The following is a 72,089-nucleotide window of genomic DNA, read 5'->3' as shown; positions in this document are numbered from 1 at the left end:
CTTAGAAAGCTAAGGGAACAACTTAAAGAAGCTTAACTATAACACTTTTTTGCAAAGCAACCCACAGACTATGAAATTCACAATTGACACCCTAATTGAAATATTTACTTGCAATGTCTATCGATCATTTAGATTCAATTGTTAAAATTATGTAATGCAACTTATTTTTGTTTATAATTAAAATTTTAATTGGGGATCTCAACTGTTAGAATTTATAATTTGAATGCTACATTACAATAGAGAAGGTAGTTGGATGGATAAATGTAATGTTCCAACAAAGAAATGTATAGAAACGTATAACCAATGCCAAGCTACATTGTCCAAGGGTTTCTTAGTGAATACCTATGGGTTTCTGAACTTTTTAGGCAGTCCCAAGAGGCTCAAAAGTTTCTACTCTATTTAGCCTAGTAGGCCGGTTGTTAAAATTATTCTGCCCATTTTTGTTTTTGGGCCTTTGATATCTCTCATGTTTCATTTGCCGTACAAAATCAATAGAACTCGGGAGTGGTCCCTTCACGCTTTCCCTCTACCCTATTCTTGCTTCTAAGCCAAGCCATTATAACGCTGCTGGTTGGTTTTGTTGGTACAACAGAACACTGCTCTGCAAGTTTCAGCGTCCATATTTTGCAGAACTTGCAGTATGCACTGCAACAGAACAACATTTTTTCTTTTTATTTTTTGCCATTGAGCATTTGTACATTACAAAAGGAAATTTAGTGAGATAGCTTGGAGTTTTTAGTCAAAATCTGATATAGTCTGCACAAGATTGTTCTAGCAACTGCCAGATTAACATATGATTTTTTTTTTTTATCGAACTTGGGACCAGAGAGCAGCTTGAAGAATTTGAATTGATCTAAAAGTAAGCTTCCACACACATGAACTCAAGTGCCAGGATATAATTTCTGTTGACTGGACGTGCCAACTAGTCTACCAGACCCACACAATAACATTGGTTTTACAATCAAAACCTTTTCTAACATGCATGATGTATTCAGCCTAATAGAATAAATGAGCTGTGATTATTTGCAGACAATACAAAAATGAGCACAACAAATAGATCCAGTTATACTTTCGACCATTTGCGGCCAGAATCAGTTACGGTCTTGGATGAACATACGATTGCAAAGATGCCCCTGCTGCAGCACCCTTCCTGATTGGCATTGGCAACTTTATTTGGCTCCAATAAATGATTAACAGAAGGCATAGAAGTAAGGCAGAAAGAACAACAGGAGAGGAGATGATCCCCATAGTTTTTAAGGCCATGCTAGTATGAGCTTCGGTACTTCTTAACAATAACCATTCACTTTCAACCAATGCAGCCCCTAATGTCCAAGAAATATCCCCTGGACCAAATATTATCTCTTTATCACCAAGACACAGAGCATCCTCTATGAGTGATGCCATATAAGGTACTCGGAAACAACATTTTTCAGAATAATTTTGCATTTCGGAAATACTGCTCAAGTTTGCCCATGATTTGGAGCATAACTCCTGTCCTTCCTCCCAAATCTTTGTCAAGCTAGCTCTTGGGCTCAAATTTAATATGTTGTAAACAGCAAAAAATCCAGATAAAGCATGAAACCGTGAGGGGTGAGTGACAGCTGTCAAATTAATGATATCACTGCCTGCATATTATAAGTGGAGATTAAAATGTGAGGTCCTACACTTAAATCTTACAAGTCCCTTCAATTAAAAGAAATAAGCACATTTTTATGAATGACAACACATAATGCATACAAATTTATGACAATAAAAATGGCAAATGGACACTGCTTTCTGGTCATTGATATTAGAAACCCAACTAACTGCTATCTACTATCACAAGAAAAAAAAAAAGGGTGGACAACGACGACTCAATGTTGCATATAGTAATACTTAAAGAATGGTAGCTTTATGTTTCAGGTTCACCAAACATGTGGTGCATTGGCAGTTGTCATAGCAAGAGTAACAATTAAGTTTCCATGACCATGAATATGGCAATCATTGAGCACATGACTTTTACCATCCTTTCCTGAGATGCTTAATTATTGGAGGGATGCTATTCATCATCCCACACCACACACTTTATATATTTTAAAGTTATTATTATTATTATTTTATTCTTGTTAAACTAATTGAGTTGTTCTACTTATCATCCATGCACTACATACTTATTATAGAAAAAATGAAAAAAAAAAATTAAAATAGGTGTGGTGTGTGGGGATGATAAGTAGAATTATTCTAATTATTATAAACCAGAGTGCATAATCCTTGATTTGGTAAATCTAATATTTGCAAAGACTTGCAACACCTCAAGTAGTATGTTGAGCCATGTAATTTGAAGTCAGTATGAAAGCCTACTAAATTCCTGAGGCTAATAAAAAAAATGTGAGCAACATAACAAGAACAAAATAGAAAACACATACTTTTTTTTTTTTTGATAAGTATATAGTAAACACATACTTATCAGGTTATGCCAAGAATCTATACAATGTGAGCCACTGAGTTGGGAACATGTAGTACTCACCACCATAAGAAGATGAGCTTGCTTTACAGTTTGTACCAACTGCTGGTCGTGACCAATCTAAACTGCTTGAGTTGATGGCAGCAGCCCTTGCAAGTTCTTTGCATCGCTCCCAATTGGGGTCACCAACCAGGTATAAAGAAGGAAATTCAGCTTTTCCTCTTTGACTAAAATTTGTCTTATTAATGCTAATAAGCCCTAGGCAACCCGAGCAGGAATAGTTTTGTACAAAATAAGAACCAAGACAAGGATGTCTCACTTCTAATGTATTGCCAGTATTTTCACCGAACCATTGTGCATGACTGAGCAAGACAACACTCCTATCAAATGCCTCATTCAAACCAAATGCTGGCAAAGAGTATGATAAAATCTGATGTTCCATTGAACCAATCTTTGATGTCACCAAGTGTGTATCTTCTCCTGCATCACCAATTTCCACCACAACCTGCAATGAGGAACCTCCGAGATCAATGAGTCCCAAAGTCGGTGACCTTGAATAATTTCCTAAGCTTCCCAATTTGAAGTTCAGGGCAACCCATCCGTAATAGGCTTCTTCTTTCCCACTCAATACCCTTATCCAACTCTTCTTACACAGAAATGTGTGCTCTTTTACCACCGCCTCTACATCCTCCAGAACCTGCAGAACATTCTCAATTGCCAACCTCCTTAACCCAGCAGTACCTAAAACAAAAATAGGAGTGTCTCTGTGTCTTGCATGAGGTACCACCTGTTCTGCCCATTTAATCAATGGTTCCAAAGCCGCTCTCACTCCAGTGGAGTTAGCGACAAATTTATCTAATCCAGGCTCGGTTTGCATACAGTGATATTGACAAGAACTCTTCCAAAGTGAACTCTTTGTTGTATTGTCAGGATAAGAATGCAACAAAGTAGGAAAGTTCATGTCAATTGCACCTCCTGACATCCACTCATACACATTCACTCGCGTACCCGTGCTTCCACAGTCAACTACCACAGTAAAGTACGACCCTTTTATTACACTACCACCTTCTGTTAGGTTAAATGCAAAATAAACACCGACCAAAAGTAACGCCATAAACACGGCAGTGACAGCAGTTTTTACCGCCCATTTGTACCGTGTAAATCCAGCAGCTAACGTCCTAAGTTTATGACGGCGATTTGGGTTCCATAACTCTACAATCAACATGAATGCGTGCCGAATCCTAATAACTCTTTGCCTTGAAATTACCTTCAAAGCTTACTTAAAGAATTATCTGATAGTGAGATCAACTCAATTAGTACATTAATTTGCAAAGAATTCAACCAAAGCACAAACCAGATCCAGTGAGTTCAGACATCAATCATTTGAACCAGGAAGCGCGCGCGCACACGCACACACATGCGAAATTAATCAAATTACATCATTGAAAGTAAACTACTCTCGAACCAACGATTTAGCAACTTGAACAAATAAACAAGGCTGTGATCAAGTTGGCAAAATCTGACGAATTTAGAGTACCTGAGCACTTGGATTCCATTGGAAATCTGAATTCACTCCAAGTGGATTCATACCCAATATGTTAATTTGCATTGATCTGGAATCGGAATAGGAGAAGACAGTCCCTTTGTTCATCTCTGAAGCCATAGAAATTGGCTCGGCTGCTGCTGCCAATCGTAGACAACGCGTGCCTAATTATGCTGCTTTGCACGTGCCAACTTAACTACGTGCCGTTTTAGAGCAAATAATTGATTTTAGGACCTTCCATATTCCTTATCTTTTTTCTTTTTATTTTCTTCTCACTCTCTTTTCACATTTAATTTTTGTCATATTACTAGACTTAGTTTGGATCCTCCAAAAAATCAGCTCATCTCAGTTGAATTTTATTTTAAACCTATTTCAACATCTTAACACAACTTTTAAATTATTAAATATCACTCAATTCAAAACATTTTTACATGTGAGATCCACAACCTTTTTCAACTTCTTGTAAATACATTTAAATTCATCTTAATATCGAAACACATTTAAATTAATCTTAAGGTCCAGTTTGAATCATTAACCTATTTCAACTTATCTCAATTCATCTCATTAATCAATACAATTTTTTCAAATTTCAACACAAAATATAATAAAAAATTCAACTTTTTCATATCCCAAAATAATAATAATATTAAAAATTAATATTTTAATAATATTTTATTCAACTTTTAACTTTTATCTCAACTCAACATTCAAACGCAGCCAAGGGAGCCTCATAAAACTCATTCTACTATCTTAACTCACTACTTTTTATAAAGAATTCAACTCAACTCAACTTCCAAATGTAATCTTATACTTTAATTAAAAGAATTTTCCCAAGTTGCTCCATTGTGAAAATCAGGTGTATAATTTCTTAGACTTGTCTCAATTTTTGGCTCTAGAGTTCTAGGGATTTGATATAGAAAATAGATTGACCATTCCATGGTTTAGATTGTGTGTATGAATCTTTGGAATAATATTAAATTTTAATAATTGTCTTAAAATCTATTTTATAAGTTTATTCCTCTGTCATTTATTTCTTATAATTCATATATGACTTTTATGAAATCTTGATTTAATAAACTTAAGGTAAATCCTTAAAAAAAACTATGGTTCCTTATTTATATTTAAATTTACAAGTGAAAAATGTTTAAGAATGGATGACAAAAATGAGATCTCATGTAATGCCCCCAACTCCCGTGTAAGGACACGTGGAAATCGAGGCGTCGAAATGATGACAACACGAGTCACCATCCTATAGCCAAGTGCCAAGTGTGTGTACATGCAACAAGTGTGCAATAAAAACACGCAGCGGATAACAAAAGTCTTATAACTAAGTACCAGAATTTTTGTTCGAATACAAACTTGTTTAAACCATACATAATAAAATATTACAAGTCACAAATATCGTTTCAAAACCAAACTGCAAGGCATAAAAACTCCAAATCAAAACTCTGGCGGAGCTGCCTCCTCGGGCTCAGCTTCTTCCTCCTCCTCGACATCTGCATCAAAATCTACGGTACCAAAATGGTGCCGCAGGTAAGTTACATTCCAAATGCCACAAGATAAAAACATATTTAACTCAAACAATATGCATGAAAGAATGCCAAATGCACATATCTCATAAATCCACATTTTTTCCACGCATGCCAAAATCCCATTTTGGCCCAAAACATATCCTTGCCATTATCCCAGATAATGGCCCAAATCAAGAAAACCACCATTTTTTTGGAAAATGGATCGCAATAACCTCAAACAAAATCTCGTCATTTTCCCAGAAAATGGCCCGTGTCCAATATCCAAAACTCGTTCCAATTTATTACGTGTACCATGATCTCCCCTAGGGATCATTTGCACACTTTGGCTCCTGTGCCACACCGCAGGTAACGACTACGCCTGTGACACCTAAACAAGCGATGCCCAGTCTCGCGCCCAGTGCGTACCTGGACCAGGCCATCCTCTAGTCCCCGCCAGCCTAGGGACCACGGAGTCGACACGACAGCGTTACCGTATTGTGTGATCCGGTCGTCGCCCAGCGACAACCCAAGGGATGTCACTCAGTATTATCCACTCCCGAGTGACCAGAGCAGCTCCACCGAGATAATACCCCATCCCGGCTTGGGGTCGTGATACACATGCACTCGAAAATCCATTTACACAAATAAAACCAGTTTTTCTCAATTTAATACATGCATATGAATGCACCATACAATGCACACCTCAAGACACAATTCATCTAATAAATAACAATATTAACAATAACCAAACAACTCCGTCCTCAAATCCATTCGACCTCCGACTCCTCGAATTCAGTCCGGAATTAACCAACCAGTCAATGAATTTATTGTAAAAGCAATAATATATTTAAATCTAAAATAGAGTTTGAAAAATACTTACAGCGCTATATGATAATTTTTGAAAGATCAAGGAGCTGCAAACGGTAGAGAAAAAGCAACGTAACAGTGTAAAACACACTGTGGCCTTGGGTTGTAAAATACCTACTTTCGAACGGGGACAAACCAAGACTTGAAAGTTGAAATTGATAGAGAATGACCGAAACTAATGAAAGTGAGAGTTGGCCGTGGGTGGCGGTGGAAATAGCGGTGGAAGTGAAAAACGGCAAAAACAAGGATGAGCTTGTGGGAGCTGTTCCGGCAACGGATCGGAGCTGGAAATGGGTGGTTTAGGACGGCAAGAGGTAGGTGATGAAGTGGTGAAGAGATGGTGGTCGGAGGTGGAACGACGGCGGCGGAAATGCACAAAAACCGTGCGGCTTGGAGGAGCTCGTGGCGGCTTGGAGGAGTTCGTGGCGGCTAACGGTGACTTGAATGGAGGTGAAATTTGGTGGAGAGATGCGCCGGCCGGAGGGGAAGAGAACTGGGTGGGTGGTGTCGACCACGTCCCCGACGAGCGACGGTTCTGGGCGGTAGAACGAAACCGGCGATAGTAAGGAGAGAGAGAGGGCGTAGCGCAGGGGAGGAGAAATCGGAGAAGAAAGAAGAAGAAAAAAGAAAGAAAAAAGGAAAGAAAAAAAAAAGATGGGAAAAAGAAATGAGATCCAATCCTCACCTCTAAAGTCCAGAAATTGATCCGACGAAAATAATTTTGAAAGTTATAAAACGATTAAAATAATTTAAATACCACATCAAGCTAAAATATAATAAATAACTAATAAAACTAAGAACTAAATTTTAAATCTAAAAACAAACTAAATTAAATTACACAACAATTTAAATTCAAAATGATAATTAATATAAAGAAAGCTCTACAAAATAAATATTACAACTAAATAAATCTAATTAAAATACAAGAAATTAAACTAAAGGAACTAATATTTTTATTAAATTAAAATACTCCTTCAGTGAAAATACACGTAAAAACGGGGTATCACATCCTCCCCTCTTAAAACAAATTTCGTTCTCGAAATTTGCAAGATGAAATACTAACTTGAAGCAAACCACATGATTCCACTGAGATCAAGTTTAAGAAACGTACCGTCATTTACTCAAACAAATAGGGATACTGCTCTTTCATGTCTGCTTCTCTCTCCCAAGAGAAATCTTGAGCTAACGGATCCCCCCATGCCACCTTTACCAAAGGTATCGTCTTGGATCTCAACTGTTGCTCTTTCCAATTCATAATCTGCGAAGGAACAACCTCATAGGTAAGATTTGGTTGTAGCTGAATACGCTCTGGGTCGACAAAGCGCGGCTTTTGTTGTCCAAAACTCTTCTTCAAGGATGATACATGAAAAACATCATGAATTTCTCCAAAATATTCTGGCAATGCAATTCTATAAGCGACGGACCCTACCTTCTCCAAAATCTTAAAAGGGCCGACATATCTCAGATCTAATTTCCTACTTTTACCAAAACGCTTAACTCCTTTCATGGGAGAGACTTTGAGATAAACCCAATTACCTTCCTCAAAAGATAACTCTCTCCTCCTTGTATCTGTGTAACTTTTCTGACGACTCTGAGCTGCCGCCATTTTATCCTTTATAATCTGAACTTGACTTTGCATTTCTTGAATTAATTCGGGTCCAATTATTTTATTCTCCCCGACTTCATCCCAACACAAAGGCGATTTACACTTCCTCCCATAAAGAGTTTCATAAGGAACCATCTGGATGGACGCATGGAAGCTATTATTATAAGCAAATTTTATGAGCGGCAAGTGATTTTTTCAACTTCCTTAAAATTCTATAACACATGCTTGCAACATATCTTCAAGGGTCTGAATAGAGCGCTTTGATTGGCCGTCCGTCTAAGGGTGATATGCAGTACTAAACTTCAACTTAGTACCCAATGCTGCCTGCAAACTTTTCCAAAACTGAGATGTGAACCTTGGGTCATGATCCGATACAATACTCTTCGGTATATCGTGCAACCACACTATCTCTTTTACGTACAAGCGAGTCAACTTACCCAAGGAATCAATGTTATTAACAGGCAAGAAATGTGCACTCTTAGTTAACCGGTCAACAATCACCCAAACCAAGTTCTTTCCACTAGGAGTCCTCGGTAAGTCCACTACAAAGTCCATCGTAATGTCGTCCCACTTCCACTCAGGAATAGGGAGGGGTTGGAGTATACCAGCGGGTCTTTGATGTTCGGCTTTGACTTGACGGCATGTGTGACATCTCTCAATATACAAGGCAATATCTTTCTTCATCCCTTCTCACCAATAATTTTTCTTCAAGTCTCGATACATCTTCATACTGCCAGGATGAACTGGATAAGGGGTCGCATGAGCTTCTGCCATAATTCGCTCATTGAATTCTGAATCTTTGGGGACTACTCTACAATCTCGAAACTGAAGAATTCCATCCTTATCCATACTATAATGCAATGGCCCTCTAGATTTTCTAACTCTTTTTCTAATATCTAATAGTTTCGGGTCCTTCCTTTGAAGAGTCTTCAATTCCTCAAAATCAACTACTCGAATATCAAGAATTGAAGATAACACTTCCTTTTATTGTGAACTTTCAATAAGAAGTCTTCTCATCCCGTAAAGTAAAGAATCCAATCCTGACGATTCAGCTTCATCTTCCAAGTGCGACTTTCGACTCAAAGCATCTGTAACTATATTTGCCTTCCCTGGATGATCCTTGATCTCACACTGGTAATCACTGATTAAGTCTAGCCATCGCCTCTGCCTCATGTTCAGATTCTTCTGAGAAAACAAGTGCTTCAAACTCTTATGATCGGTGTATACTTCGTAAACTTCTCCATACAAAGAGTGCCGCCAGATCTTAAGAGCAAACATAATCGCAGCCAATTCTAAATCATGCGTCGGATAATTCTTCTCATGATCTTTTAGCTGACGAGATGCATAAGTAACAACCCGTCCCACCTGCATAAGAACACATCCCAATTTAGACGCACCACTAAAAACTACAAATGGCTTGTGCAGTTCTGGAAGTGCCAATACTGGTGCAGTTGTCAATCTCTTCTTCAATTCTTGGAAACTTCTCTCGTACTTGTTTGACCAAATAAATTCTGCATTCTTTCTAGTCAAAGCAGTGAGAGGTCCGGATAAGCGAGAAAATTCCTTCACAAATCTTCGATAATATCCGGTAAGTCCCAAGAATCTCACGTACGGTCGTTGGACGCTGCCATGACAAAACAGCTTCCACTTTGCCAGGATCAACAGCCACCCCGTCTCGGGAGATCACATGTCTAAGAAATTTAACTTCTTCCAACCAAAATTCACATTTGCTGAGTTTTGCATACAACTGGTGTTCTCTTAATTTTCCAAGTACTAGATGAACATGATAAACATGCTCTTCAAAATCTCAGGAATAAATTAAAATATCATAATTGAAAACTACCACAAAAGAATTCAAATAAGGTCGAAATACCCTATTCATTAAATCCATAAAAGCTGCAGGGGCATTGGCTAACCCAAAAGGCATCACCTCAAATTCATAATGCCCATATCTCGATCTAAAAGCAGTTTTGGGTATATCCTTATCTCTTATCTGCAACTGGTAGTATCCTGATCTCAAATTAATCTTCGAGAACACAGCTGCCCCTTGAAGCTAATCAAACAAATCGTCGATCCGTGGGAGAGAATATTTATTCTTGATGGTCACCTTATTTAGTTCTCGATAATCAATGCACATTCTGAGAGTACCATATTTCTTTTTAACAAACAGCATTGGCGCACCCCATGGCGAAGTACTTGGTTGAATAAACCCCTTATCTACCAATTCTTGCAACTGAACATTCAACTCTTTTAATTCAGCTGGTGCCATATGGTAAGAGGCTTTATGCATAGGGGTCGCTCCAGATTCCAAGTCAATAACAAACTCCAATTTACGAACAGGGGGTAGCCCAGACAAGTCATCCACAAACACGTCAGAAAATTCTTCCACAACTGGGATATCTACTAATGACTTCTTCTCAGACGGCGTAGACACCATTTGGACTAAAAAGGCATCCGCTCCACAAGCAATCTCTCTTTTCGCTTGTATTGCCGATATAACTACCGACTTTTCTTTTAGTTTACTTCCCACAAATTCCAAATAATCACCCTCTGGGAGCTGAAAGCTAATTACCCGACTTCTACAATTAATACTCGCAAAATATCGATATAGCCAATCCATCCCAAGGATAATATCAAATCCCAGCAGCTTACATACAACCAAATTTGCATCCAGAAATCTTCCACCAAAATTCAAAGGACAGCCCAACGCAATTTTGGAACACCACACCACTTTGCCATTTGGGAGAGTCACTACTAATGATTTTGGCAAGGGTCCCGTAACTAGATTACATATTCGAGTGAAAGTGGGAGATACAAACGACTGAGATGCACCATAATCAAACAAAGTGTAAGTATAAAATTCATATAAACGGACTCTTCCTAAACCAAGCACATTAACCAATGAAATCCAAATACAAAGAAGAAACCAAATCACACCGAAAATCAAATCAAAAATTAAATTAGATCCATACCTGTAATCACTCTAGCATCATGGGTCGTTGGTGCCTCATCATCAACCTCTCCGGGTGTAACAGCATATACTCGAGGTTGCACTGTTTGCCTCTGATTTGTCCTTCCACTACGTCGACCTCCACGGCTTCCTTAAACTGGCCTAGGACACTCATGAGCAAAGTGTCTCTGCTGGCCACGATTATAGCATCGAGCCCCACCCGAAGGGCACTCATCCACATGGGCTTTATTACAACTTCCGCAAACTGGCACCTGTCCTCCCATACGTACATCTGAGGCTGCTTGTGGTCGAGTCCCGGTCCGTTGAACAAACTTCTAAGGCAAACCAGAACTACTTCCTTCGCTAGTAAAACTCCGCCTCTTTTGTCCAGAAGGGGAGCCCATACTCAAATTAATCTCTCGCTCTACAAGAGTGGCCAAGTCAATTAAATCCTGAAAAGTGGAAATCCGGTGGCAGACTACCATTCTGCGTATATCAGGTCGCAGACCATCCTGGAAATGCTCGACTTGCATCTCCTCCGTGGCGATGAGGTGGGTAGCAAATCGCCCAAGCTCTATAAATCTTTGGGCGTACTGTTCCATGGTCATACTTCCTTGGACCAAGCTTGTGAACTCCCTTGCTTTTTGCGACCTCACAGAAGCGGGAAAAAAACGATCATTAAATTCTTTCTTGAAGCGCTACTGTGTCCGGACACAGCAGCAAAAGACCTCAATTCTGACTCTAACATTACTCTTTTTGTATTCCACCATTCAGAAGCAATGCCTTGCAACAAATAACTGGCATAAAGTACTTGTTGCGCCTCAGTGCAAACACAGATTTCAAATGTTCTTTCTAAATCTCTAATCTACTTTCCAACCCGAAGTTGATCCTCTTCTCTCGTGAAAGATGGGGTTCTATGTGCTAGAAAGCGCTCATAGGTGCATCCAACTTGCATCGCTCTACTAGGCTCTCCTTGCTGTGGCCTAAAATTTTGCTGTAGAAATTCCGTCATTTGCCTTAACGCTTGAGCTATGGCATCGTCCCTCGGCATATCATCTCGAGACTCTTGAATAGGCTTTCTTGGCCTTACCATTTTCCTACCACAACACAACCTTTGACTTCCTTTAAATATCGAATAAAACAAACAACATAAAATCAAAACCAAAACCAAAACCAGATAACAAGAAAATAAAATATACTAGCATACAATAACATAACTAAATAAATAAATACAACCAAGCTAGCTCAAATAAATTCAAATCAAATAAAACAAATCAAATAGCAAACTTTAAATAAAATAAATTTCAAATCACAACTTTTAAAAAAAAAAACTTCATGGTACTAAACCTACGGGACATGTGGTTTTACCCAGAGCCAAACCGCTCTGATACCACCTGTGACGCCCCCAACTCCCGCGTACGGACACGTGGAAATCGAGGCGTCGAGATGATGACAACAAGAGTCACCATCCTATCGCCAAGTGCCAAGTGTGTGTACATGTAACAAATGTGCAATAAAAACACGCAGCAGATAACAAAAGTCTTATAACTAAGTAACAAAATTTTTGTTCGAATACAAACTCATTTAAACCATATATAATAAAATATTACAAGTCACAAATATCGTTTCAAAACCAAACTGCAAGGCATAAAAACCCTAAATCAAAACTCTGGCGGAGCCGCCTCCTCGGGCTCAGCCTCCTCCTCCTCCTCGACATCTGCATCAAAATCTACGGTACCAAAATGGTGCCGCAAGTAAGTAGCATTCCAAACGCCACAAGATAAAAACATATTAAACTCAAATAATATGCATGAAAGAATGCCAAATGCACATATCCCATAAATCCACATTTTTCCACGCACGCCAAAATCCGATTTTGGCTCAAAACATATCTTTGCTATTATCCCAGATAATGACTCAAATCAAGAAAACCACCATTTTTCTGGAAAATGGATCACAATAACCTCAAACAAAATCTCACCATTTTTCAAGAAAATGGCCCGTATCCTATATCCAAAACTCGTTCCAATTTATTGCGTGCACCATGATCTTCCCTAGGGATCATCCGCACACTCTGGCTCCTGTGCCACACCGCAGGTAACGACTAAGCATGTGACACCTAAACGAGCGATGCCCAGTCTCGCGCCCAGCGCGTACCTGAATCAGGCCATCCTCTAGTCCTCGCCAGCCTAGGGACCACGGAGTCGACACGACAGCGTTACTGTATCGTGCGATCCGATCGTCGCCCAGCCACAACCCAAGGGATATCACTCAATATTATCCACTCTCGAGTGACCAGAGGAGTTCCACCGAGATAATACCCTATCTCGGCTTGGGGTCGTGATACACACGCACCCAAAAATTCATTTACACAAATAAAACCAGTTTTTCTCAATTTAATACATGCACATGAATGCACCATGCAATGCACACCTCAAGATAAAATTCATCCAACAAATAACAATATCAACAATAACCAAACAACTCTGTCCTCAAATCCATCCGACCCCCGACTCTTCGGATTCAGTTCGGAATTAACCAACCAGTCAATGAATTTATTGTAAAAGCAATAATATATTTAAATCTAAAATAAAATTTAAAAAATACTTACAGTGCTATATGATAATTTTTGAAGGATCAAGGAGTTGTAAACGGCGGAGAAAAAGCAATGTAACAGTGTAAAATACACTGTGGCCGTGGGTTGTAAAATATCCACTTTCGAATGGGGACAAACCAAGACTTGAAATTAATAGGGAATGACCTAGAGATGTATATGAAGCTAATGGAAGTGAGAGTTGGCCGTGGGTGGCAGTGGAAATGGCGGTGGAAGTGAAAAATGGTAAAAACAAGGATGAGCTCGTGGGAGCTGCTCCAGCAACCGATCGGAGCCGGAAATGGGTGGTTTAGGATGGCAAGAGGTAGGTGATGAAGTGGTGAAGAGATGGTAGCCGGAGGTGGAACGACGGGGGCGGGAATGCACAAAAACTGTGCGGGTTGGAGGAGCTTGTGGTGGCTAACGGTGGCTGAGATGAAGGTGAAATTTGGTGGGGAAGTGCGCCGGCCGGAGGGAAAGAGAACTGGGTGGGTGATGTCTACCACGTCGCCGGCGAGCGGTGGTTCTGGGCGGCGGAACTAAACCGGCGATAGTGAGGAGAGAGAGAGAGGGCGTAGCGCACGTGAGGAGAAACCGGAGAAGAAAGAAGAAGAAAAAAGAAAGAAAAAAGGAAAGAAAAAGAGAAAGAAAAAGAAAAGAGAAAAAGAAAAAGAAAAAAAGAAAAGATAGAAAAAAGAAATGAGATCCAATCCTCACTTCTGGAATCCAGAAACTGATCCGGCGAAAATAATTTTAAAAGCTACAAAACGATTAAAATAATTTAAACATTACATCAAGCTAAAATATAATAAATAGCATGTAAAATTAAGAACTAAATTTTAAATCAAAAAACAAACTAAATTAAATTACAGAGCAATTTAAATTCAAAAAGATAATTAATATAAAGAAAGCTCCACAAAATAAATATTACAACTAAATAAATCCAATTAAAATATAATAAATTAAAATAAAAGAACTAATATTTTTATTAAATTAAAATACTCATTCAGTGAAAATACACGTAAAAACGGGGTATCACATCTCAGGTACATTATAGGAGTGCTCCCGCCCCTACATGGGTAGGGAGTGAGTTGGGCCCCAGCCTTATCCTGTTGGGACAACTGCCTCCATCTCGAATGCCAGGGGTGGATTGGCTCCCATGGCTGTCCACCTATTTGTGGGCCTCAAACACCACATCTAAAAATCAAACACCCAAACAATAAACACTAGAGCATCCACAAATCAAACCCTAAATTCACAACATCAAGATACTTATAACTACAAGGTGAGATGGAACAACAGCTGGTAGGGTTGCAAATAAACCAAATCGAGTCGAATTCAAACAAGAGTACTCGAGCTTGATTAACATGTTTACTTGCTCGAACTCGGTTCGTTAATCATTAGTATTGTTTGAATTCAACTCGAGCTCAACTAAAAAAAAAAAGAAACGACTTGAACATGAACTATTCGAGCTTGAACTCGATTTTTAATTTTGAAATTTCTAATCTTATATTTTGATTAATAAAAAAATTTTAAATTTTACAAAAAAAAAAAAAAACTCAAACCATTTAACTATTCAATCAAATAATTTTAATTCAAAGTTTTTACAGTATAATTATTTTATAAAAATAACTTATAAATTAAAAAAATAATATACACGATAAATGTAATAAACAAAACTATTTAATACATATAGATAATATAATAAATCAATAGTTGTAGTTGTATGATATATTATTATACAAATTATCCTATACACATTTTGGGAACATAACATACCTCTATTAAATAAGGTAAGCTAAATATAAATCAATAATATATAATTAAGTATATAAAATGTACCATATATATATATATAACACATACATATATAAAACATATTATAAGCTTAAAAACGAGCTCAAACGAGTTAAGTCGAGTTTATACGAGTTTTGTTTATAAATTTAAACCGAGTCGATCCAAGTTTATACGAGTTTTGCTCGTTTAATATTCAAATCTATATTAGTGTTTAAAAACATCTCATTTATTAAATGAACCGAGTATATACCAACCGAGCTCAAGCTGTTCATGAGCTACTTTGTTTATTTGTAGCTCTAATGACTAGTTTTGACGATGGCAAGTGAGAGAGTTGAGGTAGAAGCTGAGAGAGGGTTTGAGAGAGAGTGTGTTGAGACACGAGAGTGGGGAAATTTGGGTTTTATTAACCCTTGTAATGAAACAACACCTTTTTGGATATCCTTAAAATAATATCATTTCATTACAAATCTTATTCTTTTAATACATATATATATTCGTGGGCATACCTGCCCCGACATCTCTTTAAGGCGAGCATCCATCTGCTCGCCCCAAGTGAGGCGGGATGAGTGGGCCTGATGCAAGGGCTCACCCAACAAGCCTAAGGTGCAATTCTATAAATATTATTTACAAACACAATTATGACATGTTAAACGCGTTATTGATTACAAAATCTACCATATAAGTTAGCATAAAAGGGTTAGTATTTTGAAAATTTTAACTTTCACGATATCATAATAAACTTACAACTTTTATTACTAGACGAATAAATATAATTTATAGTAGAAGACTATAAACAGTTACAAAATCTCAAAATCAAAATCTTATAAAATCTATTAAGCAAAAACAACAAAGACCTAAAATATGTAAGCTGTAAAGTTGTCTAAGTAAGAAATTAATGACAGATAAAATATCACAAGACTGACATGTATATACACTACTTTGTAAGTGGTAGATTATTTTATATTATTATCTATTAAGTAAAAACAACAAAGAATTAGAAAATGTAAGCTTTAAAATTGTCCAAATAAGAAATTAATCTTAGACTTTTTTGGTAGAGGAGCCTATATCTTAAATTTTATTAATGTACTCTCATTTATGACGAATAAATATAATTTATAATAAAAAATATTATGAATAGTTAAAAAATCTTGAAATCAAAGTCTCATAAAATCTATTAAGTAAAAACAACAAAGATCACCATCATATTTCTTTTATTTATTTAAGAAAAATGATAATTGTAAATAATAATTACTTTATAATTATTTAAAAAAATAATAAATATAATATTTATATGAAGAAAAATTAATTTTTTAATAAAAAATTTACTTTTTTTTAAAATAAATAGAAAACTTTTATTTATTCTATAATTGTATTAAGTATTATTTTTTATTTAATTTATAAATTAAATAAAAATAAAAAGCTGTTTTTAATCAAAATAAAAATAAAAAACCGAACTTTAATCCAAGGAGTGGGTCCTGTTACCTGTATTTATATCACTCCAAAGGTGAAAACAAACCGTAACAAATCCTCGAACTCTTCATTTCAGCTCTCTCTCTCTCTCTCTCTCTCTCTCTCTCTCTTCTTTTTCTTTGTTCTGCTTCTTCGATCTGAAACTCCCGTCGCTTTCAACTTTCTCAGATCTCTCTCTGAGCCTTCGTCGCGATCTTCACAAACTAGAGAGGTTCGATAGCGTATGCATTCCGCTCTCCTCAAAGAACTTTAAATAATTTGTCGGATTTCCTCTCTCTCTAGGGTTTCTTCGAATCCCCTGGAGCCTTCTTCGTCTCAGGCAAGTCGAATTACCGCCGAGTATTTTGTTCTAGTTTCTCATTTTGATGCTCTTTTTATGGCCCCCCCTTTTTTCTGACTCCCGGGAAATCAAGGGGTGGAAAAGTATTAAACGAGAGCCAAAAGCAAAGGACTGGAATAGAGAACTCGATTGCTTACTAATTCTTACTTTGTGCCAAATTTTTTATGAGATACTCTAATGGTCTTCTTTGCGGGGGTTTTTTTTTTGGGTGTCTGCTTTCCCTTTGCTTTCTCTGAAACTGAACAGAGCATTTCGGGTTTCGCTACATGCTAGTGGGATATTTTTGCATGCCGAATTCAGGATTTTTTTAATTTTATTTTTTAGTTTAACGTCGTTTATTGTGTTTAACATGATTTATGTCTGCGTGGGAATTGAAGGTTTTGTATTTATGGTTGTTAGGTTTTTCTTTGGAAGGATTGATTTTTTCAGCTGGATATGAATCATGGTTTTAAAGATGTTTTGTTATGTGAGTGGCGGTGTATGAGTCAGTTTCTCTCATATTGTCACAGTTCTTTTGTAATTGCAAGGATGGAAATGGTGATCAATGCTGTAAATGCGTTCGAGTAAATGTCTTTTGAATATCTTATTAAGCTCGGGAGCATTTGCCTTTTCTCATTGGTTTATTTTAAAGCTTTCAAGTTTTATGCAGCATGGAACGTAACTTTCGAACGAGTAATTGCGAAATAGGGTGGCAAGAGTTTGTAATAAAATACGCGCTCACGTGTGTGTGCACGTTTGGAGAGAGAGAGAGAGGGAGGGACGGAGGGAGAGGGATGGCATAGTTGCCAAGAAGGAATTATATAATGAAGAAGTGCTTTTGAAGTTATCTGGTTTCTGTTCCCAATTGGAGGAGATTTTTAGGCAATATGCAACACAGACTGGTAATCACACTACTAAATAGTATCACTTGGCCACAAGAAGATTGAAAATTTACAGTATGATAGCTAGAAGAACTGTTATTATATAGGTTCAATTGTTCTGAAGATGTGGATGACGACCAGAAGAAACATTTGTTGGGGGCAGTGAGAAAACATCTATGTGATGTTTAGTTGGTCATGGTTTATTACAACTTGATTGTTTTAAAAGTCAATTCTAATCGATCAGGTTGAGCTTGGTTGAGTCGAGCATGTGGTATCGACCATAATAAAATGCTATTGCAGCTGGCACTTTTAAACATTAGATTTTTGTTTTTTTTTGATAAGTACTTTTAAATATCAGAATTCAATATGCTGTTTAGAACCATGTATGTATTTCAGCATGCTAAAGTTTCTGAATGGCATGAAAATCTAAAAGAAAGTCAGTCAACTTCTGGACAAGCTGAATGACAGAAGAATTTAGTGAATTTTTACATGTTACTTGGAGGATGTCAACTTTAATATGTTGGTAAGAACATGGATTGAAATGGTTCTTGATACAATAGTTTCCAGTGTAGTTTCTTCCTTACCTATAGAAAAAAAACAAAAAGAAAAAAGAAAAAAAGAAAAAGAAGTTTCTACTGTAGTTTGAAATCTACTAGTATGATATAAACAGGCTGGGTGTATGGATAATGTACATTACTGTAATTGCTCTTTGTGTTTTAAAACTTCATTTGCTTTGTCTTATCCAAAAGTCATATTGATTACTGCACCATCCTATAATGATCAATCTGTTTTTCTCCTTTCCCAGGCTGAATCAAATTGCTTGAATGATTTTGCGACGGCAGGTGGACTATGACATCGAGTATGTTCAGCGGAGAGAGAAGGTATAATATGTCTTTGCATCGTTATAACACCCCATTCCTGATATGGTTAGGCTTATCACTTCACTACTTTTCATAAAGTTACAAAACCTAAATGCCCTGGTGGTAAACATTTGTTCAATCCTTCACTAGTCAAAATCTCCTCTACTTACCCTGGCTTGCAGTATCTTCCTTATCATTACTTGGAACATTGTAAACATAAAAGCAAAAGTGAATCCAATATTTGGTAAGTGGCACATCATACAATAAAATGTGATTGGGTAGTTTTTTATTCAGAACATCTTTGAAAGAACCTTTACCATCACAAGCAGAATGTTAAGAAAAAACAGTTATCTATAACCTTTTTGTGTCACCAATTTTAGTTTATGTTCATTTATTCATTACTTTAGAATGTTTATTGGTGATCGTTTTTGTTCATCTCATTATTTGTTTTCTTAATTGGTGATACTAAGCACGTATTTCATCCAAGTTAGAAACAAAGCATTGAATAATTAAATTAAATTTATGGGCCATGATGGTTTTGAATAGATACATTTGTTCTTTGAAAGGCTATGAATTGATTGACTATTCCACCACAATACCCTGATTTTGACGACAATGCAATGTGTGCCCATAGATATACATATACATATATATCTTATTTTTTGTATTCTTGCTGCCCCTATTCTTGCATGGTCTTATTTTCTCCTTCAATATAATTGATTAGTTGAACTATCAGTTCGGTCTGATTTACATATTTAACAATGAATTATGTAAATTGTATGTGCTGGAGAATACTTTTGAGAAATTGTCCTCAAATTATTTGATGCCGTAATGGACATACATCCTCTAGTTGTCATGTAATAATCCCAATGCTCTTGCAGGTTGGCTTCTTCTTCTACCAGAAGAGGTGGCATGACAGTTTTAGGGAAAGTTGCTGTTCCAAAACCCATAAACTTACCAAGTCAAAGGTATTTGGTTCCTGCTGAATTCTTTATGATTATCTTTACAGAGGTGCATGGCTTTCCCCCTAAAATTGATTGTTTTCTCTTTGTTGTTTTAAGGTTAGAAAATCATGGCTTGGACCCAAGTGTGGAAATTGTTCCCAAGTAAGTTATACATCCATCAGTCTAGGTCATCCTCCCTTCATCTCTCTGTCTCTATCTGTCTATGTCTCTGTATTTCTCTGTCTGTCTGTCTGTCTGTCTGTCTCTCATTCATTTCTGTGTGCGTCTGTCTGTCTGTCTGGCTGTGTGTTTTATGATTTTTATGTGTATCCACACAATATTACGATGCTGTTATTTCTAAGTCTAGATATTAAATGCCTATGTGGTGCTTCACAACCTTTTACACTTGACAGGGGTACCCATAGCTGGGGCAGTAGATCATCTTCTTCCACATCAAATGCATGGGGTTCTTCAACACTATCTCCACGAACTGATGGTGGCAGTGGTTCACCAAATCTTCTCAGTGGCCGTCCTTCATCTGGTGGTAGTGGCACAAGGCCATCAACTGCCAGTAGTGATAGAGCTCATGAACCTAGTGTTAACAACGCATGGGGACAAAACTCTAGACCATCATCAGCTTCTGGCACATTGACATCTAATCAGACATCACTGACATCGTTGCGTCCTCGCAGTGCAGACAATAGACCAGGTAGCTCACAGTTATCCCGGTTTGCTGAACCATTGCCTGAAAATCCAGGTGCATGGGGTGCTGTTGGGACTTCAGAGAGACTGGTATATCTCGTATCACAAACTCTTTATTTGAATCTTTGGGTATTACCAATAATTACAAGTAAAGAAGTCTTACCGTAGCATATGCTGAAGTAACAATCTATTGGTTTGCCAAAATTTGTGCTACAAATAGTTGTGGGTGTTATGGTAATTGATTAACATGTTTTGTTTGCAGGATGTATATATATGGATACATCCTTGTCAACACCCATCACTGATATTGTAGATCAACAAAATAGTTTCCAGAGCCACTCATATTCAGGAACGCAATGTGACAACTTGTCACTGGGTTGGGTAGGTTTGTCAAACAGGATATTGCTGAGAATTATGTGATAGGGGGCTAGTGCATTTCTCTCAACTTCTCTTTCTTTTTTTCCCAATTTTTTGCTTCGATCCAGAGACTTACCTCAAAAAGATATGTGAAGGTTGAAGAGAAGGAAAAACAAAGTATGTATTCAACTCATCATAATTTGAGGCATCGTGTGGTACATTCCAAAATTGGAGAATATATTGGAGGCGTCAAAAGAGGGAGGAAATAGGATCAAATAGTGAATGGTCCTTTGGGCTAGTTGCATAAAGTCATGGTTTTAATTTCATAGGTGCAAGAGTTGTATTTTCCAAGGAAAAAAAAAAAAAAGATATCTAGAATGTTATTTGGCTGGTGACTATTTTGTTTTGCCCTTAAGTAGTAATAATAACAATAATATTGGGAATATTATTCTAAGAATTTTCATTTCCCCATTTGCTAGTGCCCAAGTTGTCAGTTCAAATTTATTCTTTTTTCTTATTCCTTTATTTTTTAGTTATATCGACAAGACAATAACCATATCATCGTTAGACATAGGCTTACCTGGAGCATTGAGGATCACTTGAGAGAACTACAATTTATATGGAAATCTTAAGCTTTCGTTGGTTATGTATTTTTCCTTTGTTGGTCTTGGTTTATTGGAAGACCATAATGATGTCTGAAGTCAACTAAAATTTATATAGTGATCTGGATTATTTGTTGGTTATGTGTTTTCCTCTCTCTAGGCTTAGCTTTCATGATTTTCTTGTATCTTTTTCTCTTTTTAGATAGGTGTCTCTCTTGTTTACATCCTGTGTACCAGGATTAATCTTTTTGCACTTTTTGTAATATATAAGAAAATTGTTACTTATAGTGTCTATGGTTGATGGTACTTGTTGTCGCACTAGTTTGGGAGCCCATAATAGTGAGATAGTCTGGGGATTGGGTATTGAGTCAAGTTTTTGATACCACAGGCTCTATCAATTCCCAGCCTGCAACTATTCTAGTTTATTTTTTCTCTGTATACTCTCTTAGAGAGCCTGATGATAGTATTTATCCACTGTAATACATGCAGGGGGTATCGGCACCCAAGAATGATGGGTTTTCTCTAACTTCTGGAGATTTTCCAACACTGGGTTCGGAGAAAGATAATTCTGGCAAGAGTACTGAGTCACAAGGTTATATTTAACTTTGATTGGCTTTCTAATTTTTATTTAATGCATATTTATGATTTTTAGTTATTCAGGGCTGGTAGTTATGTACTTTTCTTCTTGAGTGTGATATGTTAACTTCAAAAATAGTTCCTTACCCGAAAGACTGAAGCTGATATCATGCCTATATCTTATGTTTTAAAGCTTTAAGAAGATAATTGCATGGTATTTTACCAAACTAAATTTCAGTGTGTTTTAGTCATTATTTATTTGAGGTATACTTCAATCTCGAATTGTTAATGAGACGCATGAAAGCCAATAATTATCACAATTATCTGTTTTAGGTGCTTGAGTGGAATATTCAATGTAAAATTTGATTTCTTCATCAATTACTGAGTGCAGACCACAGTTCTCATAGTCGACCTAGCTCATCTTCTGGTGGAGTTGCCCTGCTGAAAGAGAGGAGCGGGACTTCTATAGCTGGTTTGTGTACATGCATTTAACTCCCTTGCTTTTAGTGAATATGTTGAGACCCTGCTCCTTATGCCAATTTCTGTCTTTATATCTTTGTCTGTCTTTATATCAGGTGATGTTTCTATGAATTCAGATGCGAAAAGTGGTATTGCGAATTCTTGGAGACGAGATAACCCTCCATACAGTGAAGATGTAGTCACGTCTAGTGTGGAGAAGTGGCAGGCTGATCCACAACCATACCCCAATGCTAATATTCCTCATCATTTTGAAGCTTGGCATGGTCCTCCAGTAACTAACCCTCCTCCAAGTGGTGTTTGGTTCAGAGGACCTCCGGGGGGCCCTCCATATGGACCTCCTGTTGGTCCTGGTGGCTTTCCCATCGAACCATTTCCTTATTATCGTCCTCAAATGCCACCTACTGCTCTTGCCAGTCCACAACCAGGTCCCCCACCAGGAGGCGGACCAAGGGGACACCATCCAAAAAATGGAGATTTGTACAGACCGCATATGCCGGATTCCTACATTCGGCCGGGTATGCCAATTAGGCCTGGATTTTACCCTGGTCCTGTGCCATACGAGGGCTATTATGGTGGTCCAATGGGATACTGCAATTCAAATGAACGGGATGGTCCGTTTATGGGAATGGTTGCTGGCCCCTCTCTATATAACAGGTTCCCAGCCCAAAATGCCCCTGAGCCTAACAGTTCACTTGGAAGATCTGGTGGATATCATTCTACTGGCAAAACGATGGTTCCGGAACACATGGAATCTGGTCATCCTCATGATACTCGAGGACCATACAAAGTTCTTCTGAAGCAGCAGAATGATTGGGATGGAAAGATTGAAGAGAAAAAGTGGGAGGGAGCAATAGTAACCAATGCTGCATATGTTGAGAAGGGGAACCGGCCAGGAATGTCTTCATGGGAGAATGACTGGAGGTCAGATTACGGAAATGATGAGGGAATGGGTTCAAGGGGGACAGTGCCAAGTCAAGAAATCTCTAGTCAGACTTATGACAACCAACGGTCTTCTTCTGTACATTTTAAAGCTAAGTCTCCTGAAACTGTGGGAAATATGAAAGCAATTGATGATGTTTCAGCAAGGAATTTAGAATCTGCATCCACTGGTTTACCAGAAGTTACAGGTTCTGTTTCATCTGTTCCAAATGAATCCACTCTTATTAAGAAAATTGAGGGATTAAATGCAAAAGCCCGGGCTTCTGATAAACAACATAATATTACATCCGTTCCCAGTTGGGAGGATCAAAAGAATATACCGCAGGTTCATAATGCTAAGGCTAACCATTCTGCAGATGAAGGTGGTAGGGGTTTTGTGTATTCTGAAAGAATCCATGCCTCTGAAATCACAAATCCTGCATCCCGTGAAATGGGTGTTTCTGTTGGAGATAAGAGCCTTGAATCTACTGCTGCCAGTCGAACAACAATCTCCAGGTTTCTTTTGCTTTTTTAATATTTTTTCCTGTACCTTGCAGCCTTCCACCAACAATGTATTAGTTGTTTCCAATGCCGGTAGAATACTGATCTTCAGATTTGCAGGAAATCTATACATGACATGCAAGGCAGAGGGGGTAATCGTGGTCAGAGAGGGCACAATAGCCAAGAGGTTGATGGTGGGCAGAAAAAATCTCGAGTAATAGACTCTCCGAGTCTTGTATCAGCTTCACGGTTCGAGACTAATTCTAATGTCGTCCATGTTCATGAACACCATACATCTGTTGAGGCTTCTGAAAAGTCTGCATCACATCCTCGAGCAAAAGATGATAGAGAATCCACACCTGTGTTTGATCCGAGTGATTACCAGGCACAGGTAATAATTTTTGTTTTATGTTCTTGCTAGTTTTTATGCATATGAGATTTATGTTTTTGGTGTATTTTGTCAGCGTCCTAAGTTAAGAGAGCTTGAGCAACGGGCCAAACAACTAAGGGAGGAGGAGGAAGAACGGACAAGAAGGCAAATGGCCAAGGCTCATGCAAAACTGGAAGAGTTGGATAGGCGTAAACATTCAATGGAAGGTCCAACTCAGAATGCAGAAAATGCTTCGAGTGATGCCATTGATAACAAGCAAGAATTGAATGCAGTTCATCCAACTGGTGAGGGCAGTGCCGGTAGAGTTGAACAATTCACTGTTTTGTCCTGTGAGCTACCTCAAGAGAAACCTAAGAGTGTCAACAAGGAATCTATAGTACACAATCAATCTGTGTCATTGCATCAGAATGCTGATAGTGCTGATGTTGGTTATGGTAATAATGCTTCCCATGTTCACGATGGTAATGCCTCAAAGCAGAAGCGTATGGGCTACAAACAAAAGCAGAATCTTGAAAAGAACTCTAATGTGAAGTTAATTTCCACCGGCACTAATGAGGCACTGAGACACCATACTGATGCAGTGGGTAAGGTCACAGTCTCAGTTGGTAGGGCTGCCAATGAAACCATCTTGAGCTGCAAATCAAGCTTGCCTGTGGACTCAAATTCAGTGGCTGAGTCCTCGAGCTTGACTGTGAATGCAACTGCAGTGGTTGAGTCCTCCTTACCTCAGAGAAAAAAGAATAACAAGGGTGGCAAGAACAAGCACAAAGTCGAGGCAGCATCATCTATGGCTACTTTACCATCATTAGAATCAAAAGAAACAAATCTTGTGAATGCTTCTCCTGAATGTGGTAAGACAAATGCTTCTGATACTAAATTGGATCCTAACTTGGTTCAGTCAGTAACCATGTCCAAAGATGAAAATCTATTATTGGAGCAATGTTCATCTTTACCAACGGAAGATTCTCATGGTAGAGTGAATAATAGCCAGTGGAAATCTCAGCATTCTCGCAGGATGTCAAGAAACCCACAAGTTAATAGAACTGCAGAGAAATTTCATGGTGATGTTATTTGGGCACCAGTGGCGTCACATAACAAAGCTGATGCTGACGAAACCAGTCAGAAAAATGTAGTTGAAGTGATTTCTCCATCCATGAAGCGTGATCATCAAGTACAGAGTAACCCCAAATATAAGAGGGCAGAAATTGAGCGATATGTACCAAAGCCTGCAGCAAAGGAAATGGCTCAGCAAGGAAGCATTCAACAACTGGTAGCATCCTCAATAAATCAGACTACATCAGATGAGAGAGTTGGGAGAGCAGATTATAGCTCTTCAGGCACTGAAAGTAGTCAACCTGCTGACTCTGCTATTGTAAAAGTGGGGCCTGGCTTGGACTCCCGAAATGGGGATGGTAGGCAGAATAAGCAGCAGGGAAAATCGCATGGGTCGTGGAGGCAACGTGGTTCAGCAGAGTTCAGTGTGCAGGGTACACAAGATGGCCCTTCTTCATACCCTAGTCGGAATGTTCAAAAATCTGTTGAACATTACCAGCTGCTGGATGTAGATTCAGGGGAAGAACCACAAAAGTATTCTGATGAAAGGAAGAATGCTCCTGATGCATGGAACATTCCTGACAATTCTGAGTCAGTTTCAGTTACTGTCATAAAAGATCAGAGAGTGGTAGGCAGAGGAAAACGACAACCATTCAAGGGACAGAAAGGCATGGGCACTAATAATGATCTTGATCAGAATAAAATTAGCAGTGGAGAAACCAGCAAAATTGATACCCAATCTTCCTCCATAGAAATGAGTCAAACACACTTGCCTACTACAACAGAAAATCGAGGTATTGGGGAGCGTTCAACAGCTTATTGGCAACCCAAATCTCAGGCATTTGTTGCTAATAATCAACAGGGAAACAGAACCAGTAGCGGCCGAAGTGTAGGTGCTGGAGTTGTCTGGACGAACAAAAAGGAGTCTACTCGTCAGGGTGCAGTACCACAAACACACCTTCATGACAATAGAACCGGTGGTTTGTCACAGCCTCACCGTGATCATGATCAATCTCCCTCTAAAAAAGTTGACGTGGAAGAACCATTGGATGTAGGGCATCAACAAGCTAAAAGAGGGAGAAGGGTAGGTTCCCTCAGGGGACGACCCCACTCCCCGAATGAAATTCTTGTTAGCCCAGACGAACAAGCCCCTGAAACTCTGGATGTTAGACACGAACAACGGTCATCATTGGGGTACCGCAAGAGTGGACACCATAATAATAACCGTGTTGGCAGCAGGGGGCATGAAACTCGTGGAGATTGGAACTCATCCGGGCAAGATAGCAAACATCATAACCCACCAGTAAACTGGGAGAGGGAGAGGCAGAGGCAGACTTCACATTACGAGTACCAGCCAGTCGCCCCCTACAACAATAACAAATCAAACAGTGCTGAGGGACCTAAAGATGTAGCTCATAATATAGGTCCAAGGTTTAAGGAAAGGAGTCAGAATCACTCGAGGCGTGGTGGGGGAAACTCTTATGGACGGCAAGGTGGCAACGATCGAGTAGATGCGGAATATCAGTAGTTGGATTAGAAATTCTTCACAGACGTTGATTGAGCAAAACTTGATGGTGATGCTAAGCCAAAATATTCTTTAGTTTGACGGGGGAACACTTCTATGTGGTTAATTTCTTCTCTTATTTTTTTAAAAATGTATCTCTGATCTACCCATTGTAACCTGGTCACAGTTGGTTTGCTGTGGAACCCTTTGATGTGTCTTTTAAGCCTTGTATTCCCTTTATTTTTAATGGAACAGCAGAGAGAAATGAAGTGAAGTTTTCTGCTTCCTCGTTGCATCTCTATTTCTGATTTGTGTGTGGACTGTTGTGTATAGTGCCAGCATTTTCTTTTTATCCTGGTTTTCGACCTCTAAAATAACCTAATGGATGAAAGTTCCTCGAGTACTAAATTCATTAGTGTTAGATTTATGTAGGAAGTACCAAAAGCATCATTTGTGGAGGTTAAAACTTTCTCTGCAAATATTAATAAGAAGATTACCAAGGATAGGGAGAGAGAACGGGGTTGAATTCAGAGGGATTTGTAAAATTGTAGGAACCTAATCAAATATAAATTAAATAAATTCTAATTTATGAAATAAGAAATTAAAAACTAAATAATAAATTAATCAAAGTAAGAAATAATTAATTTAATGAAATAATCACAATAAAAATAACTAAAATGAATTCTAAATATTAAAATTAATCTAATCTGCCAAACAGAGGCTATGTTCTGGCAAGACTTAGAACTCGAATTAGAACCATAAGTAGCAAAGAAAACCTCAAAACTAATCTTAGTTGGGAAATTGGCTGCAGACAGAATGTTAAGTATGCAGGCTATCCACTCCAGTATATGTGCGGCATGGAACTTCTCTCAACATTTCAGAATAGAAGATTTGGAAGCAAACAAGTTCATATTCACATTTAAATTTCCTCAAGATAAGTTTAGAATTCTCCAACAAGCTCCCTAGAACTTTCGAGGTTTTTTTTTTAATTCTAAAGCTATGGTCACCAAGGTCTACTATCTAGGAAATAAGCTTTCAATATATTACCTTTACCATCCAGATTCATAACTTCCCTTTAGACTACGTGACTGTTAGAAACGTGACTAATGTAGGGAATGCTCATGGTAAACTAATGACGGTAGAGGAAGGCCCAATTTTTGGAGTGGCTTGGAGAAATTACATTAGACTAAAGGTGGAATTAGATATTATCCAGCCACTACAACAAGGCTTCATGATGCCTAGGAGAGGAAATATAGACACATGGATAGCATTGAAGTATGAAAGATTAATGAAAGATTTTCGGACTTCTGTTATGCTTGTGGACGTATGGGCCACCTAAAGATCTTCTGTCCTCATGTTGAAAATCCTCCCACCAAATTGGTATACGGACCCTGACTGAGATCCGAGTACATCAATACTACACCCTCTTAGGACTTCCAACAAACATATAGTAGTCAGGTACAAGTAAGTCACCACTCAACAGGAAGAAGAAAGGAACCACAACAAGATGACAAGAACTCGAAAGGGAAGGAAATTCTAATCTAGGATGAAACAATGAACAAGAGCTACAAGTTGCACTTTTCAAACCCCGGAGAAGCTACATGCCACGAAGATGAAGAGTTTAAAACCCCCGTGTTGGAACTACACCAGTTCTTCCAAACCTCGGCAGCGATTCAGGAAAAACTCACAAATCCAACTCAGGAAATCCTGTTTCGCCGATCAATGCCACTGTTCTGCTATAGTGCACCATCTTCCTTAATTGCTTCACAAACCGACTTAAATAAAATCACTGTGCAGCCTAACCACTCTGCAGAAAACCTGCTACAATTAGGAAGTAGTAAATCTCTTAACATAACTACTGACAGCAAGATCCCTAAGAAATTAGCTTCATTAACTCCACAGTAAAGCTACACATCAAGAAGACATGTGGCTTTGAAACACTACACCCCTTAGAAGACTCAGTGGCGGAAAATGTACATGACAATGAAAGAGTATGAAGCACAAAGGAAACGAATTAGACCCACAACAACTTCAAGCTCTCAATCAGCCCACAAAGGTGAGCTCATCTCTTCTCCTAGTTCAACTAACCTAGTGTGGCCTTCTGATAATGGAGAAAATAGAAACTGGACCCAAGCCTTCATAAACAAATTTTCTACTCTTTTGGGCCCATTTCGACCCTTTGTTTTGAGCTAACTGGACTCCTCACCATTTACCTCAAGCAACAAATCAAACCAAACCAAGAGAGCTCGGCACTTTACACCAAACCCATCTCCACATTTGAACTCCAAGAGTTAGACACGACCCTCACAAACAAAAATTCCAATCCTTTGAGCCCAATCCGATCATTTGTTCTCAAACCACCCGACTCTCCATACTTTACCCCAAGCCCACAAACCAAACCTAACCATGAACCACAAAAGTGAAACATTGGAATTCATCCTCTAGAAACACAAAAGCCCGTCACCTTCACCATTAATTTCAACCCTCCTTCCTTTGCACTTCTCCCACCCATCTCTATGAAACCAGCCCGCCATGAAGCACCCCACACAATGATCCTAAATACATGCAAAGCACAGTGAACCCCACACAAAGCATCGTGACCTCAACCGAACTGCCACCCTATTCCTTAATTTCTACCCTTGTGCCCAGTAGTGCAAAATATAAATATAAAAGAACCCCAACCGAGCTGCTGACTAGTGACCGATCATAGACAATAAAGGAAAGCCACAATCAGAGACATTCATTAGGGAGTGAGCCAACCAAAAAAGAGGACCCATGAACCCACCCTAGAAGGAAAATCCCAGCCATTGAAAAGTACAAAAAGATCTAAGTGAAGATAGAAAAGTAGACCAATAGCCAAGCCATGGAAAATGACCAAATAATGGAAGAAGCATCTTTCGCTCACACTCTATTAGACATGCAAACTTGTTAGTATGGAAAAGGAAAAGTAAAGGGAAAGATCCAAATAACCCCATACACAATGAAGAACTTATCCACTCCCAGAATGTCAAAACAAGCTCAGGAGGCTAGCTACAAGGTGCCTCCCCATCGAAATGAGGATAATTGCATAGAATTGCAGGGCAATTCAAAATTTAAAGGCCAATATTAGAAAATATAATCGGGATGTAGTTTTTTTGTCAGAAACCTTGGTGACGGAAGACTGCACCCTATCTATTGTACATAGTTTAAGTTTCCATCATTTTGTGCACTTTTCAGTATCGTGTAAAAATGGGGACTACTACTTATGTGAAGACTGAGTGTAGAAATCGAACTAGCTAATATGAATATGAATAATATTTTTGCTGCTTTGGTTTAATCGGACCCTCCTCATCAACCATAGTTAATTACTTTTGTATATGCACCAACACATTGGAATAAAAAAGTAAACTTTTGGAATCACCTGGACTTAGTGCATCAATCCTTTCAAGGACCATGGCTATGTATAGGCGATTTTAATGACATTACCAATCAAAGTGAAGAACATGGTGAATGTCCAATCTCCAATAATCTAGGCAATGGGTTGAAATGGACTCATTGATATAGGCTTCACGGGTTGAAAATTTACTTGGTCTAACAATAGAGATGGGCCCGCTTTAATTAGAGAGAGACTAGATAGAGTGATTACCAACCAAGAATGGAGAATTATTTTCCCGGATGCCATGCTACAACACATGACTTCTTCAGCCTCGAACCATCACTCACTCTTACTGCACAGAGTCTTTGATATTCGTAAAGCATCTTCATTCAAATTTGAAACTTTTTGGGTTTGTGAACCACTTAGTTAGAATATCATCAGAGAAGCTTAGAATAGTAGCATCTAGGGCAATCCAGCTTATATTTTGTGCAAGAAAATCAGAGCAACAAAGGATGCACTTAAACTTTGGAACTAAAGCCACTTCGGAAGAATTTAGAATAACATTCAACAATTGGAAAATGAACTGCTGGAAATCCAAAGTAACCCTATTGACAAATACAACCAAGAGAGAGAGAAGCAAGTGTAGCAAAATCTTCATCGGTAGCGAGCAAATGAGGAGACACTATAGAAGCAAAAATCAAGAGTTTCTTGGCTCACTTCAACAGGCCTCAACACAAGATTCTTCTATCTCTCAACAACAATATGAAGGTGAAGGAATTCAATAGATTCAATCAAGCTGAGTCCAGGTAATTGGTCTACGGACCCCAACATTATTGAATCTACTTTCATATCTCATTTTAGATCCCTTTACTTCACCTCAAACCTTAGCGTTCCGAACACTTTGGATAATCTATTTGAGAGATAAGTAACAAATCAAGAAAATGAAGCGCAACAAGCAGTATCAAATGAGGATGAAATATTTGGGGCATTGAGGCAAATTCCTAATCATAAAGTGCCAGGTCCAGATGGTATGACAACAACTTTTCTTCAGGCATTATTGCCATATTATCAAAAGAGATGTGGTTAGTGCAATTCAAAATTTCTTCATAAGTGGAAAGTTGTTGAAACAGATCAACCATACCAACATTGCTCTCATTTCAAAAATTCAAAGTCCAAGCAACCTGAGCCAGTATCATCCTATTAGTCTTACAAATGTCAAATCATCACTAGATAATGGACAACCGTTTAAAAATCACTTTGAGCAAGATCATCTCCCCTTTACAAACTGATTTTGTCTCTGGACGCAATATAAAAGAGAATACAATCATTGCGCATGATCTTTTCCACCATCTTAAAAAACAGACAGGGAAAAATGGTTTGATGGCAATAAAACTAGATATGGAAAAGGCATTTGATCAAGTGGAATGAGACTTCCTTTTTATGGTAATGAAACAATTGGGATACAGTGCAGTTTGGATCAGCCTGGTCAAAGAATGCATTACGATAGCAACTTTCTCTATTCTCATAAATGTTTCTCCTAGAGGATTCTTCAATGCTCAAAGAGGACTAAGACAGGGCGACCTAATCTCGCATTTCTTATTCATTTTGGTGACAGAAGCATTATCAGGATCCTCCTAAAGGCTGAAGCGCAAGGTACAATAGAAGAACTAAAATAAGTAGGAATAGTCCACCAGTTTCTTACCTTCATTTCACGGATGACACAATTATTTTTACAAAAGTAATAGAAAGAAGTACAAGAACAATATCAGAGAGTTTAAACACAAGTACTAGCAATGGTCGGGCCAAAAGGTAAACATGCACAAATCTTCCATTTTTGTCACAAGAAATACCAGATATGAAGTCAACACAACAATTAAACATTGGCTTCCATACAAATCATGCTCGGCAAAAATGAAATATTTGGGTCTCCCAACTTCATTTAGTAGGAAAAAATAGGAAGACTACCAAGAGTTGCTTGCTAAGATGGAAATGAAACTGGAAGGTTGCAAAACCAAGTTACTTTCTCAAGCTAGCAGAATAATGTTGATCAGAATGGTTGCAAGCACCATCCCATCCTATTTCATGTCTTCTTTTAAGTTACCTAAATTAGTATGCAAGACACTTGACACAAGCTTTAAGAGTTTTTGGTGGGGCTTCCTAAAAAATAGACGTCACAATTTAACTCTTAAATCTTGGAAATCCATATGTTAGCCAAAAGCTTTGGGAGGACTCAGACTTAGACAAATGGAAAATATGAATCAAGCGTTGCTAGCAAAAACGGGATGAGAAATGAGTAAAGGACAAGACAGACTCTGGTACGATATTTTATCTGCAAAATATCTCAAAAGCTCGGATTTCTAGTAGATTACTCTGAAACAGTCAGACTCGGGACTATGGAAAGGACTATTACAAACAAGAGACGCACTTAAAAAATGAAAGTGCTACTAGATTCACAATGGAAGGTCGATCAACATATGGTCCGAACCATGGATTCCCACCATGTGCAGCTTTAAGCCAAAGCCAATAAGTGGAATGGAAGAGGCCCATCCTCAACTAAAAGTCTTTGATATTATCTTTGATGTCCCTAGATTATGGAGCATCCAAAAAATGCAAGAACTACTTGACGATGAAAGCATAACAGAATTATGAAGAATACCATTGCCTTTTTTCTCTGGAAGACAGGACAAAGTAATCCGGACTCCAAGTACCTCAGGCGAATTCACAGTCAAAACATCCTACCATGATCATCAACAACCAGGAGGAAGCCCAACAAGTTTACATTCCGAACATCTTCAAGAGCATATGACAACTGAAAATCCATGATAGACACAAGTTACTGATTTGGAAAATTCTTTGGAATATCTTACCTACAAGATTAAAAATTAAAGAAGTCATCTCAGCAACTCCTTTAGAAGAATGGCTCTTTTTCAATTATGAAGAAGAAACATCCTTTCACCTCTTCATACAATGTCCTATTGTCAAGATTCTGTGGTATCAAAGCTCATAGCCACTTAAGTTGGAAACTTTACCAATTCAATCTATGACAGACTGGATAAAAATTATCATATCTCCTAGTAAAGAATTGGGACTGCAGGAAGAAGAAGAAGATCACTTTCAGTTGTTTGCAGTTTTAATCTTTGACTTCTTATGGAGGCAAAGAAATAATATACTCCATAACCATACCCCATTCTCTCTTGTATCAGCAAAAATCCAATTGAACAAAATCTACCAGGACTAGAAGGAAGTGTGGATAGTTAAAAGGCAAACAAAGATATTAGCTAGAAGTGTCCTCCCATTAATTACCAAAGCTTCTCTTTTGATGCGGCAGTCAGAGATTCCTTCTTAGTGGCCTTTGCAGGTTGTAGGGATCATAGCGAAAAAAATTTAAAAATTCAGATGGAAAATATTCCCACTTCCATCCCTCTGGTAGCTGAAGCAAAGACAGCTCTACTAGCCACAAAAATGGCATCCCAAAGAAAACCAAAAAAGGTAATCATGGAAGATGACTCGCAGCTGGTAATAGACGCCTTGGATAGCACAAGAACCAATTCTCTTTGGCATATTGATCCCATCATTAAAGACATAAAGCATATCTTTGCTTCTTTCAGGCGGTAGAATTTTGCAAAAATTCATAGATCTGCAAATCAATACGTGCAAGCTGTGGCGCAATGGGCTGCAACCAACTTTGTTTTTGGCTGTATACCCATTGATTTACTGTTTAGATGTTTGTTGTTTCTTGGTAGTGGAAAGAATCCACCTTAAACTTTGTAGCTTATTTATTATAATATATGTGAGCTTGATTTAAAAAAAATATTTATGATAATTGATTTTTCCCAAACATATAGATGATAATCTAGAAATCAATCTTGTTATCATGAAGAATATTATCATTGAAACATTTTTTAAAGAAAATATTTAAAGTATGGTCTTCTATCAAAGATATAAAATCAAATAATCACTTGTATCGGTTAAAACAAACTACAAAAAATATTAGATTTTATTTTAACAAAATTATGAATTGGACTCTCAACTGATTAAAATTATTATAGATTATGAGGAAAATATGATTGAACTCATATCAAAAATTTTATTTATCTCACTTGATATGAAGCAAGAACAATAGATTGTTGAAGACATAATTAATTGGAAAAAAATCAATCTCATAAACAATATTACTAATCTTCAATAAGATTTCATCCTCAAACTTAGTTTGTTGTAAATACATGACTGTAAAATACATTCCATGTATTTGATGGATCAACATTAGAATTTTTGAATATTCATGTATTCCTATTTCCCATGTTCACGTATCCCTTTGATTCATGTATTGACATTCCCTAAGTTCATGTATTTATTTAATATTATGTATCCTCTCATGCCTATAAAGGGTGTGTTGAGGAGTATTTGTTGTAGATAGACAACAAGAAAATTGAGAAAAATGATATTTAGTTCCTGAAGAACTAATTTTAGATATTGTGGTCTTTCAATTCTCTTGCTACTTTTCTTTAGCTTTACAATACGTTATCAGCAAGAGAATCTAGCCAATTGTCATGTTCTTTGACATTGAAAGCTATCTATGAGATTTTTCTGATCAGTGTAATTCTTTCCATAGTTTTATAATGTCATTTTATAATCATCATGTTAGCATGATATGTTTATAAATATTGATATTATTATGAATAATGTTATAACATATATTCTATGCAATACTCTTTGAAGTAAAATATTATAATGTCAATGCAATTCATATGACTTCATAAAGTTTATAATTCTTGTATAGTCTTAATCTCATAATATTTCCTTATTCGATTTTTAATATATTTGTTATAAATAATGTCAAATCTTACAAAATTAGAATTTGTTGCTCGCGATGTTTCTGGAAACAATTACTTATCTTAGATTTTGGATGCTGAAATCTATCTTGATGCAATAAACCTTGGAAATACTATCTAAGAAAAAAAAATTTGTGCACAAGAAATGATTTTTTTTTCGCCATCATTTACATGAAGAATTGAAAACTGATTACCACACTATAAAAGATCCCTTGATCCTATGGAATAGTCTGAGGGAGAGATACGAGCATCGGAAGACTGTAATCTTTCCAAAGGCTTGCTATGATTGGATGCACCTGAGGTTGTGAGATTTTAAAACAATGTCTACATACAACTCTACACTTTTCAAATTAAGCTCACAATTGAAATTATGTGGAGAGAAAGCCACTGAAGGATATGTTAGAAAAACATATACCACATTTCATGCCTCTAATGTACTTCTGCAACAGCAATATTGCAAATTCACAAAATATTTTGAACTAATATATTGTATATTAGTGGCTGAATAGAACAATGAGCCTTTATTGAAAAATCACCAATCTCGTCCAACTGGTTCTACTCCAATCTCTGAAGCGAGTGTAACCTCATTTTATAATCAAATGATCGGGGACGTGAACTTGGTAGGAAATCGTTGATGTGGCCAAGGATGTGAACTTGGTAGGAAAAGCTATAAAAATCGTGGAGACTGTCTCCAATACTCAAAGAAGAATTCAGAATACCACTGGAAGTGGAATTACACTAAGACAAAAAATGATGAAAATAAAGGCTTATAGAATAAGCATGGAAAGAACTACAAGGATAAGTGTTATAGATGTCGTATGAATGGACATTGGTCACGTACCAGTCACACACCAAAACATTTGATAGACCTATATTAGGCCTTCATTAAAAAAAAAAAAAAGGAAAAGGGAGTTGAAATAAATTTTGCTGGTTACAAGAATCTAGTAGATCCAACGTATACTCCAAAGTGATTGGATCTCACCTACCTGGATGTTTCTGATTTCTTTGTGAACCTCAACGAAATATAGATTTCTTAATTGGTGATGATTATGGTTACAACAATTAATTTTCCTTCTTTGCCTTGTAATCACATAATATTTCAGTTATTATCTTTAAACACATTGTAATTTTCTTTTAAATTAATAAAGTTTTATATGTGTTTTGCTTTTATAAAGAAGCATGAATTTTACTAATGAATTGATCAATTTGAAGAAAATTAGTGGAGATATATGTCTCACAGACAGTTGTACCACACATACAATTCTTAAAAATAAGAAATATTTTCAATATTTGACATTGAATAGAGCTAATGTCAATACTATATCCAGTTCTTTGAATCTAATTGAAGGCTTCAAAAGAGAAAATATAATGTTACTAGAAGGAAGAAAATTTTCTATTGACGATACTTTGTATTCTTCAAAATCTAGAAGAAATTTGTTAAGTTTTAAATATATTCGTCGTAATGGTTATCATGTTGAAACCATCAATGAAGGTATTAATGAATATCTTTATATTATTTTTATGATTTCGGGCTAGAAACTCATATTGAAAAAACTGCCGGTTTTCTTTTTGGGCTTATATTATACAACTATGAGTATAATTGAACCAAATATTGTAATGCACTTGAAGTGCTTTGATCCAAAGATCTTTATGCTTTGGCATGATCACCTTAGACATTCGGGATCAATTATAATGCGAAGAATAATTGAGAACTCACATGGACATCCTCTAAAAAATCAGAAGATTCTTTTACCAATTTATTATCCATGTGCATCATGTTCTCAAGGAAAACTAATTATTAGACCATTCCCTTCTAAGGTAATAATTGAATCTTCACTATTTTTAGAAAGAATTCATGGGGACATATGTGGGCCAATACATCCTCCATATGGACCATTTAGATATTTTATAGTCTTAATAGATGCATCAACTAGGTGGTTGGTTACATGTTTGTCTACTCTTTACTTGTAATGTTGCATTTGTTAGACTTCTTGTACAAGTAATTAGATTACGAGTTCAATTTCTTGATTATCCAATCAAGACTATTAGATTGGATAATGTAGGAGAATTTACATCTCAAGCCTTTGATAATTATTGCATGTCAATAGGAATTCATCTTGAACATTCAATTGCCTATGTACATATTTAGAATGGTTTGGCCGAATCGTTTATTAAACAATTACAATTAACTGCTAGACCTTTACTTATGAGAACAAAACTACCTGTTTCTGCTTGGGGACATGCAATTTTACATACTGCATCATTAGTTCGGATTAGACCAGTTGCCCATAACAAATACTCCCCATTGCAACTTGCTTTTGGTCAACTATCAAATATTTTTCGTCTTTGTATTTTTGGTTATGCTATTTATGTTTCAATTGTACCTCCCAAAAGCACTAAGATGGGCCCTCAACGAAGACTTGAAATTTAGATTAGTTTTGATTCTCCTTCTATTATTAGATACCTTGAACCTTTAACTAGTAATTTTTTTAAGGTACATTTCGAAGATTGTCATTTTGATGAAACAATTGTTCCACAATTAGTAGAGGAAAATGTGCCTAGAGCAAAAAGAGAAATAATATGGAATGCTTCGACATTATCTCATATTGATCCTCATACAAATCAATGTGAACTAAAAGTTTAGAGGATTATTTATTTATAAGGTATTGCAAATCAATTACTAGATGCATTTACTGATAGTAAGAAAATAATAAAATCTCATATTCTAGCTGCTAATATCCATGTGAGAACTAAAGTCCCTATAGGACAATCAAGAAATCAAGCAGCAAATGAATTTAAGATATGCTTGAAGCGTGGAAGACCTATTGGTGCAAAGGATAAGATTCTCTGAAAGAAAAAAGAAAAAGAAAAAGAAATTGGTGTTCCTGAAGAAACCATACTCACAAAACATGCAACAAAAGCAATTGATCCGTCCAAACTTTCAACAATGGATTTGAGAATATGTTTCTTAGTGAATATCTATTGAAAAAAGGATTTGAGAATAATCCAATTTATGTATGTGTTCTCATTAAGAAGTCAGAGTCTGGATTCACAATTATTGTAATATATGTAGATGACTTAAATCTCGTTGGGACTCTAGAAGAACTCATGAAAATTGCAACTTATTGAAAGATGAATTTGAAATGAAAGATCTTGGAAAAACTAAATTTTGTCTTGGTCTACAAATTGAACATTTTTCAAATGAAATTTTAGTTCATCAATCTACATATACAGAAAAAGTCTTGGAGTACTTTTATTTGGATAAAGCTTACCCTTTGAGCACTATAATGGTTGTTTGATCACTTGATGTAGAGAAAGACCATTTTCGATCTCGAGGGAAAGATGAAGAAAGTCCTGGTCCTGAAGTACCATACCTTAATGCAATTGGTGCTTTTAATGTATATTGCAAACTGTACAAGACTTGATATTGCATTTTCAGTCAACTTACTAACAAGATATAGTTCTACACCAACTCAAAGGCATTGGAATAGAGTCAAACATGGTCTACGTTACATTTGTGGTACGATCGACGTGGGATTATTTTATCTAATAGAATCAAGCACACAATTAATTTGATATGCAGATGGAGGTTATCTATCTAATTCGCATAAAGGACGTTATCAAATAGGATACCTATTTACATATGAAGGTACAACTATTTCATGGAAGTCTGTCAAACAAACAATAGTTACTACTTCTTCCAATCACTCAAAAACTATTGCAATTCACGAAGTAAGCCATGATTACGATTGGTTAAGATCAGTAATTCAACATATTCAAGAAAAGTGTGGTTTATCCACAATCAAAGGTAGTCTAAAAATATTATATGAAGATAATATGGCGTGTATTATGCAAATAAGGGGAGGCTACATCAAAGGTGATAGGACCAAGCATATTTCACCAAAATTCTTTTATACACACAAGCTTCAAAAGGTCGGCAACATCAATGTAAAGAAAATACAGTTAAGTGATAATTTGACAGACTTATTTACTAAAATTTTACTAACTGAAACACCCAAAACGTTGGTACACAATATTAGAATGCGAAAACTCAATGATCTTTCATCATGAACAATTGAAGTTTTGCATACTTACAAGGGGAAGTCAATTATTATCTGGATTGTACACTTTTAAACATCGCTAAGTTTTTTTTCCATAAGGTTTCTCCTTTGCAAGGTTTTCATGAGGCAATTATAAAGAATTCAAAGACACATTATAATGTTTTATTCTTTTTCCTTCGCTACAAGTTTTTTCCATTGGGTTTTTTTTGGCATGATTTTAACGAGATATATTCTTTGTGTATGGTCAGCCAAATGGGAGTGTTTTAAATACATGAATGTAAAATACATTCCATTTATTTGATGGATGACCATTATAATTCTTGAATATTCATGTATTCATATTTTCCATATTCATGTATCCCTTTGATTCATGTATTGTCATTCCCTAAGTTTATGTATTTTGTTAATATTATGTATCCTCTTATGCCTATACAAGGTTGTCTTGAGGAGCATTTGCTATAGACACACAATAAGGAAGTTGAGAGAAATAATATTTAGTTCTTGTAAAACTAATTTCAGATATTGTAGCCTTTCAACTCTCTTGCTTCTTTCTTTAGTTTTACAACATAGTTGAAAATTTAGCAAGACAAGTTTATAAAAATAAACTTCAAAATCTGAATGTAAATAAATATCAAAACAGTATTTTAAAAAAACTAAAGAAAAACAAATCTATTCTATTTATATAGGAGCCTCTAGCTTTTACGTTCTCTTTTATTACGTTGCTATTTTTCTTTTCTTTTCCTTCTTTCTTGTTTCTCCTTTTTGTATGTGCGATAGTCCTTCATTTGCATGTTTTCTTGCTTGTCTAGCTCCTCCTTTTTTTTTTGGTCCAGCCATTCCTAGTCGTCATATTCAAGGTTTATTTTTTTTTTATTACACCTATAAGAAAATTAAATATTTTAATACTACGCCGACATATCTTATAGCTGCAAAGGGGTTTGTCGCAATAGACTGTAGGATTTGAGCAATACTGACAAGAAAGAATTGCCACATGTTTGCAGATAAAAAAATGTCAATTATACCACTTAAGTCGGCAAACCATCAGATAGTGGAAAATGGTGGCTTATTATGGCAAAGCGTATCTTTGCCAATAGCAAAATTTTCTATCAGAACTACAGCTGCCTATTCATTCAACATCGAACAATATACTAAATTCCCGCATCATAATCTTGCCACAAATGAAGTTAATCCTCAATCTACTCTCTCGCTATTTTCTACTTACAACCAGGTATACATTGTAGCAACAGGAATATAATTGGCAACAAATGCCACTAGAATGGATAATTTGCACCAACTCCACATCCTCATAACTAGTAGCTATCGATGATTTTTGTTGTGGACAATGTTTGATTGTTACAAGTCACTACCATTAGAAAAACACTTTAGCTTCAGAATCCAATCTATAGAAAACAACTATTCTAGCAAAATGGTTCCTTGCAAATACCTTTATTGGCAACTGCATTTTCTCCTATACCAGCTTGATTGTAAGTTCTTAGTTTTGGAATGTACTGATGAAGAGGTTCATTAGAAAATTAGTTGTGTTTAAGATTATCGTTTGCAGTTAAAGTGTAACTTCTTCACAATTTTGCATCTCCATTTGGCTATTGATCGACTATATTTTTTGTAGACAATATCCAAAACTGAAGAGATTTTTTTGCCACTAGGTGAGTAATCTCGCAGTTTATCTTCATCAGTTTAACTGAAATGTTTTAATGATTTCTGTTTATTTTCCACAATTAGTTGAGGTAGAAAAAGAGGATTTGTTGCTACTTGCTAGCCTACTAGTTTGTCACCTAGAAATTATTTTCTTACAATGATACATTGCGGTTAAAATAGCACCACATGCAGTTCACCTACATGTTTATTGGGTTTAATTGTCCGTATTGATCAACCTTGTTTTCATTCCACTTACATATATATAGTTATAACTATATATATAGTAGTATCTTTGATGACTTATTTGCTACCTATTTTGAGATGAGGCCATCATTTTGTAGTGTAAAATATAGACCTAATTGATCCATTGGCCCTAATGATCTAAACGTCACCTACATTATGAGAAGTAGCCATCATATATAGAAAGAATTTTCATGCAAGTTGCTGTTGCATAATGCTATAATTGTAATGGAGAGAAACTCTACAGCAAGTCCAAACCAAGACCATCACCAACATATATTCACATATATTTTATATATTAGTTCTGTTCTCAACAAACATGGTCCACATATACCAATACGTCTAGGTGTAGCCAACATAAACACACATAACAATACATATATTTCATGGGAATATGGCAACTTCTAGAGGCAATGTTCATACATTTGGTGTCAATACTACAGCGTGGGGAATAGTCTGCTTCCCTGCTAATACACCTTTATGGTCTTGGCTAAAAAACACACGACCTTCTCCAATGCACTTTGACCTCTCAGCTAGATTCATTGTGACTTTAGCACCAAATTTCCCCTCAAAAGTCCCTTTGCTGTTAGTGATAGAAATCTATTGCATATATATAGTGTAGTAAACATTAACCACAACCCCCATGTTATGTTCAATGGATACAAAATACAAGACATCACAAATACCAGTGTATATGCTATCTAATAATCACTAACAAACAACTTTTAGCCTTCATGCATGGTCCCTAGACTCATTTACACCAATTAGTTTTGGTATGTATCCAATGCAGATATCACATATAAGAAAGCAAAGACAATTTCAGTCAAGTACTATATCCAACAACCAGCCCTTTTTAACCTGTCACATTACATTCATTCTCTAATTTAAAAAATGTTGTAGGTACTCAACACTACATATGATGCAATAGGAAATTGAATTGCATACCACTAGGGAAGTCTACAACTAATGTCCTATGTGCACTTGTCCAAAACTGTGCCACAAAAGTGTTGTATGCTTCATTACTGGATCCAACCAAGCCACATCCTAAGTTGCTCACCCTAATTAGTCAAAATACTATTCTTCCCCATCAACGTAACTACATGTACCCAAGATGCCTAGGCATCTTGGTGAGTCTCCTGATAAGACTCCCTTTGACATTCCAAATCAATCATACGAGTGTCCATTGACTTCTCATAGTCTTTAAATTGGTTTTTGAACTCCAGTAGATTAGCTCTTAGTGTCTCTATTTGGTTCTTGCACAAATTTGCCTCGTTCTTATTCTTCTTGTTCTCTTCAACAATGCATTGATAATCCTTATTGTTCCTCATTGCAATAGATGGTTTAGGTATAATAGAGTGGCCTAACCCTGTTGCATATCCTACTCGATTTCCTAAAACCTCCTTGAACACTGCATTACTAGTTTCATCAATGTTTCCTGTATTCACCTCGATCTCCTCCAATCGCTCAAGCAGAAGATTCTACATGCAAAAGATATTGAACACCATCATTTCATACTGCATAAGGCCGGTTTAACTATATGTATCAAACCAAGGAAAAAACATAACTTTAAGGTTCTGTAAATGGGCTAGGGATGAATGACTTACGTAGTGGTGTTTTGCCTTGTCGGTGATAAATCAACCTCTCTTACTTGACCAATGCACCTCTTTATAAAAAGCTATCAAATTCTGGCCTTCTTCATTCTTTATCATTAAAGAACAATATTGTTAGTTTCTCCAATCACATTCATAAGAAATAGTTTACAGTTAGTGGAATAGATGAATGGAAGAAACTACATCTTACCATTTCCTCCATAATCCTAACGAAAGGCTTTCAGCCACCTGTATGGTTGACCCATTGTTTCTTCCTATTTTTTCTATTTCTCTTTGACATTCTCTGTGCTTTAATGAATGCAAACATTAAACAAATAGCAACAACTTAAATGCAAACAACATTCACTAGCATGGAGAAGAGTTATATGTTGATATGTATCATCAACCGGGGTATAACATAAAACACATTAACATATACCTTGAAGCCTTCACTTGACCACATTGCACATAAATTCTCCCATACATCTTTCTCCACCCAGGTTGTTCCACTAGAAATTTTCGCTTCGTGTGACTCATACCTAGGTATTGCTTCTGTAGGAAATAGTGGAATGCATTGTATTTTCGATCAATTGCGTTTGTCACGCATTCATGATGTGAACTTTGTGTCCAATCCAATATAAAGTCAGCCTATTACAAAATAAATTACAAATTACAAATTATATGTTTCTTAATCCATTAAATAGTGACATTAATAAGGTAGAGAAAAAATCAAGCTATCAAATGTCTTACCCGTACACAGTCAATCAGCTTTTCTTTCTCCTCTTTTGGTACTGTTTTCCAACTTGCATGTTGTAGGTTTGTATGAAATCTCACTATTATGGTCACTTGTTCAGAAAATTTCTTGTAATTCTAGCATGATAGACCTCTTTGTCCATCTTCGATAGTCAACTGTATTTTACCAAACTTACGAATGCGTTCAAATGGCGTGTCTTTCGCTGGTCCTTGGCCACATTTCCTATTGGGCTCATTTGTACCTGCTGAGCCCCTTAATACCATTAGATTAACTGGACATTTATCAGCCTCTAATATAAGTTGAACAAAAACTATGAAGGGGCATAAGGGTCAAGAATTAGATTACGTTCATCAGTTAAAGTCCTTGGTGCCTCATTAGCTTCTTCCCTGGCCTCCTCCACACCCACATTTGGTGGTTGAGTTGAATTATATGATGATTCACCCTGTTCTATATCTTCTACATCACGTAGCAGTGGAGGCCCATGATGAAATTTTGTGATACACCTAGATGATGAAACATGGCTACCGCGTCCACCTCATCCATTAGGTCTTCCTCTAACCTACCTCACCATCGTCAATACAAGGTGGAGTTGTCCTACTAAATTTAGATATAAACGAGTTATTAATTTCTTCCCCTATTTTCATGTCCAAATGCAATGTATCACCCACACCTATGTTAACATAGGTGTGATGCATGAATATGTTGCCCCTGTGAATGCCTATGCATGTCTATCAACATGTTGAATTTCAACTAACTACAAAATACCATAACAAACATCTCACCTGGTTGCTTAAAGTCACCCTCACTAAAAGTTACTCACTTCATACTTTTAATTGATATTGCATGTAGTTCATTCAACTTAAACCTCTAAGAGACTCAAATGTGCATGCATGGATGATGTACTTCGAGATTTTTATATAAAGCCCAACTATAGTATTGTGATTCTTATCTACTACATGGACTTTGACTTATTTCCAGCATTGTATCATTCAAAAGGCTACTGTAGTTGACTATCAACATGCACAAATAGCCCTAAGTTCAAACATTCACAACACAATGTACTAATTCTTTTAAACACAAGACTACAAGTTGCTCACTTCATAACCCATATTTGCAAAGTTAGATAAGTTCAATCAATGCTTAAACAAAAGTCCAGGCCATGTTATATCAGATATGCATGTGTGAGTTGGTAGAACAAAAAAGGAAGTAATATGATAGATATTGACATTAACCCAACTACACCAGCCTGTTAGCTATGCCTAATGACTACCCTGCCAAATCAGGTAGAGAAAAAAAATCACACTCAAGTAGTGAAGCAATATGATTCATCAAGTAACATGCATTACTTGCATGCAAGATACATGTAGGTAACCAGACTTTAGATAGGTTGAGAAAAGATTGGCTGAAACTGTGTTGCTTACCTACTACATAGACATTAGACTTATTTCCAGATCCATAGTTCATTCGAAAGGCTATTGTAGTTCAACTATCAACATGCACATATGGCCCTAAGTTCAAACATTCACAACACAATGTACTAATTCTTTTAAATTTTAGAATAAAAGTTGTTCACTTCATAACCTATATTTGCAAATTCAAATAAGTTTAGTCAATACTCAAACACAAGTCCAGGCCATGCTAAACCCTACATGCATGTGTAAGTATGTAGAACCAAAAAAAAAAAAAAAGGATTAAAAAGTTCTTTATATGCCTAACTACACCAGCTTATTAGCTGAGCCCAATGAATAATCAACCAGACCATTTAGATAAAAAAAAAAAAATTCACAAGAGAGCAGCCAATACAGAGAGACGCAGTGACATGCATGACCATCACTGTTAAAAAAAAGTATACAGAGAAAACAGAGTGAGAGCAGAACAATATCATAGATAATGTGATGACCTGTTTTTACGTGTATTTTCACTGAAGGAGTATTTTAATTTAATTAATAAATTGGTTCTTTTATTTTAAATTATTTTATTTTAAATTGATTTTTATTTTATTTGATGTGGTGTTTAATTTATTTTAGTTGTTTTATGTTTTTAATATCGTTTTCGGCGGATCAGTTTTTGGACTCCGGAAGTGAGGATTGGACCTCATTTTCTTTCTCCCTTTTTTCTTTTCTTTTTCATTTTCATTTTCTTTTCCTTCTTTTTCTTTTTTCTTCTTTCTTTCTTTTCCCTCCTCCCCATGCACGCTGTTGCTTTCTTTTCTCTTTCCCATCGCCGACCCTTCGGCCGCCCAGTTCGTTGTCATCCCACCGCCATGTAGTACACCACCCCCACCAAAATCTTCCCCTCCCACTAGTGATCATCCCCACCAATTTTCAGGGCCATCTGTGCAGCCATTAGCCGCCACGCACGGCTGGAAGTCACGGCACCAGCTCTCCCTTCTCTTTCTGTCGCTGGTTGCTTTCTCAGCCCAGAACTGCCGCTCGCCGGTGACGTGGCCAACACCACCCACCCAGTTTTCTTCCCCTCCCACCGGTGAACATCCCCACCAAGTTTCACCTCCATCCGAGCCACCGTTAGCCGCCACAAACTCCTCCAAGCCACACGGTTTTTGAGCTTTTTCGGCGCCGTCGTTCCACCTCCGGCCACCGTCTCTTCACATATTCTTCCCCTACCTCTTGCCGACCTAAGCCACCTAATTTCGGCCTCGACCGTTGCCGGAGCAGCTCCCACGAGCTCAACTCCATTTAGCCCCTTTTTGGCCTTCCACCGCCACCCATGGGCAAAACTTACTTCCATTAGCTTCATAAACATCTCTAGACCATTCTCTATCAATTTCATTTCTTGGTTTGTCCCCGTTCAAAAGTGGGTAATTTATTACCCACGGCCACAGTGTAAAATACACTGTTATGTTGCTTTTTCTTCGCCGTTTGCAATGCCGCGAGCTTTCAAAAAATACCGTATAGCACTGTAAGTATTTTTCAAACTCTACTTTTAGATTTAAATATATTATACTTTTACAATAATTATTATCTGTTTGGTTGGTTGATTCCGGACTGAGTCTGAGGAGTTCGGGGGTCGGATGGATTGAGGACGGAGTTACTTGGTTTGTTGGTTTGTGATTGGTTGGTTGTTTTATGCCTTGAGGTTGCATTTATATATTGCATTCATGCGCATTTTATTTAATTTGAGAAAAATCATGTTTTGTTGGCGTAAATGGAATTTTGGGTGCGTGTGTCTCAGGAGCCCAAGCCGGGATGAGTTATTATCTCTGTGGAGCTCCTCTGGTCACTTTGGAGTGGATAATACTGAGTGACATCTCCTGGGTTGTCGCAGGGGGACGACCGGATTGCACGATACAGTAACGCTGTCGTGTCGATTTCGTGGTCCCTAGAGTGGCGGGGACTAGAGGATGGCCTGGCCAGGGACATGCTGGGCGCGAGTACTGGGCATCGCTCGTTTAGGTGTCACATGCATAGACGTTACCTACGGTGTGGCACAGAGCCAGAGTGTGTGGATGATCTCTAGGGGAGATCATGGTGCATGTATAATTGGATCGATTTTATGGTTTTTGGATGCGGGCCATTTTCTGGAAAAATAGTGATTTGTTTTGGGCCATTATCTGGGATAATGACGATGAATGGTTTTAATGGTAATGTTTTTGGGCCAAATGGGTTTTTGGCGTGCTTGGAAAAAATATGGTTTTACGGGTCATGTGCATTGACTTTTCTTTCATGCATGTTGTTTGAGTTAATATGTTTTTATCTAGTGGTGTTTGGATCTTACTTACCTGCGGCACCATTTTTGGTACAGTAGATTTTGGTGCAGAGTTCGAGGAGGAGGAGGAGGCTGAGCCCGAGGATGCGGCTCTGACGGAGTTCTGAGTGGAGTTATGCTTTGTAGTTTGTAATATTTTATTATGTATGTTTTGAACAGTTTTGTATTAGACTAAGAAAAAATTCTGGTACTTAGTTTATGACTTTGCTGTCCGTTGGGTGTTTCATCGTGCACATTTGTTGCTTATACACACACTTGACACTTGGCGATAGGGTGGTGACTAGTGATGTCACCATCCGGACGTCTCGATTTTTTGGTGTCTGTACGTGGGGATTTGGGGGCGTCACAGGTGGTATCAGAGTGGTTTGGCTCTGGGTAAAACCACATGTCCCATAGGTAGTACCATAATGTTTTTAAAGTTGTGTTTTAAATTTATTTTAAGTACAGTTGCTATTTGATTTGTTTTGAATTTATTTGAGCTTGTTTGCTTGTATATATTTATTTAGTTATGTTATTGCATGTTGGTTTCTTTTGTTTCTTGTTATGTGGTTTGGTTTTGATTTTCAATTTTATGTTGTTGGTTTTTTTGTTTTTCTTAAAGGGGGTCAAAGGCTGTGTTATGGCAGGAAGATGGTACGATGTGGCTTGCTGGAATAATATCGAGACTTGAAGGGAATGATATGGTTTAGCGTAATAGGCTGGAATATTTATCGATGTGGCTTGTTGTTATAATATCGAGACTTGAAGGGAATGATATGGTTTAGGCGATCTTTGTGGAGTAGGAACTCAAGTCATAATAGCTTTAAGTCGCCTAAAATGATTGAGATCTTAGGTTTTGTAGAATTTATGTAATGAGTCTTTAGAGTAGGAGATTGTAAGTTCAACTAACATCAAGAATAAATTGATGAGAGTTTCATTTAAGGTTTAAGGTTTTGTGGACTCTAGGAAATGATTTGTTATCAATTAATGTTTTAGATTTTGAAAGTTTTGGGAGGCGATTGTTTTATTATTGGATCTAAGGTCTTCAATCTTGTTGATTTTAGAGAATGATCTTTAGATGATCAAAGGTTTAGAATGACTTGATGAACTGCTTTATGGTAAGACTTGAGTTTTAGATACGCGGATTTGGTATGCTAACTCGATCTATCTTAGAGTTTGATTACTCTGTAACCATTACCATAGGGGTGATCAGAGTTAAGTTTTGATATGGAAATTTTCGAGGAGCGTATTTTCTAAGGTTTAGGGGTATTGCTCTAGTTCAAAAATGGTTATTATTATGTTGGAGTTATAGTATTCCTCTGCATAGATGGAGGTTTCAAACCTTTTAGAGTACAATGATGGTCCTAGATAGAGTGCGCGTACTTGGGTTAGATGGCTATTTACTGATTTAAGCTTGGGCAGGGAAATGTCGTGGTTTAGTTGAATCCATAAGGACGAAGGCATGAGCCATGAATGAACGGAGGTAACAACTAATAAGAGTGCAAAGAATCTAAAGTTAAAATTCTATAGGATTTACAGAATGTGTTTATGGAACCTGAGATGGTGGGTTCAACGAACATTTGAGGAGTTGATTAAATTGGAACTTTCAGATTTTGCCTAAAGCAAATTGATGACATTTTGTGAGTTAATTTGTCTACAGCCATTAAGACATCAATTCGTCTAATTTAAGTAATCGATGTATAGATTTTCAAGAAGAGATTTTCTCTATGAGACTTGAAGGTAATGTTTTGCTGACTCATGAAGAGGGTTGTTTTTTTTTTTTAAGTTTTGGAAATTTATGGTTTAGAAGATGCTTATTCTTGAGTTGGGGGTTATAGGGTTGGTAAATTTTAGGAAATGATTTTTTTCAGGTTTCAGGACTAAGGTGGTGTAGGTTAGGAAATAATTTTGTCGATCCTAAAAATATAGGTCCATCCGGGGTGTTGGAGATGGTAGTTTATGTGTTGGTATTAAATGAGTATGTTAATTTGAGTGTTGTATTTTAGTATTTTTGGGTTTGGGGCTATATGTTCTGCCGACTTCTAGGAATGGATTTTGGCATATTTAATGATATAAGTTGAGCAGATTCAGGAATGATTTTTGTTGATTTGAGGATATGAGTCTAGATGATGGAAATGGTAGCAGTGGATCACTTGTACGTCGGATGATTATTGGTTTTGGCTGTGAGTTTTGGTAAGATGATCGAAGTGTATAGTCGAAGTGGGTTACGCAGTAGAATGATGGTAGGCGATGATTGTTGTGATTATTTGCAGGAATTAATCGTGACTTGACTTCACTTAGGAATTTAAATTCGGGAGTTATATTGTGTCTTAGAGACTAAGTGTCTAGTCGGATGAATTATAGACATTATTATTTAGTTTGAAGAGTGTTTGTTGGGTCACCATGTGTGGTGTATGATGAAATCTTGGAGGTTGGAACTTAGGCATCAACGGTGGATAACATAAATAGATTTAGAAGGTAATATGGCTTTAGGATCCAAGAGTGATGTGGAATAATTTTGGAGGATTGAAGATTTGAGTAGTATGGCTTGCCTTGAGATTTAATGGGGATGTGCAATTGAAGAAACTAGTTGTATAAATACTGGCTTATGGAAGTAGATATAAGCGGGCAAGTTACCAAGAAGGTTTCAATAATGTTTTGGTGAGTTTTATGGTGGTTCGTATTAAGATTAGTCATTGTCAGGTTATATGGTATTCAGAATTTAGGTGATGAGCTTTTAAATATAGATTGTCAGGTAAAAGTTCATAGTCGCTCTTGTGGGTTGGTCGATATAGATTCGAGCCTTTTAGGTTATGTTCCTTACCTGAGATGTGGTAGTCTTATTTTGAAAGGATGATGCTTGTTTTCATTTTGGGATGTTGAGGTTGATGGGTATTGATTTCTGTCAACAATCATAGACGTATTTTTGCGGAATGTTGATTTTTGATTAGAGCAGCGATGGCCAACTGAGGAATGAGTGGAGATTTGTGGGTTTTGGAGGTATATTATTTTCTATAGAAATGTGGTAAATGTTTTCTTGTGATTAGGTGTGGATTGAGCTTGTACTTGATGATGTTAATTTATGAGAATATAACCTTTATGTATTTTGGTGAGTTATCAGAGTGCGCGCGAAAGCATGATTTTTGGAGATTCTTAGAAATTCAAATTTTGTGTTGATTTTGAAGAATTAGTAGTGATTCGAAGTTTTAATGGGAGATTAATCATTTGGTCGTGCAATTTCGTTTATTGATGGTCAACTTTGGAAGTGGCTATTAGGTTACCAAAGTTGGAATTGGATGGAAATTCGGAAGATAAAACAGAGATGTCGTCGATATTAGCAATTTATGGTGTGAAGATAATAACTATTGGAATTTGTTGGGAGCTGTTGATGATATGTATCTCTCAAATATGTTCGGAGTTGTATCTTGTATCTTTTTGGCACTGATGGTTGATCTTGCAAATTTCGAGGACGAAATTTATTTTAAGGGGGGAGGTTGTGATGAACCATTTTTACGTGTATTTTCACTGAAGGAGTGTTTTTAATTTAATTAATATATTGGTTCTTTTGTTTAAAATTATTGTATTTTAAATTGGTTTTTATTTTATTTGATGTGGTGCTTAATTTATTTTAGTTGTTTTATGTTTTTAATATCGTTTTCGGCGGATCAGTTTTTGGACTCCAGAAGTGAGGATTGGACCTCATTTTCTTTCTCCCTCTTTTCTTTTCTTTTTCTTTTTCTTTTTCTTTTTTTTCTTTCTTTCTTTTTCTTTTCCTTCTTTTTCTTTTTTCTCTTTCCTTTCCTCCTTCCCGTCGCCGACCCTTCGGCGACCCAGTTCGCCGCCGTGTAGTACACCACCCCCACCAAAATCTTCCCCTCCCACTGGTGATCATCCCCACCAATTTTCAGGGCCATCCGTGCAGTCATTAGCTGCCACGCACAACTGGAAGTCACGGCACCAGCTCTCCCTTCCCTCTCTGTCGCCGGTTGCTTTCTCAGCCCAGAACCGCCGCTCGTCGGTGACGTGACCGACACCACCCACCCAGTTTTCTTCCCCTCCCACCGGTGAACATCCCCACCAAGTTTCACTTCCATCCGAGCCACCGTTAGCCGCCACGAGCTCCTCCAAGCCACACGATTTTTGAGCCTTTTCGGCGCCGTCATTCCACCTCTGGCCACCATCTCTTCACAGCTTCTTCCCCTACCTCTTGCCGACCTAACCCACCTAATTTCGGTCTCGATCCGTTGCCGGAGCAACTCCCACGAGTTCAACTCCGTTCAGCCCCTTTTTGGCCTTTCACCGCCGTTTCCACTGCCACCCACGGCCAAAACTCACTTCCATTAGCTTCATAAACATTCCTAGACCATTCCCTATCAATTTCGTGTCTTGGTTTGTCCTCGTTCGAATGTGGGTAATTTATTACCCACGGCCACAGTGTAAAATACATTGTTACGTTGCTTTTTCTCCGCCGTTTGCAATGTCGCGAGCTTTCAAAAAATACCGTATAGCGCTGTAAGTATTTTTCAAACTCTACTTTTAGATTTAAATATATTATGCTCTTACAATAATTATTATCTGTTTGGTTGGTTGATTCCGGACTGAGTCCGAGGAGTTTGGGGGTCGGATGGATTGAGGACGGAGTTACTTGATTTGTTGGTTTGTGATTGGTTGGTTGTTTTATGCCTTGAGGTTGCATTTATATATTGCATTCATGCGCATTTTATTTAATTTGAGAAAAATCATATTTTGTTGGCGTAAATGGAATTTCGGGTGCGTGTGTCTTACGAGCCCAAGCCGGGATGTGTTATTATCTCTGTGGAGCTCCTCTGGTCACTCGGGAGTGGATAATACTGAGTGACATCCCCTGGGTTATCGTAGACATCCCCTGGGTTGTCGTAGACATCCCCTGGGTTGTCGTAGGGCGACGACCGGATCCCTAGAGTGGCGGGGACTAGAGGATGGCCTGGCCAGGGACGCGCTGGGCGCGAGTACTGGGCATCACTCGTTTAGGTGTCACATGCGCAGACGTTACCTGTGGTGTGGCACAGAGCCAGAGTGTGTGGATGATCCCTAGGGGAGATCATGGTGCATGCATAATTGGATCGGTTTGATGGTTTTCAGATGCGGGCCATTTTCTGGAAAAATGGTGAGGATGTGTTGAGACTTTGTGATCCATTTTCTGGGAAAATGGTGGTTTGTTTTGGGCCATTATCTGGGATAATGGTAAGGAATGATTTTAATGGTAATGTTTTTGGGCCAAATGGGTTTTTGGCGTGCGTGGAAAAAATATGGTTTTACGGGTCATGTGCATTGGCTTTTCTTTCACGCATGTTGTTTGAGTTAATATGTTTTTATCTAGTGGTGTTTGGATCTTACTTACCTGCAGCACCATTTTTGGTATCGTAGATTTTGGTGCAGAATTCGAGGAGGAGGAGGAGGATGAGCTTGAGGATGCATCTCCACCGGAGTTCTGAGTGGAGTTATGCTTTGTAGTTTGTAATATTTTATTATGTATGTTTTGAACAACTTTGTATTAGACTAAGAAAAAATCCTGGTACTTAGTTTATGACTTTGCTATCCGCAGCGTGTTTCATCGTGCACATTTGTTGCTTATACACACACTTGATACTTGGCAATAGGGTGGTGGCCCGTGATGTCACCATCTGGAAGTCTCGATTTTTCCGTGTCCGTACGTGAGGATTTGGGAGCGTCACAGATAAGAAAGAGAGAGAGTGAGAGAGACAGAGAGGGAGAGAATGGGTGAGAGCAGATAGTTGAATATCAAACCACAAGCTCTTCGTGGGGTGTATGGTTGAAGGGAGCGGTTGAAATATCCTTGCTTGCACCCACTGATTTGGAAGGTAGCTTGCTAGAGTTTCTTCTCTAATTCTTGTTCCCAGAGAATCACCTTGTCGCTCCTCTACCTGTGGATTGAGCAAAGTGGCTAATTTGCACTGGGTATCTTTATTTTTTAGAAGTAGATGGGGTACGAGGACTTAGGTATTGGCAGGCAAAGGATAGTTTTTTAGTTGTCTGATATATTGAATGGTAGACAATACTCTCATACCATTTTACTGCATCCCGCCCATGGAATTATCCAGATGATTTCATTTCATCTTCAGGGCACTGTCTTGACACTTATAAACATCCACATATCCTATTTTATTTTTTCCCCTCATTTTGTATATATCATTAACAATTGTTAACATTTGTCAATATTTACATATATGTGTACCATAATTTTGCAATATTATTGAAATATAATACAATATATTAGTAAAAGGGCCACAATATTTAATTTGGTGGGAGAATATAGTAGAAAGTCCCCGACCATATAGGGCCAAAGCCACCATCATGTGGAGAGTATATAATGCTTTGCAAATTATTATTAGTGGATATATTTTCAGCAAATATTATATCAGTTAGGAAGCAATTTTGACTTTTGAATCGATAATGCATGTATTAATTTGCATATTTGTTTGGAGCCCTTCTCATCATTTTGCTTCATTATATAAATTTAGCAATTGATTTTTCCATCTAAACCCCCTCGCTAGTTCCTGAAACATCAGAATCATCATGCAAAATGTCATAGGCATTTTTTACAATATTTCACTGGTGGATACCTCATATTACGCAAGCACTTGCAGTCAGATTGCACTAAACACCTTCACTCCATATTGGTTTTATATTGAAGACGACAACAACAAACTCAACACCTTTGCTACAAATCTTGTATTGGGCCTTTTGTTTGAATAATGTTGTATTAATCCTTTAAATAAACGTGACCCTATCAAGTAAGCATAATATAATTAGGAAGTTGTAACAATTAGCCCATTTAGTTGGATTGAATTTATTTGCTTGATAATAAATACCTATTGCCCTAGCATTGGGTCCTTGCTTTTAAATATTGATGTGTATGTTCAACAGACTTCACGTAGACCCTTTAAGTATTAGTGTTAATACGATGCATGCATGTAGAGGGAGAGGTAGTAACTTGATGTGGTCGGAGGATTTTAGGATTATGTGGATTCCTTTAAACCTGTCAAACCATATTAATTATATGAGAATTAAATCAAATTGGAAAGAAAGTGAATTATATCAATCAATAGAAATAGGACTTTCTTCTATACCAGCTAGCTACCACCACAAAATGGATACGATTCCTTAACAAGATAAAGAATTATAGGTGTAAGATATTAATTGGTTGTTGGCATTCATAGGCTGCAAATTAAGCCTATAATGCAACTCCTGCAGAAATAATGAGAAATGCTCTCAACTAGAACAATCGTGATCATCTGCATATACGCCATGAAAACAAAGGTCAAAACATTATTTCATGAATCTTTATGTGATGGCTAAGTATATTAATATGAAGTACAACATACATGCCATGTATATTTTTATGCTTGACCAACAATACTACCTAGATCGCATGTCATCAAATGGCGAGAACTTCCAATAGATGTGCTTGTCTTATTTGAGTCTTAAAAAAAAAAAAAAAACCACCGCACTATTTTTATATCAGATGAGGTGTCGTAAAAAAAAAAAAAAAAAAATAATAATAATAATAAAAAAAAAGAACCATTGATTTTACTTCATTAGTAAGGCAGTCAATACTAGAATTCCTTCCATAATGAGTTACATTAATCTATTTAATGTAAAACTCGCGTTCTAAGGCAAAATGCTCATTAACAAAATAGATGATTTGTAAAAGTCAAAAGTGAATTTGTAATTTTTTTTATTGGTTAACTAACAAAAAGCTATAGCAACATAACACAATGCCTTTATACTAGTAGCACCATGTTCTAAGGTGTGTACATTAATAAAACATGTCAACAACCCTTTGAACTGAAGCATAGCCAAAAAAAAAAAAAAAAATTGATTACGCAAGCCCATACCATCACTTGACTCTGAGGTATCATCATCGTCAAGATCAATAGAGTTTTCCTCGTTGCCGAGCCTGTTGGTATTTGCATTGTTAACTCCCAACTCATGGTCAAATCCATCATCCTCAAGCAAGACCTCCTGGTCAAGTAGTCCAAATGTTTGATGGTCTGATATGGTTGAATAGTCAACCAACAAAGGTTCTTTATCTACCTGATTCAACGGATTCATCAAGTCCGGATTACTGCATTGGGCATACGACATGTTTCTGTGATTAGTTTCATCGTTCTGGTAAGCATTACCCTTAGCAGAATCCTCATCATCATCCTCGCACTCAACCAACTGAACTAGAGGAATGTTGTATACATTCCTCTTACTTATCTTATGAACAACATACTAACTTCCTGCCACACTAATGTCCTCTAAGTAAAACACCTGCTGAGCTTGGCATGCAAGCGCAAAAGGCTCGTCGTACCATGTTCTCACGATATTCACACTCGTTAGATGGTCTCCAACACGTATCCCTCTCCTCTTATCACCAACATCCTACCAATCACATTGAAACAAATACACCTTACGCCAACCCATATAACGTAATTCTAAAATATCATTCAACTTCCCATAGAAATCAATGGGTTTTGATTGATGCTTTCCACGGACAACCACTCCGCTATTTTGCATTTAACGATTACATTCACGGTCTGCACGATGAAACCTGATTCCATTCATTATACACCCAATGGATGATGCAACCCATACCACAAGCGAGTGCATATATATCATCGACAACATTGGATGGATTCATCAATTGCATCTCTCAAATCTAATAGGTAAGACAATAACAACTATAGTTAGGAAGCTGGATATAGCTTGGAGATGCACCTGTACGGAATTTGAATACCACAGACACCAACCTAATCTTCACATTGAATGTCTATGCAATTGAAAACAACAATTATATATAAAAAAAAAAAATACTTACATGTTTCCTTAACCACCTGGGAAATTGAGCTTGGTGCCTATGAGCAATGTTAGTTGTGCATTTCCTCTTGATCATGTTATAATACTCACTACAAAAAAGAGTGTTATGTTATACATTGAGCAATAATTGGATTTTTAGTTTAGTAACTCCAAAGAGTAACTACTTACTCGAGGTAATGCTCAATCTCACCATAATTACTGAGGACATACTAGTGGGCCCTTAGAAATAGTTTTTTAGCTAGCATGTGAGTATAGGTTGTCTCGAGCGGGCATACTTTTTGTGAGAAAATCGAGAAATATTCTACATTAGGTTGTTCTGGAATGTCTGAGTTCCTTTCAACACGGTGATATCTAGTGTCAATGTCATGTAGATACATTGAGCAAAATGTCAAGCACTCAACATGAACATATGCTTTAACAATTGAATCTTTAGGACGAGCTTTGTTTCTGACGTAATGCTTGAACTTTCTCAGATACCTCTCAAAAAGATACGTCCACCTGTATTGCACTAGTCCTCCAAGTAATGCCTCGTCTGGTAAGTGAATTGCGAGGTGCACCACTATATCAAAAAATACAAGTGGAAATATCATCTCAAGTTTACAGAGGATGATAGAAATATTTACCTGAAACTGTCGCAATGATTCAAAAGTCAACATTTGTGCACACAAGTCTTTGAAAAATGTACTTAACTCGATCAAAGCAAGCCGGATGTCCAGCCGTAGGAAACCACCAATCATGATTGGAAGCAACCTTTGCAAGAAAATGTGGCAATCATGACTTTTCATTCCTGCAATTTTGCCTTTGCTAATGTTCACACACCTGCTGATGTTTGAGGCAAAACCATCTGAATATGTAAGTTTTGACAACCACTCACAAAATGATATTCTCTCATTATGGTTTAGGGTGTAACATGCAAGACTTATCTGGCAACAATCACCATCATGCCGTAAATGTAATTCCTTCCTCAATTCGAGAACTTCCAAATCTCTACGCGCATTGGCGGTGTCCTTAATCTTCCCATCAATACTCAACAATGTTCCCAATATACTATCGCATATGTTTTTCTTAATATGCATTACGTCTAGGTTATGCTAGAACTCCAAGTCTGGCCAGTATGGAAGATAAAAAAAGATGCTCTTTTTTGTCCAATTTAATTCATGCGGTGCTCATTTCCTCTTCCGTGAACCTTTTTCGAATTGCACGTTGGAAAGCATGCTTAGTTGTTCAAGTGCAGCTTGGGTTGTAACTTTTGCTGGTTGAAGCCGATGCCCTTCCTTACCATCAAAAGCATGCTTCTTTTTTTTCCCTCCAAGGGTGGTCCACGCCTAACCATCGACAATGGCCCATGAAATTCCCAACGTACCTCTGTAAAACCACGAAATTGTCTACCAATTTCCTTGAACAAATAAGTTAGATCTCAATTATCAAGATTATGAAACGAATCAAATACTTTAAAATAAATAATCAAACTTGCAAGACACAACGATTGGTTACGAAGGGAAACCCTTTAACGAACTCTTTAAAAGTAAAACCCTACGGGGCAGCCAAACCCAGGAAAGTCAATCTTATTATTTGAAGAACAATTACAAGCAATAATCAATTACAAAACCTTTGCAATTCGACTCTCTTACTTGCCTAGATAAACGACCTGTTTGTCTTCTACCGCAGTAGCAGCCAGAACCTCTGGCGATATTCAAATGTTGACTTCCCTTCTGGAACTCCAGAGGCTGAAATCCAATCGATGTTCTTTCACACTCAAAGTATGATCACACTCAATAAGATATGAAAAATCCTATGAAAATTATCAAGTGAATTTTCTCTCATAAATACTTAGAATATCCTCTCTAAAATTCGTGGTTCAAAGTCCTTGAAAAGATACAAAACCGAATCCATTTAAATAAAAAGTCTAGAAAGAGTTCTAGTCATAGTAGGACTTTGCTGACGGTTAGCAACAGTCGCAAAAACGTGTTCGAATGGACTGCTAACATTTCGCGATAACATCTTCTATTATTGACTAAAATCTGTTCAGCTTTCTTCTAGATAAATACAAATCTTCCAGAACTCGATTTTAATCTCAAAGGCTTATCTAAACAACACCTAAGACTTCTAGATAGACTCAACATTGTTTAGATACAAATCAATAATTATTTTACATTCATCCAAATTTAATCAAATAATGATAAGATAAACCTTATCATTTAGTCATCTAATCCTAGTCAATTTTTGCCTTTACAATCTCTCCATTTGGCGGATTGGTGACAAAACCAACTTGATGAATGTCTTGCATATACAATTTTCCCTTTGACGGATCGGTCATAAACCAACTTGATGAATGTAGTGTGTACTTAAGACAAAAACAACCAGCAGACCAAGATCTCGTGAAAAATATCTTAATATAGTAATGATAAGAAATGACATAGAACATTCATTGAAACTAATCTCAATGAATGTTAGATGTAATGTAAACCTACAAAACGAAAGTGTAAAGTATTCTAGTCATCATTAATAACCATGTTCAATACTTAGTTCTCCCCCTTAATATTCTGCTACTCCCCCTAAAGTATATAGTAATCCCCTTTTTTATTTTCAGCAAATTCATTAAACTCTCACTTACTCAAACTCCCCCTAAATTTCACAATATCAAGATATTCCAATTTGCTCTTCCAATACTCCCTATTTTTGTCACTATTCTGACAAGATACAAAATAGAGTAAATATCACTTATGTGTGCTGTGATGACCCATTTTTACGTGTATTTTCACTGAAAGAGTTGTTTTTAATTTAATTATATATTAGCTCTTTTATTTTAAATTATTGTATTTTAAATTTGTTTTAATTTATTTGATGTTGTGTTTAATTTATTTTAGTCGTTTTATGGTTTTTAAAATCATTTTCGACGGATCAGTTTTTGGATTTCGGAGTGAGGACTGGACCTCATTTCTTTTCCCTCATCTTTTCTTTTCTTTTCTCTTTTTTATTTTTCCTTTATTTTTCCTTTTTCTTTCTTTCTTTTTTCTTTCTTTTTCTTCTTTTCTTTCTTCTTCCTCTCTCTCTCCCTGCGCGCTGCACCTTCTTTCTCCCCTTCCCGCTGCAGCCCGTTGACCAGCCCAGACCGCTGCCGTCCAGCCGCCATGTAGTACACCACCCCCACCCCCACCAAAATCTTCCCCTCCAACCGGTGATCACCCCCACCAATTTTCAGGGCCATCCGTCTAGCCGTTAGCCGCCACGCACGACTAGAAGTCACTGCACTAGCCCACCCTTCTCTCTCTGTCATCGGTTGCTTTCTCAGCGCAGAACCATCCACCCAGTTTTCTTCCCCTCTCACCGGTGAACATCTCCACCAAGTTTCACTGCCATCCGAGCCACCGTTAGTCGCCACGAGTTCCTCCAAGCCACACGGTTTTTGAGCTTTTCCGGCGCTGTCGCTCCACCTCCGGCCACCACCTCTTCACAGCTTCTTTCCCTACCTCTTGCAGAACTAACCCACCTATTTTCGGCCTCGATCCGTTGCTGGATCAGCTCCCACGAGCTCAACTCCGTTCAGCCCCTTTTTGGCCTTCCACTCCCGTTTCCACCACCACCCATGGCCAAACCTCACTTCCTTTAGCTTCATAAACATCTCAAGGCCATTCCCTATCAATTTCGTTTCTTGGTTTGTCCCCGTTCGAAAGTGGATAATTTATTACCCACGGCCACAGTGTAAAATACACTGTTATGTTGCTTTTCCTCTGCTGTTTGCAACGCTGCGAGTTTTGAAAAATACCTTATAGCACTGTAAGTATTTTTCAAACTCTACTTTTAGATTTAAATATATTTTGCTCTTACAATAATTATTTATTGGACTGGTTGGTTGATTCCGGACTGAGTCCGAAGAGTTCGGGGGTCAAATGGATTGAGGACGGAGTTGTTTGATTGATGTTGATATTTGTTTGAGATATTTGTGCCTTGATATTTGCATTGCATAGAACACGCATGTTCATGTTTAAAAAGAGAAAACTGGATTATCGTGTAGTTACATGCATGTACATGTGTTTGTAAAATGAAAACTGGGCTTGTAAGCGAGAAATGATTTATGGTATATGTGAAAGGTTGGATTGACTGGTTTGAGTCAGAGGCACGTGTAGGGATGGTGGTAAACAGGGACGGTGGTAGAATCCCGCCTACGGTGCGCGCGTAGGGATGGTGGTAAGCAGAGACGGTGGTAGAGTCCCGCCTGCGATTCCCACCTACAATGGTCTGATGGTTTGGTTTTGGGCCATTATCAGGGATAATGTCGAGGTTATGTTTTTGGGCCAAATGGAATTTTTGGCGTACGTGGAAATATGTGGTTTTTTTGTGGGACATGTGCATTTGCATTTATCCATGCATATTGTTGAGTTTATATGTTTTTATCTTGTGGCGTTTGGGTCTTACTTACCTGTGGCACTATTTTTGGTACTGTAGATTTTGTTGCAGAGATCGAGGAGGAGGAGGAGGCTGAGTCCGATGATACGGCTCTGCCGGAGTTTTGAGTTGAAGTTTAAGCTTGTTGTTGGTTTCAACAATATTTGTAGTCTGTAATATTTTATTATGTATGTTTTGAACAGTTTTATACTAAACTAAGAAAAATTCTAGTACTTAGTTATATGACTTTGCTATCCGCTACGTGTTTCTTTGTGCACATTTGTTGCTTACACACACTTGGCACTTGTCAATAGGGTGGTGACCCGTGATGTCATCATTCGGACGTCTCGATTTTCCCGTGTCCGTGCGTGGGGATTTGGGGGCGTCACATGTGCCAAGATGAAGACACTAAGAAAGACACGATGAATAACTCTCATGTGTCTTAATTTTTCATTGATTAAATGCACATGATGTATGAGTATGAATGTATGTTAAAGAATGAGCAAAAGATTGAGACAATTTGGTTGAGACAAAAAAGCAAACACTTGGTGGGCATACCATGAAAACTGAATGACAAAGATAACCCACTCAAAAAAGGTCCTCAATACATGCATAGAGTAGATATAACAAAAAAAATAACCCATTTACGGGCAACTCAACTCAACAAAACAGCCCAATGCTTCTTAAAATCAAAACCATCCACACATACTTCATCTATCCATATGCCGAACATGAAACTGGAAAAAGAAAAAGAAATCAGTGAATTCGAGTATACTTACCTTGATGATGGAAAATGAAGAGAGGAAAATGAAAGGGATACCGTGAAATGGGTCTTGCATGAAGGAGCCAAGAGACAGTGAAAATGGGTATAGAGAAGTGCTTAGTTACGGGGGCTGGGAGCAAATGAAAGAGGTAAGAGATAGGTTTTAAGTCTTTAAGGCTTGATTTTCTAGTGCACGTGCTAGACCAAAAAGTCCCACCGGGACTTATACACTTTGTTTCAAAAAAAAAAAACAACACAATACACCATCTTGACCCAAAAAAAATAACAAAAAAACTTTATATTTTTATTTTTGTATTTATTTTATATAAACCAAAAAAAAAAAATTAGAGATTAGAAAAAAAATAACAAAAAAAATTGATTTTTTTTATAAAAAAAAAATAGGGCAAGTAAAATGCCTAGATGCATCTTAATTCAAATATAGTGTAACTCACAAAACAAATTCAATAGAGTACACCCTCTTATTTGTAACAATCACTATGGATGTTCACTTCTCATAAGATCATCAATGTCAAAGTTCATGTGAGTGTGTGAGTGAGTATATTTATAATATAGCATTTTTATGAATTTCTTTATTCAATATATTTTTGATACCTTTATTCATGAATGATTGTTTCTTATAGATGCTCACAAGAGTTTGTTCTTTCACCTTAAAAGTCAAACTTTATGCTAGAGCCTAAATACATGAGCATCTCCTCTAAACACTATTTTGTACACCCCCTTTTTGTGTTCATGTTTGTTGCTCATCTTTTTCCATAATGATTAGAGCAACGATTTTTTCTATAAGAACTTAAGGTGGTAGATCCGTGTAGGGTGTTTATCTTTTTCCGCAATGAATTAGTACCGATTTTTTCTATATGGATCAACTCTTTGTGTTTGGCAAGAGGAGAGCCCTTTATTGATATACTAGGTTCAACTAGTATTAGTCAATTCAAGGCATCAACTCCATCTTTGATGAGTATCTCATTAAATAATGTGAACTTTTATTATAAAATACATACATATAAGTTCCTCACTGTGCATTGAAAATAAATTTTGCCAAGATAATTCATGGGGTTAGTATGCACAAAGTGAATCGCACAAAGTAGAGAGATGTACAAGTTCAAGAATTTATTAAGTGATAACACAAGTACTCAAATTTTGACATATCAAGCATGCACTTTCTTTAAAGAAAAGCTTTGAACCAAACCAGAATTTTTTTTTATATATTATATTTTTCTTATTTAAAACTGAAAAATAGAAATATAAAAGCAAAACAGAAAATAAAATGCATGTCCTAAACTAATGCAATAATATAAAGAATACAAGGACATGCAAGTAGTCTTATCAATTAATGTGACATGACATCTTCTTTGACTACCCACTTTGCTTTAAATTTTGGCCTATTCTTTTTATCAACATCACTTTGTATGATCTTTTCTTTATTTTGAAAGTAAAAATCTGCTAGTTCACCAATTTTAAGACTTAAAAAATTGATTTGTTGACTCATATCACAAACTTGATTTTCTAGAATATTTCCTTTCCTTTTTGGATTTCTTTCACATCTATTTTTCTTCACTTTATTCAAGTTAAAGCAATTTGGCCTTATATGACCAACAACACCACAATAATGACAAGTAGGAATAAATCTACCATGCAGGTTTTTTGAATAAATTGGCTTAGGTTCAACATAATTTTGAAAACTCTTACCTTGACTTCCTTTAACAAAAACAATACATTTGGAAGTTGTGGCAGTGGATGATGAGACCAGTTTTTCTTTCTCCTTTGAAGTCGTGTACCCTAGGCCAGTTTTATCACTCCTCATCTTTTGAACACTCAACATCTCTTCTAATTTTTGTGTTGCTGTTTTTTCTTGAACCTTTTCCAATTCCTTTTCTAGTGCAATGTTTTAATCCCTTAATCTTACTATTTCAATATTAGAAATTTTGAATGCCTCAAACAAGTTATTTTTCTCACTCTCCATATTAGTGAATTTCTTGTACAGCTCCTTGTTGAGTTTCTTTAATTTGATCACTTATTCATACACATCATTGTAAGCTTCTTGTAAACTCAACTCATGATCATCCACAACTAGAGCAATCTTCGAATCACTATTGTCATCATTACTTTCAGATTTTGTTAGCTCAATATCAAAAAAATCATTAACAACAGTAGAAAAAGTCACAAAAGTATTGTCATAATCAGATGATGACCTTGAAGTTTTAGATTCTAAACTATCACTAAGTGTGACATTCAATACTTTTCCTTTACTTTTCTTGAAATTTGGATATTCAATTCTTATATGACCATAACCAGAACATTCATGACACTTTATTTTATCATATTTTTCTTTATTCCATTTTTCAAAATAATTTTTCTTTACAGAAAATTTTTTACCTCTTTTTTCTTTCCACTATACTTTTTATTAAACATGAATTTTTGAACTTTCTTACTATGAGATTTATATCCTCATTGTTAAGATTTTCTTCATCAAAAAAATGATCTTGATTTTCTTCTATAGTTTTTAAGGCAATAGACTTACCTTTTCTTGCTTGAGGAAGCGAAGATTTATACGTTTGTAAAGAACCTATTAGTTCTTCTACCCTTATTGCATCAAGATCTTTACTTTCTTCAATAGCGGTAACTTTGGGTCGAAATCTTTCAGGTAAAGACCTTAGAATCTTCCTCATGATCCTTGAATCCTCCACCTTCTTGCCGAGATTAAACCTGGAATTCACAATATCATTCAGTTTAGCATAAAAATCATTAAAATTTTCATCTTCCAACATTCTAATCTCTTCAAATTTTGAGGTTGGCATTTGCAATTTCAAATTTTTTACTATTCTTGTGCCTTCATGTGTAACCTCCAAAATATCCCAAGCTTCATTAGCAATCTCACACATGGAGATTCTTTTAAATTCTTCAGAGGATACTGCCATGAAAATAGCGTTAAGTCCTTTGCTATTCAAATTTTAATTGCTGATTTCATCTTTTGTCCAAGCATCTATAGATGTCTTGGGTTTAGTCCATCCTCGTTCAACCGAATGTCATACACGTTCATCTAAAGACTTGAGAAAAGCCCTCATACGAACTTTCCAATAAGCATAGTTTTCCCCCATCAAAGTATGGTGGAACGTATAATGACGTCGACATGATCTACAAGAGCATAGATCACACTCAAATGAGTGAACCACGCTCTGATGCATATTGAAATTCCTAACATATCCCTGTAAAACCACGAAATTGTCTACCAATTTTCTTGAACAAATAAGTTAGATCTCAATTATCAAGATTATGAAACGAATCAAATACTTTAAAATAAATAATCAAATTCGCAAGACACAACGATTGGTTACGAAGGGAAACCCTTTAAAGAACTCTTTAAAGGTAAAACCATAAGGGGTAGCCAAACCCAGGAAAGTCAATCTTATTATTTGAAGAACAATTACAAGCAATAATCAATTATAAAACCTTTGCAATTCGACTCCCTTACTTGCCTAGACAAACGACCCGTTTGTCTTCTACCGCAGTAGCAGCCAGAACCTCTGGAGATCTTCAAATGTTGACTTCCCTTCTGGAACTCTAGAGGCTGAAATCCAATCAATGTTCCTTCACACTCAAAGCATGATCACACTCAAGAAGATATGAAAAACTCCTTGAAAGTTCTCAAGTGAATTTTCTCTCATAAATGCTTAGAATATCCTCTCTGAAATTAGTGGCTCAAAGTCCTTGAAAAGATACAAAACGGAATCCCTTTAAATAGAAAGTCTGGAAAGAGTTCTAGTCACAGTAGGACTCTGCTGACAGTTAGCAACAGTCGCGAAAACGTGTTTAGACGGACTGCTAACATTTCGCGATAACATCTTCTGTTATTGACTAAACTCCGTTCAGATTTCTTCTGGATAAATACAAATCTTCCAGAACTCGATTTTAATCTCAAAAACTTATCTAAACAACACCTAAGACTTCTAGATAGACTTAACATTGTTTAGATACAAATCAATACTTATTTTACATTCATCCAAATTTAATCAAATAATGATAAGATAAATCTTATCATTTACTCATCTAATCCTAGCCAATTTTTGCCTTTACAGCCCATATAACAATATTTACGCCCACACAACAATCACATAGAATTAATTTCTGCATTGCATGCATGACACGCTTCCTTTCCCTTCGTGCTCGACCCAGAATGATTTGCATATGCAAGAAAGTCATTGATAGTCTAGAGTAATGATGCATGTAATTGAAAATTTGACAAATTGACTGCATCATTTGTCTCAATACCAACCTCCCATAATTCTTTTAATTCATCAACTAAAGGACACAAGAAGACATTGATATCATTTCCTGGTGATCTAGGACCAGGTATTAGAGAGGTCAGCATAAAGTATGGGTTTTTTCATGCAAGACCAAGGGGCAAGTTGTAAGGTAGAAGTATTACTGGCCATATGCTGTAGGGTTTGCTTATGTTATTAAATGAGTTGAACCCATCATTGCAAGTTTAAGCTGCACATTACGAGCATCTTTGGCAAACCAATCATGTTTGCCATCAAAATCTTTCCAAACCCTAGAATGAGCTAGATGCCTCATACAATTTGGATCATCGATACATTCCACTTTATGTCATCGCATGGCTTGTGCTGTCTTTTTCGACATATAAAGGCGTTGCCACCTTGTCTTTAGCAGAAAATAGCGCATCACTTTCTGAGGTACCCGGTGTTTACCAATCCTTGAGACCCACCTAAATACGTTGCACTTCGAGCACTCGTCTTTGTCTTCATTTTCTTTCCAAAACAAGATACAATCATTTAGGCATACATGGATCTTGGTGTAACTAAATCCCAACCCACATTTTAAGCGACGCGCATCGTTATAGTTTTCAAGCAAGAGAGTATTCGGCAATGCAGATTTCAAAAGCTTTAGCACCATGTTAAAAGACTTGACACTCCAATCCCCGACTGTCTTGATGTGGAGCAACTTCACCATAAATGATAGCTTTGAGAAGTTTGTACATGATGGGTATAGCGGACGTCATGCATCCTCTAAACACTGCTCAAAGGTCTGGTGTCTTGGAGTGTTAACTTTGGGTTGTGCGTTATCACCTTCACTACCACCAGTATTTAAACCAGCTGTATTATCCGTAAAGGTCCCCATACGGATGTCATTTAACATCTCATCTATGTCATCAATGTAGTCATCAAAATTGGGCCCTTCATCTATATGGTCAGAAGAATGGCTGGCAATGAAAGGATCATCTTCTTCATAGAATATCTATTGAGTATAATTAGTATCAATCCTCCTCAAGAAAATATGATCTTTCACAACACTAATTAGGTGGAAAAAATGATTACGACATTTTTGACAAGGACACCTAATTGAATCATTGGTACTGGCATTGGCTTGAGCCATGCCTAAGAATTGATTTACTCCTTTGACATATACATTGGACCACAATCTATCTTCAATAAGCATCCATGCTTTATCCATTTAAACCTTGGTAAAACAAATTCCCAAGTTATATTTTCAGGATTCACAACACAATTAGCATATGTATTGTGGATTGGAGAGTTAAAAAATAGTAGATAATGGAAAAAGTGGAGGAATGTGACCTAGTTGATCAATATAAACAGTTCAAATGCAGTGCTAGACTATTGCAGGACCCACTGCCCTAATACATGACGCATGACCACGCATCATGTATAGGATATGCTTGGTCGAATGATTATAGTTATAGGTAAAACATGTTGATTTTTTGCTCGTTTTTAGTCCCACACCGGTGGGAAGAAAATAAAGGGCATAGGCCCAGGCTTATAAATAAGAGGCTTAGCTTCTTAGTTTAAGTACACCAGTTGAAAGCTTATCTAGTAACTTTTGACTTTAGTTAAATTCCTCTGTTGGTATTTTTGTAAAAGGGGAAGAGGTGTAAAGTTAAAGTTTTGCTAGTGGGGAAGCTTTGTGGGTGTGTTTGGGGTGAGAAGAAAAATTGTATGATTGTAACAATTTTTCACATAGTGAATTTTATTCTTTGGGTCTGGTGATTTTTCTCATGTTTAAGGGTTTCTATGTAAATATCTTGTATTGTTATTATTTCTCTATTTTCTTGTTATTCCTGCAAAGAGTAGATCCTAGGGGGGTGAATTTGGAAGTTTCAAATTTAAAACAATTGGTATCGGAGCCACTAGGTTCTTTTTGTGGGGTGGAGTTTTGGTGTAGTAGCGTGGATATGTACAGTCTAGGAGATTGAAAATTTTAAGTATGTCCATTGTGACCCTCAAATCTTTCTTGTGAACTTATTTAGTGAGGTACTATTTATTTCTACAGTAAATTCATGTAAGCAATGTCAGGAAATAGGTCAAATCCTTTTAGATTTGAGGTGGAGAAATTTGATGAGAAAATCAATTTTGACTTGTGGCAAGTACAAGTCAAAGATGTCTTGAGTCAATCAAGATTACACAAGGCATTGAAGGGCAGACCAATACCTGAAGTCAGCAATAGTACTAGTGCAACTGGTGAAAAGAGCAGATATATAATGAGCGATAAAGATTGGGAGGATTTGGATTTGAGAACAGCAAGTGCTATATGTCTGTGCCTGACCAAAAATATTTTTGCAAATGTGCATGGAATATCTATGGCAAAGGAACTCTGGGAAAAACTTGAAGAGTTGTATCAGACGAAAAGCGTCTCAAATCGTGTGTACCTGAAGGAGCAGTTTCATACACTGCAGATGAGTGAAGATACAACTATTTCAAATCATTTAAGCGTTCTTAATGGTATTGTCGCTGAGCTAGAATCTATTGGAGTTAAAATTGATGATGAAGATCAAGCCTTGAGACTCATCTGGTCTCTTCCACCTTCCTATGAGCACATGAAGCCTATTTTGATATATGGGAATGAGAAAATAATTTTTTCAGAAGTTACCAGTAAAATTTTTTCTGAAGAGAGAAGACTAGGTAGTGGAAGTAATGTTCTATTTGAGAACTTAGTAATGGTAGTAGCCAGAAATAGGAAGATAAAGAACTCTATGAAGAAGAAAGTAGTCTGCTGGGAGTGTGGACAATCAGGGCATGTCGAGAAAAATTGTCCAAGAGTTGGAGCAGGTTCGGCAAGTAGCTCTAAGTCAGTAAATAGAGATACTAAAAATGATGTTAACGTTGTGTCTCTCTCCATGGAAGACTTTGATCTTTAAAAAGGGACATGTACGTCCTTATGACATGCCGTTAATTCTCAAAAGTTGTCATGATAGAGGATGTGTTAATGTTAGTGGATCCACAAGTTTCACACATGCATTTATTTGGCATTGATACAAAGTGTGTGGTGGAAATTCATATTGATGACTGATGAACTTATAGAAGAGCCAAACGTGGAAGTTATACTATAATTTTCAGCAAAGTTTTTTTCGACATGGGAAGAAGTGAAATGCTTGGAATTGGTTTATTCTAAGTAGGTATGCTTTTATGGTGAAGCATGATAGCAAAAGTTATGAAATATCTTCATTGAGGTGGAGCTTGGTTGTGGGACAAGTCAAAGTTGCAAGGTGGAGATTGTTGATTTTTTGCTCCTTTTTAGTCCCACACCGGTGGAAAGAAAATAAAGGGCATAGGCTCAGGCTTATAAATAAGAGGTTTAGCCTCTTAGTTTAAGTACACCGGTTGAAGGCTTGTCTAGTAACTTTTAACTTTAGTTAAATTCATTTGTTGGCCTTTTTCTAAAAGAGGAAGATGTGTAAAGTTAAAGTTTTGCTAGTGGGGAAGCTTTGTAGGCGTGTTTGGGTGAGGAGAAAAATTGTGTAATTGTAACAATTTTTTACATAGTGAATTTTCTTCTTTGGGTCTAGTGGTTTTTCTCCTGTTTAGGAGTTTCCACGTAAATATCTTATATTGTTATTATTTCTCTATTTTCTTGTTATTCCTACAAAGGGTAGATCCTAGGGGGGTGAATTTGGAAAGTCCAAGTTTCCAACAAAATACATCTACATAAACAGCCACTCTATCAACGTAGTGAAACCTTCATAACATGAGGTGAAATTCATGAATTAACAATATAGAAGCATACAAGTTTTGGAAGAATGTCTCACACTTGGAAGAATGTTGTCTATACCACTTGACAAACATCCATATATCAAGGCAAGTGTGTTAAATAAAACACTAAGTGTGAGGCATACAGAGAATAGACTTAATATTGATAGACATAATGTCGTAATGTGTAGGCAACAGACCAAGTTAACCTAATTAAACATTTCGATAGAGGGCATAGATTGAACTCAACATTGACGAAGGAAGTATAAGTACATAAAAGTAGGAAGCTAAAAATAAGAACACAAAAAGCAAAGAAAAACACTCCATAATGCTGTAAGACTTGGGTGTGATCTCCACAATATATATGTTAAGGTGCGTCTCATATTTCCAGTAGACTTCACATAGTTGGGTGTCTAATTTGGAACGTTAACTTACCAACTGTTAGACACCCAACTAACTAGCATAGAGTGTGCATGATAATCCAATATACCCAAACATATGAAGGTAGATTTCCAACATGCATAGAATTCTAAAAATAGGAAAATAGAAAGTCTACACTAATTAGTACAAACGGTATGAAATAAATATAAAAATGATATGGTGCTAAAGGGGTCCACCCTAATTGATTTTCTTAATATTAATGATCTAGAGTTCCCTTACTACTAGCTAATATCGTTGAAATGTCCATTACTCCATAAAAAAGTGCGCAACAGTATATGCAACTGATTGATAGGGATTCAATCAAATGACAACTGAATCCAATCTTATTGTTAAAAATTATCCCTTCGTTGATGTAACTAGTAGCTTGATTAAAAAGAAAAGAAGATGATGTTATAACTCCATGAATGGCAACATGGTGGAGGGAAGGATTGGAAACACTTTTCCTTAAGGAAAGCAACATGTGAATATTGGACGAGGTTCAGGTATCATCAAACCCAACCAATGTTGAGGATTTTAATCCAAACATATTGGTGCGGGGCATTGGGTGTCATCAAGCCAAAAAAACCCTATCAAGTAGCTATTATGGAAAAGTTCCTAGCCATGTTAAGCACTTAATCTGGATAGCAATTCATGACCTTTTACCTATAAAAAGCAAGTTATAAGCAAGAAGATGTCTTATGTTCATTGTGCTGTCCCATCTGTTTAACTAAGGAGGAAACAACATGCCATGTGCTGTGGGGTTGTACCAAAACCAGTGATGTTTGGGGTTATATGGGGAGTCCAATTCAGAAATGGCCAAGACTAGATGGTTGTTTCAGGGAGTTTGGCATCACTATGTCATACCAGCAATGGTAGTTTTCAGCCAAGTGTTGCATATCCTTATGCTTTGAGGAGGGCAATGGAATTGTGAGAAGATCTTGGCACTACAACATATCACAATTGAGGGTGACCCCCAATATGTTATGAATATGATCAATGCAAATGATGAGAACTACTTGTGGTATGGCCAATTGATTGAGGACATTAAAAGGAAGTAGCTTAAGAAGACCTTCTTGGCAAGTTAAGTTTCAATATAGAGAGGCTAATTGTGAACTCCACTCTCTTGCTCAACATGCACACAATTATGATGATGAATGTATATGGATGGAGGTAGGTCCTTTTGTAATAGATATGTTTTTCCAAAGGGACAAACTAACATGGTTGTTTAATGCAAGTGCAGTATGATGTTCATATATATATATATAAAAAAAAAATCTAGAATTGCATAGAGGTCTTACATTAATAAAATGCATATGCACAGTTAATGGTGATATAAATCTAGGCTTATCCCTCATCATACATCTCAGCAAAATTTAAACAAAAAGAGGTAAAAGGAAAAACAGAGGTGGAAAGGAAAAAATAAAGTCATATTGATACCATTTCGCATCAATTCTTACAACTCCGTTTGGTTGATCACAGCACAAGCAATTTAGTACTGGCTATTGTTCTAATTCATGTATAGCACCATGGGCAAAGAAAGCATCTTCATCCATACATCTTAGGTTCTCTTAAGTACCGTAATCAATTTTGTAGGAGTATGTTAGCCAATAAAAAATGTTATATATATATATATTATAGATATATGGGTACATTACTACATTAAATCAATCAAAGGGATGAATTAGCCCATATAAGCTGCCAATATAAGCTACCTAGCAAATCATGTCTTACTTCCAAATCTACCCATGTCCACCTTACTGAGTTTATCATAACATTCGACTAGTTTAACTTCCCCCCAATACATATGATAACCATATAAGAACATATAGATTTGGTATTTTGGTCCTAAGGTGTGGTTTACAAGCTAACATGAGTCTAATGGAAGTGGCTTACAAGCTAACATAAGTCTAGTAGAGGTTATCACATCAAACATAGAACCACTATGAAAAATAGCCATAATAATTCACCTACATGTAGATTGCTTGATACATGTTTGCTGCATACACCAACCCAACAAATATAGCTTTTTTGTAGGTATAGGAAGTTATCAAGTATTGCTGTAGCAACTTTTGTTTTCAAACAGTTTTGAACAGAAATAGGTATAAAGGCAATGCACCTCTTCTATGTTCATTAGTTAGATTAAAACTAGACGACAACTCAAATCCAATCTAATGCATACAAACCCTTTTTGCTAACCCAACACTAGGTGACATATATGGTTATTCATACAATGACCAAATTACAATGCCAAATTACACCTCAATAATCCTCAGTTGGCATATAGGCGTAGGAACATTCTATAGTGCATTTTAGAAATAGCAATAAACTCGAAATTATAGCATAGATGATAACTTACACCAAGTCTGTCTTCATTTGTGAATTACACCAACTCTAGTATTGTCACATCTACATGTGGGACCTGCATATATTTAATATCTTTGTTTTAGCATTCCAATTCTTTAATCCATTTACACAAACTCTACAAACTAGGTTGGGTCAAGTACAACTCAACCAGTACCCCTCCATACATAATGCCAAGTGAAGAGGATTAATGAGCATGTAAAATTAAAAGGATAG

The 72,089-nt window shown here is 36.9% G+C and overlaps 1 protein-coding gene and 1 pseudogene across 3 annotated transcripts; one reads left to right on the top strand and one right to left on the bottom strand.

The window, feature by feature from the left end:
- Positions 1 to 848: 848 nt before the first annotated feature.
- On the bottom strand, positions 849 to 4,143 carry LOC122290183 (annotated as a pseudogene).
- Positions 4,144 to 16,833: 12,690 nt separating this feature from the next.
- On the top strand, positions 16,834 to 27,176 carry LOC122290425 (protein MODIFIER OF SNC1 1-like). Of its 3 annotated transcripts, XM_043098089.1 has the most exons (11): positions 16,834 to 17,099; positions 18,786 to 18,861; positions 19,722 to 19,808; positions 19,902 to 19,946; positions 20,198 to 20,576; positions 21,935 to 22,037; positions 22,413 to 22,493; positions 22,597 to 23,628; positions 23,797 to 23,935; positions 24,041 to 24,311; positions 24,385 to 27,176. In XM_043098089.1, exons 2-11 carry the CDS (start codon positions 18,830 to 18,832, stop codon positions 26,890 to 26,892), a joined length of 4,677 nt encoding a protein of 1,558 aa, XP_042954023.1. In that variant the 5' UTR covers positions 16,834 to 17,099; positions 18,786 to 18,829; the 3' UTR covers positions 26,893 to 27,176. The 3 variants fall into 3 exon arrangements, with proteins under 3 accessions (XP_042954023.1, XP_042954022.1, XP_042954021.1); XM_043098088.1 differs by having other exon boundaries at positions 22,618 to 23,935; XM_043098087.1 differs by having other exon boundaries at positions 22,597 to 23,935.
- Positions 27,177 to 72,089: the final 44,913 nt, after the last annotated feature.

The sequence above is a fragment of the Carya illinoinensis genome, chromosome 12, assembly GCF_018687715.1.
Source record: "Carya illinoinensis cultivar Pawnee chromosome 12, C.illinoinensisPawnee_v1, whole genome shotgun sequence".
NCBI classification, from domain to species: Eukaryota; Viridiplantae; Streptophyta; class Magnoliopsida; order Fagales; family Juglandaceae; genus Carya; species Carya illinoinensis.
The sequence above is the reverse complement of the archived record's forward strand: the minus strand, read 5'-3'. Positions and strand labels throughout refer to the sequence as shown.

Bases quoted from the DNA above. Each gene is read 5' to 3' on its own strand.
- LOC122290425 (XM_043098087.1), top strand. From the start codon at position 18,830: ATGACATCGAGTATGTTCAGCGGAGAGAGAAG. The intron at 22,038-22,412 runs GTTATATTTAAC...TACTGAGTGCAG, and splicing joins CAAGAGTACTGAGTCACAAG to ACCACAGTTCTCATAGTCGA. The intron at 23,936-24,040 runs GTTTCTTTTGCT...TCAGATTTGCAG, and splicing joins AGTCGAACAACAATCTCCAG to GAAATCTATACATGACATGC.